Here is a 72,089-nt window from a genome sequence, read left to right as displayed (position 1 = left end):
TATGTTCATGGTGTGTCTATTTGCCAGTGTTCACAAGGGAATTTGATAAAAAGATTGTTTGGTTTTATTTTGTAAACTGTGTGATATAATTGAGTTGTCCTAGATCTTCCATGGCCTTTAGTGGAGTCACTAGGGTATGAGAGGGAGGGCATAAAGGAGAGGAAAGAGGTCTTAGGAGAGTGAAGGTGAGCCTGGGCATGAACTGGAGGTAATGACTAGTGGAACCCAGGATCCCTTTGCTAGAAGGGAGATTCAGGAGATGGGGAGGTAATGACCTCACCCTATCCTGCTTCCCCTTTTCTTACCCTGAGATCACTTCTTTTTCTTTTAGAACTCTTTTTCATGGCTTTGGGACACGCAAAGGGACAAGGTGAACTTGGAACAGCTTAACTATGTCTAATAAGGAGGGAAAGACACACCTAGAACCAAATATGCTACTGTCAAAACTGTTCAAGCCTGAGTGTCATGTGATTTCCACCTTGTCCTGTTGAAAATCCCTTTGTCTAAAAGATTTGGTAGGTATTCTTTGAGCCTTAATTGTTTGAAATCGGTTGTGTGTAAAAGGAGAATGGGGGCTGATGGTTGTGCTATGTGAACCTGAGTTCATTTGTGAGAAACTGAGAGTTAAGTGTGTTATGTGTGTCACTCACTTTGCTGTTAGTTATATGCCTTTGTCTATTTTTTCTAACTTACTTCAACCATGACTATTGTCTAAGACCTGCCACCTGGTCTGTTTGGTTCTGGCTTGTCCCTTATGTGATGTTGGGTCTCTTTGTTTGCCAAAAATGTGGCCATGCTATAATTTAATTTCATTTCTTGCCTTTCTCTTCCTCCCTTCTTATGCTCTGGAAAAGGCTTTGGAGTAATTTAGAATATGTTGTAACAATGCTTTTAGGAGCCAAGACTGTTGTAAGGATGTCTGGTTAAAATGTACATATGACTGGTCCCTTAAGACCTCCCTCCCTTTCAAAAGTTTTCTTTAAGCTCACTTGTCTATTAATCAAGGGTCCTGCCTTATGTACCAGATGTGGTGTGTTCAAAATAATGAAGAAGAATAAGTTTTGAAGTATGCCAATTCTGAATGTGTTATTCAAAAAGTTTTAAACATGGCCATGAGCTTTAGTTGCATGTGAGGTCTTCCCCCCCCCCCCCCCCCCCCTTTTTTTTTTTTTTTTTTTTTTCTGAGGACACTGTGTTTGGTTTTGGGGTTGGTTGTGTGCAAATCTTAAGCTTAGATGACATAATATGAATGCCTTCAATTAAACTAGTGTAATCAGCTTTGTTTCCTCTAAACAGTTGGTTTTTGAACCTTAACAAAGAAGTAGGATAGGTTGTTTAAACATGGGAATCTGGGACCTATCTTCTTCCATTTATGAGAAGTCCTGGGCTGAGTGACTGCCTGAAAAGAGACCAGTAGGTGTTTGACTATGAAATCTCTTGAACTTGTTTGGATATGCCTGAAGTATTCCAGTTTACTCCTTCTGTTTTTCTATGATTATCTTAACAAGTCCATGGTTTTCAGTGATCATCATTTGTGTTCCCTCTAAAGGAGTTGTGTACATTACCTTTAGTTATGAAGCTGAATTTTCCCCTCATTATTTTCTTATTCTTGCTGGTTGTCTAGTCTCACTTAATATGTTGTTGCTATTTTGGTATCAATGTTTCCCTTCAGAGTATGGCACTTAGCTGTTTGTTTGTATGAGTTTGCTTGAAATATGTTGCTGTTCCCAAGTTCCATACTCTCTTTTCCTCTTATTTGGAGGCACTGGTTGAAGCTAAGCTATGGTAGTTTGGGGTCGTCCAGGCCTTCTTGGTTTTAGCCATGCCTGGGGTTCTTAGAAGCCCCTTGGAACTTGTGCAAGACCAAATAGTAGTAGAAGGGGTTGCCATGGAGGACATCGGAATCTGAAGAATCTTATAGTAGTAGCAGTCGGCCACTCTATCTCCTCCATGTTTTTTTGCAGATTTGTATGTGTATCTTTTGAGGTTGCCATGGATGGCATCGGAATCTGAAGAATCTTGTAGTAGCAGCAGTCGGCCACTCCATCTCCTCCATGTATTTTGCAGATCTGTATATGTATCTTTTGAGTGTATTGTAAATATAGTGTAAATACGTTATTCAATAAGGTCGCATTTGTGTGAATACATTTCTCAGATCTAAGTGTATTTTCCGATTTGAGTGTATTTCTCAAATCTGAGTGTCTTCAGACTCATTTGTGTGAATACATTTCTCAGATCTAAGTGTATTTTCCGATTTGAGTGTATTTCTCATACCAGAGTTGAGTGTATTCCTTTTTTTTTTTTTTAGTGTAAATACAATGTATTCTTCATTTCTTTGAGTGCCAATACATTGAAATACAATCGAATACGTATGTCCTAGATCAATTTCTTCCACTGATTGTTGTTGCTTTGCCATGGTGCAATCTTTCATTTTTTGAAGAGAGATAGGGTGCGAGGTATTGTTCAATTTTTTTAGTGTAAATATAGTGGTATTTTGTATTTCACCGGAGATTCGACCAATTTTGATTGTATTCTTCCTTTTTAAATATAAATTCAACTACAGCCAAAACAAAATGATAAATAAACACTGAAATACAGTTAAACATAGCGAAAATAAAAGGATTATCAGTCTATAAATACAATTAAATACATAACTCCTTCATGTACTTAAAGGATTTACTCTGCTCTGTTTTTATAATACATGTATTTCGTTGTATTTAAAAACACGGAAATACAGCCGAAACTCCTTCGTCTATTTAAAGGATTTACTCACTCTGTTTTTATGATATATGTATTTCGCTGTATTTAAAAAAGAAAAAAAGGGAAATATAGTCGAAACCACATAAAAGGTAGCTACAGTTTGTAAATTACAAATCTGTAGCTATATATTGTTAGGAGCTCATAAAAGATAGCTGTTTATGTAAAGTTCCCTATTATTTATGTTACGCTAAACATTTTTCCTTTTTGTTTTCTTAGAGATTTTGTTATTCTCTAATTTTGATCTATATTATACGCTACGGGCATTTGGTAAAAAGAGGAAAAAGTCTATTTTCCTTAATTTAGCCAAAAAAAAAAAATACAAAAATCATTAATAATATATATATATATATATATATATATATATATATATATATATATATATATATATATATATATATATATATATATATATATATATATATATATATAATGAACAAATCCTGTAAGATATAATTTTAATACCATGTAATTTTTTTCTGGCTAGTGTAATCCTAATTTATCTAAAACAGTAAAGAAAATAGGGCAAAGGTGTAAATATATCCCTCAACATTGCGATTTAAAGCAGATATACCCCATGTTAAAAAGTGGTGTATATATAGTAAATGACTAAATTTTTTGGGGGGGGGGGGGGGGTGGTGTGTTAGGCATAGCTACACTTTTGCTAATTACATTTCATAGCTACAGTAGATTGTATTCAAAATTCGGCTGAGTCAGATTTCGCTGTATTCAAGTCAAATCTATTCATTTGTAGCTACTTTTACACGGTTTTCACTTCATTATACTTAAAATCGGTTATATACAAAAACAAATATCCTTCAAAATACAAGCAAAAAATACATAAAGAAACACTGTATTTTACACTTAAATTTAATGAATACACTCAAAATACTGAATACAAGAAATAAAATACACCCCTAAACACTGAATTTTGCTTTAAAAATTTAACGAATACACTCAAACAAGAAATAAAATACACCCCAACACTAAATTATACGCTAAAAAATTAGCAAATACATGCAAATATACACCTCCATCTCAGATACAAGAAAATAAAATACACTCCGATTTGAAATACAAAAAAATAAAAAGCTCAGATCTAAGCTGACACGACGGACAACGATCGGATCTGGAGACGACGACGGCGGTGATTGCTCCGGTTCAGATATGAGATACACTCAATTCGCTCAGATCTTAGATACACTCTATTTTCGTGGTGACTGCTCCGGTTCACCGGAGCTAGAAACTCCTCACCGAAGCAGCGAAGAAGACGAAGGAGCGAACGGAGCAAGGGTGGGTGTTGTGGTCGTTTGGTTAGAGCTGCTGTTCGTGGTGACTGCTTCGGTTAACTGGAGCTAGAAGCTCCTCGCCGGAGTAGCGAAAATGACGACTGAGAGAGAGAGAGGCGAGAGGGTAAGAGACGGCGGAGAGAGAGAGGCGACGGAGGAGAGAGAAAATGGAGAAAAATGGGAGGAGATAGTGAGAGAATAGAGAGAAAATAGTTTTTAATACTAAATACAACATAATTTTACTGTACTATTTATCTTGTGTAATGTACATACAAGATTTAGTTATAAGATGTAATTTGGGAAAAGTATAGCTGCTAAATATAAATAAGGCCTAATGTTCTCTATACCATGTTGATTGCCGTATATGTATTCCTGCCGTTACAAAATGGTGTAAATATACCCTTTCCGTTACAAAATGGTGCAAATATATCCCTGCCATTACACAAATGGTGCAAATATACCCCTTTCTCTAACGGAATTTAAAAAAAAAAATTATTTAGCTTATTTTTTAATTAAAATAAAAGTCACGTGTCTTTAAAAAAAGTCTACCCATTTGTTTTTAGTAGAGATATTTTTCTAAAGCCACATGGTAATTCTTTTCTTGGTAGGTTGGGTCTAAGTCATTTAAAGAAATATCTCAGTGGCTTTAAAAAATAAGTTTACCCATATTTTTAAACGAACCAGACCCGACCCATCAGAATTTTTTTTACCATATGACTTTAGAAAAATATCTCTACTAAAAAAATGAGTAGACTTTCTTTTTAAAAATCCATGTGGCATTTTCTTTAACTAAAAAACAAGCTAAATGATTTTTTTTTTTTAAAATCATCAGCAAAAAGGCATATTTGAACCACTTTGTAACGGCAGAAGATATATACACCACTTTTTTAATGTGGGGAATATCAGTTCTAATGCAAAATTAAGGGGTATATTTGCACCTTTTCCCAAGAAAATAAGACCAAGAAAAGAAACTTATTAATTGTAAATTACACAACATATAAATTATATTTCGTGGGTTACTTTAATTAGTTGGGTCGGGCCGGGTTAAAAAAGGAAAACCGGGTAACTTTAAGTGCAATTAGGTATTGTCATTAATTTGGATATTCCATTCAATTGAGAGATAATTTTGTTAACGTTAATAACGGCAGGGTATAAATAGTCCAACTCGTAACAGAAAGCGAACTTAGATAATAAAAGAAATTAGAAGGTATTTTGGACCATTTTTCCCAAAACAAAACCTAGAGGCTATCTGTACACAGAAACTAAAAAAGCCTTTCACTCTGGTTTTGCTCTTCCAACGCCAACAGTCTTCACGGAGGTTCGATTCTCTTGTCTTGTCTTTTATTTCATTCATGGTCTACTTAATATCTATGGTACAAAACCCCAAAAAAAATCATTTCTGCTACATATAGAAGAACAGAAATGAATAGGTTGGTCAACATGAAAATGAAATTGTTTGGTAGATATGGAATTCGCAACTAGAATAAGATATCGCATGATTAATTAGATTATTCATGTACAGAGAGATTTTGATTTGATCTGTATGTAATTGTTGTTTGTTAGAGGGAATTCTTTTTATAACGAGAGGTGTACGGGCCAGCTTACACGCAGTTGGATTAATTCTACCGGTAAGAAAGGCTAGAGTTTTTTGGGTTTGAAAATCATTTTTTTAGAGAGCAAGATGTTTCTAAAGCGATAATTTTGTAGTAGAAGCAAATAATTCCTCGTACAGTGAAAAGCTTCATAGGGTGCCTGAAAGAGGAGGTGAGGTTTTCTCATTAGAGGCGTTATAATGTTATATTTGATTATGTTTTCGTTAGTAGAATTCCTCTCGGTGCCATCTTTATGTTAGTTTTGATTTATAAAGTTTTAGTTCTATCAAGTGTTTCTATGATTTTGCTATATATTACTACGTAGTTTGATTTAAACTTATTGGTTTGTTCCCATTAATCGAATTCTTTTTAAATTCCGTTCTTCAAAGTTTGTTCCCTCAAGGAAATTCTTGGCAACGCCACTGGCTTAGGCCCTGTTGTTGTTTCTCGCATTGTGCTCTTTTGCAGAACAAAACTGTTGTTGTAATATATTTAACAAACTTTGATTTATAAACTTCTGCATTGTGCTCCCTTTCCATCCTTTCTTTTGTTTCTTTACTCATTTTCTTCTGTAATATTTTGGTTTAAAGGAGACTCTTTATGTTTTGGCTTCATGATTTGAGGCGGTTTTTCCACTCTTTTCGGGATGCCATTATATTTCTTTAGCTGTTTTGGGGGCTTAGTTAAACAAAATAAAAAGTCATCTACTATCATAACCAGAGGCGAAGCAAGGATTTTTTGAAGATGTGTGTACTAATAAAGAAAGTAGAAAAAATATGCAATAAGTGGGGACTGATCCTTGAATCTCTAGGTAAATAACTTAGTTTTCAACTAGCGCACCACTAAGCCTTTTGTAGCATGGGTTCCAGAAGGTAATACTAGATATATTTTAAGAATATGCGCATAATATACCGAGTTTAGCTGGCTGACCATGGGTTCACGTGACCCTTTTTGCACCTAAATTCACCACTGATCATAACGTTCTCCTGTTCTCTTTTCACTGACAGTTCAAGACGCCTCTTTGCTCAAATTCTACACTATTGCTAGTGAGGTAGAAAATAAATCAGTACCCGAAAAAAAAAAAAAATCAAGCATGAATCAAGGTATGCAGTTCTCTCTGCCCCTTATTTTTCGGATTCTTTATGCCTTATTAAGATTATTCAGTTTTCTTCCAACAGATAAAGAAAACGCTTATCCCTTAATAAGATCATTTAAATTCTTTTTAACAGATAGAGAAAGCATTGCGGTTGAAGAGGATGTAGAAGATAGAATTAGTGTTCTACCAAGAAATGTTACTGATCGTATCCTTGAGTTCTTGCCCCTTAAAATGCTGCAAAATCTTGTGTGTTGTCCAAAAGTTGGAGATATGTTTGGAGCGAGCTTCCAATAATGGTGCTGGATTATGAGTTTTGTGATGAGTTAACAGAAGAGTCCGAATCCAATTTCAGAGAAGTAGTAGATGAGATTATGTTACTGCATATGGGCAAGATTGTGAAGTTTGATCTTGACGTTAGAGTAGAAGATTTAGCTTCATATACAGCTACTGATAGATGGTTGCTTTATGTAACCAGAAATGGTGTCAAGAAGCTAAGCCTTAGAATTTCAAAGATTGATGATCATATGTATACACTGCCTCCTTGTATATTTCACTGTCCAACCCTGACACAGTTGAATCTCGCCAGCCGTTCCTTCAAACCACCCAGTTCTTTTCGTGGCTTTCCAAATCTTGTAACCCTTCGGTTGGCATCAGTAATGTTTTCAGAGTCTAGTGTTATCAATGCCCCTCTTCTTGCTAATTTGACCTTGAACTATTGTGATGGTATTCAATACCTAAACATTGTTTCGCCAGTGTTGAAGTCCTTGTATGTTTGTTACCGTTACTCCTATATTGCGCTAAATTGCTTTATGAACTGCAAAAAATTGAGCTATTTAGGACTTGAATTTTCCAAAGCGGTTGATAATCCAAATCATGATTATAGATCCACGTTGGAGAAACTTCTTGTTAGCTTGCCTGCACTTGAGGTACTCATATTGGATTCGCTTTTCATTGAGGTAAGACATTGACTTCTTGTTTCAATTGAATATCTCTTATAGTGTGATTGTAATCATTGTATTTGCTCCAAAGTTTTTGAGTGCAGACGTAGTTCCATCAAGTGGTCCGCCTTTTATGCTCAACTGCTTGCGGAGTGTGTCGCTCACTGTTGACTTTGGCAAATTGGATCAGATTTCTTACGTTCTGCAATTCATCAAGTGTTCTCCCAATTTGACTAATCTTGAGATTTCGGTAAGGAATGTTAAATATATCTGGTGGTTCATATTTGCTCTTCGTATATTTAAATTTTAAGCTAAAATGACTTGGTGTTTGCTTATACATTAGGTCAAAAGTACCTATGATGAAGCATTTTTGGAATATGTGAAGACACATGGCTTCTTGCAGCTACCACTCAACAAGCTTGAGTATGTGAGCTTTTATGGTTCTGGTAGTCCAAGAAGTGTGCTGTTTTTTGCGATAATATTCCTTTCTCATGCTCCATCTTTGCTACGGATCTATATTGACCAACCATAGGCATTGACAACAATTGCGCCATAGAATTGAGTCGTTTATCCAGAGCTTCCCCTAAGGCTGAGCTAGTTTGCGATTTTGATGTCGGAAGTTAAATTGATGCATTATCTGTTTGGTCTCAATAGGTTTTGTTTGAGAGAGGGAATGTATTGGCAAGTTCCGTAAACTTGTGAAGTTCCTTTAGTAAGTTGGTTCTCACTGGATGTTTAGCTCAGTCTGCTTTTTGTATGATGATGAAAAAAACATCAATATAATTCCTTCTTAATCATCAATATAATCCCCTAAGGCTGAGCTAGTTTGTGGTTTGAGGTAAATTTATGCATTATCTGTTAGTTCTCAATATATTTTGTTAGAGAGAAGGAATGTATTGGCAAGTCCCGTAAACTTGTATTGGACAGGAGAGAGTATGGACCGTATTTATCAAAGTATAAGATATTTTGTAGTCAAGTTGGTACAGCTGATGAACTGGTTAAATTACTCTTATGAAAGTTCATGTACGTTTAGCAAAAAAAAAAAAAACGAATTTCTGACTCAAGTTATTCCAATTTAAACTTTGTATGCTTTAAATAATTAAACAAGTACTTGCAGTCTCAAATGCTCAAATTTAATATGATGCGGTAATCTGCATTGTTAAGGCATTATTCATCTTGATAGCCAGCATTAAACTGGAAAAAGAACACGTTCACTTTTGAGTTTGTTATTCCATGATTTTAAAATTCATTTCGCCGATTTTCCTGTAGAGTTTTTGTTAGAAGAAATACATTGTGAATTTGAATAACCTTCCCAGAACAAACATGTTAAAAAAAAAAAATAGAAGGTTAGCTAGTACCAAACAGCACCCTCACTGGAATTGTGTTTGGTATAAATTTGATAGATTGCACATTTTAACGATGTCTTATTTCCGTTTATTGGGATGTATCCTCTCCGACTTTTTTTCGTTTTTGTACAATGTGTTCTCTAAGTGTGTGTACAAGTATATGATACAAGTAGATCAACCTTTTTCTAACTTCTTATGCATCGTGATATCATCAGCTTACCTTTTCTACTACTAGTTTTTGACATCCTTGTGATATAACGCAATATGTTGAAACCTTACTTCCAGTAAATCTACTTATCTCAACCATTTTTTCTGGTCACATTAATCTCAGTTTGTTCCGACATATTTCCTCTTCAAGGGAAGCTAATACTTTAACACATTCTATCTCCAATATCCGGAGATGTTTTGACATTAGTTCTTGCATTCCCGTATCATATCATGCATATCAATCATCGAATTGATCGATGAAAATAGGAGCCTGATTCTCACTTTAAGCTTTAACACACGATCTAGAATGCGAACTTTCTTAAATGTTTGTAGTCCCTCGTTTATAGACACATTGATAAACGAGACTACTGAAACAACTTCATAGGCACTTTAGGACTTCCTAAACCTGCTGCTCTAATATCAAGTTTGTCACGATCCGATTTCTGATCAAGCCATGACTGGCATCCGATGCCTTAACTTGACCGAGCAAACCATGTTGACTTTTCTCTTCTTTCTTAAATATGGAACACTAAATACAAAAACATTATGATTGAATAACCTTTCCAGAACAAGTATTTGATACGAGTATATCAAATCCAAAAACATTTTGATTGAATAACCTTTCCAGAACAAACATGTTCAATAAAAACTAGAAGGTTAGCCGGCAATCTAGTGCCGAACAACACCATTACTGGAACTGTGTTTGGTATACATTTGATAGATTGTATATATTTTAGCTATTGATAGATTGTATATATTTTAGCTATGGTACGCATTTCAGTTTATTGGGATGTAATATCTGCATGCGTGTACAAGTTTTTGATACGAGTATATCAACATTTTTCTAACTTTTTATACATCATGAAGCATCAGGGTGAAAGTACCCACACCCTTATTATACCAATTCGACACAGGTGACAGGTACATCAAGATAAATGAAAGATTAACATAGCCTTTTGGTTAAAGGTTGGCAAGACTTAATATGATCACGGAAGACGTCAAATCTATATATATATCTATATATAATTGCAGGACATAAGCTACAGGAATACTATTTATCTTTTTCCCTACTTTTTTTGCCTTTTTTCGCTCCTTTTTATTCAATCCTTTTCATTTTCTCATTCCCTAACAGTCCCTTCTTTTCATTTTCCTTTCTCTACAGTTGCTTTTCTCAGTTAACCTTTCGATTCCTTTCGTATACCTTTCTCTATAGTTGCTTCTCTCCCTTAACCTCTCTATTCTTTTCTTATACCTTTCTCAACAGTTACTTTTTCTCTTCTCCCGTTATTCCACCTCTTCAATTACTTTTGTTAAATAGCCTTCCATTCTTCTTCCACTTGAATTCATTTTTAATTACCAGGTATGCAAGAAACGTAATACTTCCCAAACATCATCGACATTTAAGCGAGTGGATATCCAAGAAAAGGGTCTTCTTTAATGAGTAAGAGGAAGATTTTGCTGCTGAATGCAAGCAGGATATTATAGAAAACGAAGAGCACTGTGCAGCCATTTTTATTCCCGGTAGGGAAAATGGGAGCACTTATACGCCGCTCCTCTCCAGTGAACATTGTCTCCACCAGTTCGTCCCGTTCCTTTTAGATCTTTGACAGGTTTATCATTTGGCATTCAATGAATCAGATTTATTTATTGACTAAAACATCCTTAGCCATGGTCAATGTCTTCTCAAATTCTCTTTGATTCATTTTTAGAGACGAGAACTTATTTCCTATGTCCTCCACATCTTTCACGAAAAAATTCAGCCAGAACAAGAGCCTAACTCCATTATTGTCATGTGGTATTATTTCTTTATTGATTCTCATATCTATAAAAGTTAGTCTTAGTCATCTCGGCGGTAAGATTGTTTGGATTCATGAAATCAACGGAGGGTTGTTCAACTTATAAAAGCTCTATAGCTCCTTGAAAGTAAAAAGTCAACCTCCTGTTATTCACTACAAACAAAAAGAACTTATGTTGAAGGAATTCAGTGGATGCACTAGGATTTGGCCTGGATTGCCGTTTACTGTATCGAGGACCCTAACTTTGGAGGAAGTACTCGCTACTTCTTTTGAAGAAACACCTATGAGATTTTATGGGGATATTCCGGTATACATTGAAGCTTCGGCGACCGGAAGCGTGGTACAATCGCTGACACTGTTTGCGGAAGGATAGTAGAGAATATCCTTTAACTATTCAATTCCATCCTTTTCTGTTTCCAGTTTCCTAACAGTCACCTCTTTTCTTCCTCTTTTCTTTTTCCGTTCTCAACAATTACGTCTTCTCTTGATTAGCCTACCACTATTCCTCCTCTCTAATTACTTCTTTACTTCTCTTAATCAGCCTCACTCTTCTTCCTCTTTCATTCTCTTAATTACCTTTCATAACCCTCACATCCTGTTCAGATAGTGCAAATCATTATTGTGATGCTGGGCAAGCCATTAAAGGTCTTTTATCAGGGTCGTTTGCACAAAAAATTTCTGCTTTCTTTTTAGAATAAAGAGTTTTAGATGAGAATATCTTTATATTAAATTTTAATTTGGAAAACTGTTTTAGAAATTATTTGCGGTGTTTTACTGACACTCGATATTAGTTGAAAGTGAGGGTTGGGCCACGAGGATGGTGTTAGCACAACTGATATGGAGCAGGAGTTGAGTTATTTATGGGAGAAATTAACACTCATGAATAGTTTGGAAAAATCTGCTTAGATGAAAGAATTTCAAGAATGGCAAGGTGGCCGAGTTAGGGAAAATGATTTCCAAGAATAATACATTACACCATTCCAAAGCTAACCTAAGTATCTTTTTTGCCACAGAGAGTGGCAGGAAGTGTGGGTTTCGAATTTGGAGAGAAAGACTGATATTCCAGCAACATTCTATTTTAAGTGTAGGATTTAAATCATGTCTGAATATGTGAATTTGGTTGAAGGCTCAAAATTCTGAACATTAAGTGCAGATAGGTTGAGTAATTGAGTTTTGAAATGTAACATGATGTATCTCATATATTGAAGGTGCCGCATTAATTTTACTATTACCTAAATTATATATATGTAACGATCCGGTCGGTCGTTTTGAGAACATATGCTCTGTTTTTGCGTGTCATCTATATCAGAAGCTCCGTAATAATTATTTTGACTTGCTTGCAAAATTTGAAGTCAAACGAATATCATTTGGTTTACTTTGGGAGAATGTTCATTTTGAAAATCTCGGTATTTAATTATTTGGATTAATTGTTTGTTTTTCGGAAAATGTGCTCTGATTTGCAATCTTAAGATCTTGCTCGATTTGTAATATTATTTATGACTAGTAGAAATCGGCAGAGCTAATTTTAGAGTTCGTTTGGTTGGTTTTTAACAATTAAGTAGGTTTTAGTATTTAATATGCATATTTATGGTGAAAAGATGGTCACGGGAAGAAATAAGACCCTGATTTTAAATTTGTTGGTTCCGTTAGCTTCGTATTGATGTTTATGAATTGTGGGAATTAATGATGCGATCCCCGAGGCTTTCAGGTGAGTTTTAGGTATAGAAAAGGATATTTTGAAAATCATTAAGTTAAGAAATGAGAATGGTTGACGAAAGTCAACATCAGAAGTCTTTTTCGAAGTTTCGTCGATTCCATTAGGTCCAGAATGTGATTTATGACTTAGTCGAGTCGTTGGTTCGGTTCCCGAGAGGTTCGGATATGATTTAGGTGGTTGGTTGAGAAACTAGGTTTAGAGAAGATTTGGAGGTGACCACGGTCAATATCGGGTCAGACGGCCCCGTTTGGATGTTTTGAGAGTTCGAGCAGGTTCGTATGATAATTTTAGACTTGTCCACAAATTTTGGTTAGATTCCAATGAGTTTATTTTTTTTGTTTCGATGTCGTTTTAAGCATAAGGGGTACCATATTGAACAAACGACCTTTGTTTTGTGTTTCGATTGAACCATTAGTTCCGTATTGTGATTTTGGAACTATAACGACAAGAATCGTCGCGTTTCGACTTTGTATGAGGGAGATATGACCATCTTACTTCGAAAATGCGTTGCTGGTTTCTGGTGTAAAAAAAATTGGTCATCGCGATCACAACACATGATGGGTCGCGATAGTGAAGAAGGAAATATGTCTGGACAATGTTTACCTCGGACAGATCCGAAATATTTAGTACTTTGAGCATATTTTGAGTTCTAGAGCTCCGTTTGATGTGATTTTCGCATCGTTGTTCTCGTCTCAGCGCGCGCGCGGGGGGGGGGGGGGGGGGGGGGGGGGTAAGTATCTAACCTCTATTTTGATGTTTTCCCATGAATTTCCATTGGTTATCGTTTTTATCTATATTTTGTTGGGGAAAATTGGGATTTTAATTTGAATCTAAAAGTTGACAAGTGGTAAATTATGAACTTGAGGATCAAGATGATGAATTTTTGAATGGGTTTTTTGGATTTAGACTAATTAAGCTATGGGTAAATCAATTTTGAAACAAAATTCCAGTTTTTCCTTTGGGGGCTTAAGGTTACCTTTTTGGGTTCATTTTTGGGTTCTGAATCAAAGTATAGCAATATGAATGGACTCGTTTAAACTCGTAGACTACTGTTTTTACTATATTGGACCCGATTTTACAACGAAATTACAGTTTTGACATTCAGGGCTCCAAAGTTTTTCAAGATTCTTCAAATCGAACTGAGTTGTGACTTGCATTCGTGACATGCATTTATTTACTCTATGATTTCCGTTGTAGTTGCAATTGATTCCATGCATGTCATGCATTCCTTTTCATAGATGACTGATGCGATGGTAAGGAAAGTGATTGATAGCTTCCGAGGTCTTTGCCGGAAAATGAGTTGATTAATAGCCTCCAAGGTCTTTGCCGGAGAGCGAGTGGATTGATAGCTTCCGAGGTCTTTGCCGGAAAGCGAGTTTATTGATAGCCTCCGAGGTCTTTGTCAAAAAGCGTGATATATTGATAGCTTCCGAGGTCTTTGCCGGAGAGCGAGGTGGTACATGGACTTCCCGGGTCCCCCACGGGTCATAACTTTGAGGCATAGCCCTTAACATGTGTGTACGGATTGGAGAGATGGCCTGAGGGGCATTGCATGACATTCCATTGCATTGCATATCATTTACGTTCATACATTTACTCATTGACTGTCTTACTTGGAATCTTATACACTCTGTCTGATCTTGTACCTGAACATGTTTCGTGACTATGCTTGATTGCTTATCTGCTCTACTTGTTGATTCCTGCCTATTATTATGTGTTATCTGATTGTTGTCTGCCTATGATGCCTACGAGTACTAGTGTGTACTCATCCTACTCTTACTGTACTTACTGCTAAGTGCAGAGTTTCAGCCAGGATCCTGTCCGCGACCTCGAGAGTGACCTGAGGCCTTTCCTCCAGAGGTTTCAGGGTGAGCCATCTGCCGGATCTTGAAGCCCCGGATTTCCCTCCATTGCTATATGTTCTTTTGCTTCACTGACAAATTTTATTATGTATTTTTAGACTTGTATTCAGTTTTCGGATGTTGTATTGTATTAGTGCTGTTTTACGAGTCCAAATCAGGCTTTGGGATGGTATTTGATGTTACCTCCACACTTATGCTACTTATATTACTATTATATATAAGAGCAAATGTGGGGACTTTTGTAGTCCTCACAATAATTTCCAAATTTTTTTTAAACTTTTTAATTAATTACTTTTAGGTCCTAATCTTATTTATTTAAGTCAATTTTTTTGTTTTTTGTTTTTAAGGTACCTGGGGACTTTTGTAGTCCTCACAATAATTTCCAATTGTTTTTAAAAATTTTTTTAATTAATTACTTTTAGGTCCTAATCTTATTTATTTAAGTCAATTTTTTTATTTTTTTATTTTTAAGGTCTACTTTTGAAAAGTTATCGAACCTCCTACGTCATTTTTTATGTTCTTTGGTTTTCTGGTTGGTGCTCGATATCCGCATTTGAGCCCAAATAATCTAGATAATTCGCACTGTATCGCGCTTATTCGGGGGGAGCGCTTCCTCCAAAGATTTTTTCCATATCCATGTTCGAACCCCTAATCCCTAATTAAGAGAGGAGCAGCTCCATCCGCTGCACAAGTTAAATTATGTATTTGTCTTAAAAGTTCATTAACTATGTATAGATTATTTATTTAGAACTAAATAACTTCAGAAAATTAGGATACATAAGTTATAAATGTCAAATTCTGGCTCCACATTTGATTTGAAGTAAATAATTTCATCAAAATAGAAGTTAAAATATTAAAGGAGTGGAATGAAAATTTTGCTTTCATATAACTATCCACTTGTGGACTACAATGGGTATATGGTGGTTGTTGTTGTTATTGTACACTTGTACTAACACAAATTATATTTCTTTAGTTAAAATATCTACTTTTATATCTTGAGTTTGGGCCTGGGCTTAGCACGGGCCTCATATAACTAGTATATATATATATATATATATATATATTTGTTGACTTAGTATTATTTTTTCTTTCGTTCCACATGTATTTCTCTAAATAATGTGATTAAGGAAAGGGTTCGCCCACCAGAGAAGATAGTGTGGGTGCCCTCATGACTCGTGATTTGGGTCGTGACAGGTCCACCCTTGTGTGAATGTAGAGCTACTTTAAATGCGATTTTATCTTAATATTTAATTTAGTGTAATCTAATTACCGGATCATCAAGCTTTTAAAAATTTAAATTAATTCATTTCTTATTAATATAAATATAAATATATATCTAAAATTTAGAAATTGAGATAAAGCTGACTCTGATATCACATGTTGAAGTGTTTATAATCATCTCATCTAAAAGTTTAATTTGTTAGAGAGAACACATTTTTATTTACTTATTCATATATATATAAACCAAGAAATGAGATGAATGTGGCTCTGATACTGCATGAAATATGTAATCATGTCATTTAAAAGCTTAAATTGTCAGAGAAAACATGTTTTTATTTCCTTAATCATATCTTCAACCATTTTCTTTTACTTATTTCAAAAATTATAAAAAAGAAAAAACTCTTTTTAAATTTTTTTAATTTGACCTCTTGGATACCCGTTAAATAATGAGTCATTTTTTTTAATTGTAATGTATTACTTAACTTAGATATGAATGTAGAATACATTAAATGCGATTTTATCTTTTACAATTAATTTAGTGTAATCCAATTTAACAGATCATCAAAATTTTAAAATTTCAAATTAATTCATTTATTAGATGTGTGTGTGTGTGTATAGGATGAATATGACTCCGATACCACATATTGAAGTGTATATAGTTATCTCATCTAAAAGTCTAATTTGTTAGAGAGAAAACATTTGCATTTACTTAATTATATCTTCAGCAATTTCCTTTTCTTTTTAAAAAAATTATGTAAACAAAAAGCTTTTTTAAAAAATTTAACACCTTGCTACCCTTTAAACAACAAGTTATCTTCGTTATTTGTATTATATCTATTTAGCTCAAATGTGAAAGTAAAACTATATTAAATTTAGCATAATCTAATATTGGTAATAAATTCAAAATATTTAATTTGGTGTAATCTAATAGTAGTAATTATTTCACTCTTATCTGTTGAATTAATAAAAATAATTTAGCCATATTACATGAATCTAAAGGCAACTCTCCCTCCCCTGTATATATACAGTAAAAAAAATTAGAGTCTTTCATGCCACACATATTTCTCTTTCCTTAAATATTTCTGCAAGAAAATTCTAGTAAAAGCATGAGTTCCATTGCTTAGATTTTCTTTTATATCCTTTCTAGCTCTTTCTCAAAATCCTCTTCTTCTTTTTTTCGTTTGTGAATTTTCAAATTTTTGTGTGTGTGTGTGTGTTTGATAAAAATGTCTCTATCATCTTTATCATTTGATGTTATCATCTCAATTTTCTTGTTTCTCCCTGCTAGAGCACTAATAAGGTTCTTTGTTGCATGCACATCTTGGCGTGACATGATAAAAACTCGAGGTTTCATAAAAAAACCATCTTGGGACCTCAGTGGCATACAACAGGTAAAAACTACGTTCTCTATGTGCCTGTCCAAAGCAAGCGGGAAAAGACATTCACTTTGCTTAATCTCAATTTTTTTTCAATATGAGTCTGAATTACAAGTCCCATTTGACTTATAAGCCATGTTGAATTGCATTATTGTGAGTTCAGTCAATGGTTTAATTTGTCTCAATGATATTAGTCGTTTTGGACATACCATATATTTGACAAATCCATCTATAAATAAGTACTTGATCCTCCCCCTCTTCAAGTATTTATTATGATGAATTTGATCTTCAAATTATACAAGTGAGTCTTGGATTTGGTTATCATGAAAACACCAATGATTTTAAGGTTCTTAGGATTGGATTTATTGAAAATGATGATTATGGTTGGTTAAATGAAGATGATTACGAAGAGCCAATTACACCTCCTTATGGATATGATTTTGTGGCTAGAGCTGAGGTGTTTTCACCAAATACAAAGGTTTGAAAAACACTTGAAGTAAGTTCTAATTTTACCTACAGAAGACATGACATGTTTTTTGGAGTTGTTGTTAATGAATGTTTGCATTGAAAGGCTGTTAAAAACACTAATGAGGATGAAATTATCATTTTATCATATCATATGGGGGAAGAGAAATTTCAAGAAATTGAATGTCCAAGATTTCATGTGGAAGGAGGAAATGAACTAAGCGAATCTATTTGTGAGTTTAAAGGTAAACTTGTGCTTTTTGCATTTTGTCCAGTGTTTGACGATTGGTTTGTGCCAGAGGAACAACCTTGTCACCTTTGGGTGATGGAGGAGTATGGTGACAAAGATTCTTGGACTTGTCATGCTACTGTATTACTAGGAATGCATATCCAAAGGCCATTGACTTTTACAAAAAATGAAAAAATTATAGTGCAAGATGGATTTGGAAGGATATTTTGCTTTGATTTCAACAACACTCAGCTGCTTGATCTGCACATACAAAATGAGGAGCGTGATTTGAACTTTGTCAACTTCACTGATAGCCTGGTTTTGGTTGATAATGAAAATCCATTGGGAGAAGAAGGGGGTTTTCCTGCAGGTAGTGGTGTTGGCAGAGCCACTAGACTATGAAACTACTAAAGCAATGGCTCGGGCCCCCCACTTTTCCCTTAAAGTTATGTTTTATATATATCATTAAAAAATTGTGTTGTTAAATTTGAAGAGTAATTTTTGAGGACAAAGTACAATAACATTTTACTTTTAATGCGGGGACCGTTGTAATAATTAGGGAATAGAATTTTTTTTAGAAAATTGTTTCCTTGCGTATGGGTAATTGTGTGCCTACTTTATTCCCTCAATTATATCCTAACAACTAATATGTGCCCATATTATTATATCTATATTTATCGTTTTCATTCTACATTTCAGCATTCTTATTTTCAATATTCTGAATTCTCAAACGGCTACAAAGTTACTATTGTTTACAAGTTACAAAAGTTCAAAATTTGTTTTTTCGTGTCTTCTTCAAAATTTCAGGTATTGCAACAAGCAATCATTATATTGAAGTAGCTCAATGGTATTTTGATAGCATTATATCAACTTATCAAATTCTTGAGCCAAATTTTATTATTGTAACTTTATTTTTATGTTTTTCATTAAAAATCGATCGTTGTTGATATTCTTACATCGTAACTATTTCAATCTATTAAATACTCAGCCATGAACAGATCAGAACAGAAATAGGAAGAAGAAGGAGTTCTAGGGAGGCTGGAGAAGAAGAGAACACTTTTATTCATATTGACTCATTTGCAGAAAATTATGAAGTGTTCCATCTAATACAAAATATATCTCACTCTATATATCAACTACACTGATTTAAGAAAAAACAGATCCCACTAACTAATTACAGCTGTCTAACTACTTTTCTAACTGCCTAACTAACTCCCTAACAACCTTTAAGTTATATCCACATTGGACCTATGGGACCCCTCTTCTTCACTCCACCTCAAGCTGAAGAATGAGAACAGGTTTTTCATTCCCAGCTTGGTAACTAAGTAGTCATGTTGGGGTCTGCAAAGTCCCTTTGTCAGCAGGTCTGCAAGTTGTTCTTTTGTGCCAATGTGATGTGTTGTAATAAGGCCTGCTTGGATTTTCTCTCTTACAAAGTGACAGTCAATATCTATATGTTTAGTTCTTTCATGAAAGATGGGATGGGCTGCTATTTGTATGGCAGCTTTGCTGTCACAAAACAGCTGAACTGGTGTTGCAACAGTCACTCCTAACTCTGAAAACAATCCAGTTAACCAAGTGATCTCAGCAACAGTTGATGCCATGCTTCTGAACTTAGCCTCAGCAGAACTTCTAGACATAGTCTCTTGTTTCTTTGACTTGCATGAGACTAAGGCATCACCAAATTTTACAACATAGCCTGTTACTGACTTCCTTGATTCTACACAAGATCCCCAGTCTGAATCACAATATGCTGTTAGTTTGTTTCCTCCTGAAGATGGCATAAACAACCCAAGGCCAGGTGTGCCTTTTATGTATTTAACTACTCTCAAGGCAGCTTCTAGATGAGATTGTTTTGGATCATGCATCTATTGACTTAGGATCTGTACTACAAAGGCAAGGTCTGGCCTGGTCATGGTCAGATATAGCAACCTTCCAACAATTCTTTGATTGCTCACCCTTTGTCTTCAAGCTGCCTGTCATTTACAGAGGTGGTTGGCTGTTGTTGATCATTCTCTGATGCATTTTCACTGATGATAGAGTCATATTCCACAGATGTGATCTTGTGGTTGAACTCTAAGGGTGTAATAGCTGGTTTACTTCCTGACAGTCCCAACTCAGATACTAGCTCTAAGGAGTATTTCCTTTGACACATGTGGATTCCCTTCTATGATCTAGAGAATTCTATGCCAAGGAAATATTTCAATTCACCCAAGTCCTTCATTTTAAACTTGGTTTGAAGATCCAACCTGACCTTCTTAATCAGAGATAGACTGCTACCAGTGACCAGTAAATCATCAACATATACTAATACTAGCAAGATCTCAGTGCCAACCTTTTGAGTAAATAAGTAATAGTCATAATGAGATTGTTTAAATCCCAGATCCACCAGTGCCTGTGTAAGCTTAAGATTCCATTCCCTAGGTGCTTGTTTTAGGTCATATAAAGATTTATGAAGTTTGCATACCATTTTACTGCACTCCCCTTGGCTTGAAAAGCCATCTGGCACCTTCATGTAGACATCTTCCATCAGATCTCCTTGCAAAAAGGCATTGTGTACATCCATCTGAAATATGTACCAGTGAGATGCAGCAGCCAAAGCAACCACTGACCTGACAGTTACCATTTTAGCAACAGGACTGAAAGTCTCCTTGTAATCTAGGACTTCTTGTTGAGAATAACCTTTTGCCACAAGCCTGGCTTTAAATCTTTCTACTTCACCAGAGGATTTGTACTTGACTCTATACACCCACTTGCACCCAATAGGGACCTTGCCAACAGGCAACTCAACTAGAGACCAAGTATGATTGTCCTATAGGGCAGCTATCTCAACCTTCATGGCATCAACCCATTGGGGTTGGGAACAAGCCTCAATATAGGATTTGGGCTCTAGTACAGCAGAGTAGGCAGAGAGGGAACATCTATATGCAGGAGTCAAATGTTCATAAGAGACAAAGTTAGATAGAGGATAAGTACAGGAGGCAGAAGAAGAGGGATGACTTATGTAATCAGCCATCCAGATGGGAGGTTTAGTTGATCTAGATGATTTTCTGAGTGTAACTGAAGGAGCAGGATTAGGAGAAGGTAAAGAGATAGATGGAGTACTAGATGGACTTGCTGAGGAAGTAGGAATAGGATCAGTGTGGTCAGGCATAGGAGCAGCAGAAGGCTCATCAGATAAGAGTGTGTTTGATAGATGAGATGGATGAGAGGATGATGGGGAAGATGGTGAGGTGAGAGTTGGAGATGGCACAGAAGAATAAGGCTCAGTAGGTAGAGGCAAGACTAGAAACAAAGGAGATATGTGAGAAGGAGAGGAAATGTCTTTGAAAGGAAAAACATGCTCTTGAAATACAGCATCTCTGCTGACAAAGAACACTTTGGAGATAAGATCATAGAGGACATAACCCTTTTGAGTAGAAGAATAGCCTAAGTGGACAACTGGTATAGCCCTAGCACAGAATTTGTCAGATTTTTTGACATTTGTAGCAAAACACAGACTCCCAAAAACTCTGAGGTGATGTAGGGAAGGAACTCTGTGAAATAATCTTTCAAAGGGTGACATACCATTTAATAGCACAGTAGGCAGTCTGTTAAGAAGGTACACTGCAGTTTCAACACATTTACTCCAAAACTTTAAGGGTACATAGGCTTGAAACCTGATAGCCCTAGCCATATCAAGAATATATCTGTGTCTCCTCTCAACAACTCCATTTTGTTGAGGAGTGTAGACACAGGAACTTTGATGGATTATACCTAAATCTGTGAATAATCTAGTTACTTGATCATTAAAGAACTCAGTGCCATTGTCAGACCTGAGGCATTTAATACTACAATTGAACTGATTCTTCACAAATGACACAAAATTTCTCAACACTACAATAGAATCAGCTTTGGTATGCATTAGGAATATCCAAGTATACCTAGAGTAGTCATCTACTAATGTCATGAAATATCTTTTATCATCATGAGATGGTACCCTATAGGGGCCCCAAACATCAGCATGTATAAGGTTAAATGCATGAGAGGATGAAGAAGTGCTAATAGGAAAGGGCAGTCTGGTCTGCTTGGCAATAGGGCACACAGTGCATATATGATTTTTTGAGAAAGTACACTTCAAACTATCAATTTTCTTAAGAACAGATAAAGGAGCATGTCCTAGTCTCCTATGCCATATAGACAAGTCATTGTAGGACTTAGTTTCAACAGAGTTACAAGTCAAAATGTTACCAGTAGAACATTCAGTTTCCACAGCACTAAAACTATTTTTTGTCTTGTTATGTCTACAAGTACTATGAAGTACAGAAGATGGAACAGGTGGAATAGCAACCTGGACATGATCAGCATCAAGACCAGCCTTTAGAATGTATAAACCTTGATCTTCCTTACCAATCCCTATCACCTTCCCATTTGAGAGTGCCTGGAAAATGCAAAAGTCAGGAAGGAATGCCACAAGAAATTGCAGCTCTTTTGTTATTTTGGACACAGATAGGAGGTTGAATTTGAAGTCTGGGATATATAGAACATCTTTTATGGTTTTATCCTTAAAAATAGAGGCAACTCCTGTATGGGTGATGGAAACTTGGCCACCATTTGGTAAGTTGACTTTATTTTTATGCATATCTGATAGTTTTTCCCAAGTACTTAGTAGATTTAGATTGTGTACCATATGGTTTGAGGCCCCAGTATACACAATCCATGTACTGTTTACAGTTTTAGACAAGCAGGCAACAATATTACCTGTTGCTCCAACTGAGGCCGAGTGAGCTGAGTGTGCATTAGAGTCCACTTCTGTGTCCTTGTTCAGCATCTGTAGGATTTGGTTATACTGATCCTGAGTAAAGAATGATGCCAAGATTTGTGCGGAAGAACTAGCTCTATCCTGCATAGCAGATGATGATGATTGGCCTGTACTTGCCACATTGTTAGCATGGGAATGAACATTAGCTACTTTCTTCTTGTACTTAGAATCAGATGGATAACCATGCAGCTTGTAGCATGTGTCCCTTGTATGTCCTTTAAAGTTGCAAAAATCACAAATGAGTGGGGACTTGTTGTGATAACTTTGATTGTTTTGATAGTTTTGGTTTCCAAAATTGTTTCTAGGCCTGTAACCACCACTAGTTTGCCCATTTTGAGATCTGTTATAACCTCCAATATTCACACCACCAGAAATTCTTTGATTGTTATTCATATGAGCCTAGTTCCTGTTACTCATAAGAGCAATTGACTCATGTTGCTCAGAATGAACAGCAGAGTTGCTAACACTGTTTCTCCTTTGGCTTTCAACATTAACTATCATTGCATATGCCTGGTTTACATTTGGTAGAGGTACAATCATCAACACTTGGCTCTTAGCATGATCATAGGATTCATTTAATCCCATTAGGAACTGCCACAGTCTTTGTAGGTGAAAATGCTCTTTGTATTGTTTTGACTCAGGGCAAGGACATGAAGGTGGTGGAATTAAGGCTTGAAACTCATCCCAGAGTTCTCTAAGCCTTGAAAAATACACAGATACAGATGATGTTCCCTGAGTTAAGGTAGTAATTTCCTTGTGTAGGTAAAAGGCTCGAGAAGCATTTACTTTATCAAATCTTTCCCTAAAATCTTCCCAAAGTTTGTGAGCACTAGAAGAGTGAATTACAGTGCTGATTAGATCTTTTGACACTGTATTCATAATCCAAGCTAGAACTATAGCATTACATCTATCCCACAAATCATGCAAATTTGACTCATAGTTTTCTTTTATACATGTACCTAACACAAATCCTAATTTGTTTTTACCACGCAGAACAAGCATCCATGATTTACTCCATAGAGAATAGTTTTTTGTACCTTGAAGCTGTATTGAAATGAGTACTGAACCTTGTGTATCTGAAGGATGAATGTAGAGAGGATGATTGTAGTGAACTTCATCAATTCGTTGTGAATTTCCATTTGCGTGAGTTGCATTTACTGTCTCCGTAGCAGTTTGTTCACCATTGAGAGAAGATTCAGTCCTTGCTGGATTTGTCATGTTGAATCTGATTCAATTTGATAACCTAGATTTTGCGATAGCTTCAGCTGAATGATTTTTTCACCTCAATCACCTATAACTTCACTTCGAACCTTGAATACACACACAGATACAGCTGAATTGAAAGTTTGATTGCTCGAGAATGATGAATTTCGAGTTTGAGCAATTTGATAAATTGAGGAACCAGATTATATTGAATTTGAGGAATTAGAATTAGCCGAGCTTTAAGATCTGTAAGCAAGGCTCTGATACCATGTTAAATGCTCAGCCATGAACAGATCAGAAACAGAAATAGGAAGAAGAAGGAGTTCTAGAGAGGCTGGAGAAGAAGAGAACACTTTTATTCATATTGACTCATTTACAGAAAATTATGAAATGTTCCATCTAATACAAAATATATCTCACTCTATATATCAACTACACTGATTTAAGAAAAAACAGATCCCACTAACTAATTACAGCTGTCTAACTACTTTTCTAACTGCCTAACTAACTCCCTAACAACCTTTAAGTTATATCCACATTGGACCTGTGGGACCCCTCATCTTCACAATCTTTCCTTCTTCTTTTTTTAAAGAAAAAACATTTACGCTCTCTCTTTGAAGTTGGCTTTAGGTCTCTAATCTTGTTGAGACGGCCCTGATGTTGCTGATTTTAATTAGTACATGCATATGAAACAAGTAAGCATTTTCTAATTCCTTTTATTTTTTGTTTCTCCTTGCTATTTTTTTCCTACTAGCTTGACTAACATGATTTTTTTTTATTAAAAAAATAAATAATAATTTTACTAACTATATTGAATTTAAGATTTTCCCATTTTGTGGGATTTCACTGGATATGTTATTGTTGTTGTTATACTTTGAATTTAAGATTGCAGGTCAACATGGTCGATAAAGATGATCCTTCAGGTGATACACCTAACAATGTTAGAAAATTAACTAAAGGTTTAAATCCAAATAAGAATTTTAATTAGCCAAGCAATAGTTTAGCCAGAAATGGCCTTTAATTTCTACTAGTTATATAGTCTGTTTTGGTGTGAAAATTAGTTTACATCAATCAGCAGGAACATGATTTCTAGGGTTAAGAGTCTATGCCCCTAACCCTTTAATCGTGTTTATGGTCCTCAGACTGTATCTCTCTCTATCTTTTTTTCTGTTGTTGTACTTCCTTTTCAATCAAATGACATATGGCTTTTGTTTTTGCTATTTATAATCAGTCGTTTTTAAATTCATTAGCCCATTGAATTTTTTTAGTGTTTAAGAGGATGATTAAAAACTTGAAATGTCAACTCACTAAATTAAAAGAAACCATCTGTTTTAATTAGCATTTGTAGTCTAGGCCAGCTTGTGTACGGACTTTGACTATTCTGACGAGTACCATGTAACTCTTTTCAGATTAGGCTAGAAAAATTGCATGGTATATATCTGGTTAAAATTTGAATGATTTATTTTCATTTTGTTGATTATTCTTTCCTAGCTAAAAAACCACTCCCTCCGTTCCATAATGAGTGACTCTTTTAGCTCATGCATACCCTTTAAGAAATTACTTACTTTTAAAAAATTATGAGTATTTTTACTAAAATTGCTTACTTTTAGAAAATTATGAGTATTTTTACTAATTTACCCCTAATTAATGCTTAGAAAAAGAAAAATTATTTAATGATTCTTGATTATAAATAAGGATAAGTTTGAAAGAATAGAATTAATTTATTCTTAAAATCCTAAAGCGTCACTTATTTTGAAATAAAATAAAAGGCCTAAAAGATCACTTAATATGGAATAGAGGGAGTAAGATTTTTATTGAAAACATCAACTTATCTTTATTAGTTTGTGTATCTTGGAGGGCACAGAATATCTTTTTTAAGCCTTACTTTCATGTTGAACCTAGTTGCAACTTGCAAGTGTCTTAATAACACGTACCTGCTAACTAGATTATTTTCTTTTCTGTATGCTAACACGTAAAAGTATACAAGATGGAGTTATCTATAGTTGAAATTGCAAATTCATTAATGTCATTCAATGTGTACGAAGATATAAGCACCAGATAAATTTATAAAACTGCACTTATTGCAAAAGTATAACACCCATTGTCATCCCTCTATATATAAACTAAAACTCTACACTAAGAGAAGGAAAAAAACAATAAATGCGGGGAAGGAGCACTCTGAGAGAGTCTAAATACTCATGCCCTAAAGGTGGCATCTTTCTTATGAACACAACACCCAATAAAAATTGTTACACCAAATGAAACAATAAATAAGAGAAAAGCAAAATCACTGGAAACAACATCCCAAGATCTTCTTGATAGCACTTTGGCTCCTGTTGATGAACCTGGAGGAACATCTAGAGATACCCAGTCACAGCTAATCGTGTAATGTCCGGATTCATGCCATGGATTTTCATTTTCGGGATACAAAAATGCAGCTCAAAACTATTAGTTATTTTAGGTGATTCAAAATTCCTAGTGTGAATAGGTGCCTTCTATTCTCATAGGTGCCTTCTACATTCTCCTTCTTCCTTTTTCGACACAAAGCAGTTGAGAGGTTAAGAGTTCTTCAGAACTTTTATTTGAGTGCACACTAAAAGTTCCTGAGTGGTTCGTTGTATCTTGGAAGTAGGACGTCATTCGGCTATTGCACACGGGTAGCGGTGAATTTCTACTCTAAAGAGAGCGCCAACCATAGCGTGCCTCAAACCTGTTTTTCACTTCCAATATTTATATCTTCTTTTATTGTTAATTGTTGTATCTTGTGTGTCAATGTTAGTTCATTTAGTATCTCCATCTTTTTTGTAGAGTACATTTTTCATATTTTCCAACAAAAACTTGCTCGTCTCACCAATAGTGAATTGCATCCGACACCCTGATAGCAAACTTACTTAATGCAGCCTTTCTTAACATATATATTTCCTTCTCCCGGTGATAATTGTATACGGGTAAAACCGAGGGCAAGGGTATCCTCTATCCCGACAAGAAATGTAAGATCATCATGTTCGTTGCTGGATCGGACGAATCTCAATCGGGGTCAAGGTCAAGCATTGGATCGTAGCAAGACCGAGCACATCTGATCCCGAGTCACTGAGTTCGGTTGGAACTGAATATCGAGATAGGACGAGAAGGCGGTTAACAATGATAAATGAGAGTCCGAAATATTCGCCATCAGTCGTATATGGCGGCGCCGATTTCGCTTGTCTGTAACTGAAGATTTTGTACCTTATTTAGACTTGTACTAGGGTTAAGACTCCTCTACTATATAAAGAGGAGGGCCCCTTTTACTTTTGGCTAGTTCTGGACACACACAAATATATTAAGCAATACAATTTGATTCTAAGTGTTTATCAATCTTTCTAAGTGTTCTATAATTGTTCATTCATCTACCACTATGATACGAGTCCGGTTCCAGAGACCCGAGCCAACCGGTCGGTCGTGTCTAAGGATCAATCATTGTTATATCTTGGTTTGACTGTTCTTATTCGCCTTTACATTATTATTTGTAGCTCTGTAATCATTCGTATTAAATTAAACCGTATATCCTTTGAACCGTGAACAAATTTAATTGTTATCTAATTTTTAGTGTAAACAGTTTGGCCCCCACCATGGGGCCTAGGATAATACTGGTGGTTTTATACGAATTTCGATAACACACATATTTTTACGCTTGCTCTTTGAAGTTTGATTTCAGGACTATTCAACATGTCAGACTCTCACTCCGTTAACTTTCATGCTGAACCAACCCACCACGAGGAAAACGATAACGGGGTACCTAACAATGACGTGCCCCCAGTTGATCCAAATGAAGCTGATCCTCACTCTCAAAACGTTGTGAACACCGACCGATCATCGGTGCATGACGCGCATGCAGATGGAGGCAACGAAGCCACATTGCAACAACTTAGGAATCAATTGGAGGTGGCTATGGCACAATTGCAGGCCCAACAAGCGGTTATAGCTCAATTACAAAACCAGAATCGACCACTCAACGCTGTTCAGTCTGAACAGACCGAGGAAAATGCCCCGAGGGAGGAAAGGACCATTGCTGAGAACAATGGGAACGGGCCCGGACAAACCGCTGAACTGATGAGAAATCTCGAAGAGCTGACAAAACGGGTAGAGGCAAATGATAAGAAAATGGAAAATTATAATTCGAGGGTCGATCAAATCCCAGGAGCACCCCCGGTATTGAAGGGATCGAATTCCAAAAAGTTTATTCAGATGCCTTTCCCTCCAAGTGTTGCGCCGAAGCTAATCCCGATGAGATTCCGAATGCATGATATTCCCAAATACAACGGGACCACTGACCCGAACGAGCATGTGACCGCGTACACATGCGCTGTCAAGGGCAACGACCTCGCGAAGGACGAGATAGAGTCGGTGCTGCTCAAGAAATTCGGAGAGACTCTGTCAAAGGGAGCAATGGTATGGTATCACAATTTACCCAAACATTCTATTGATTCGTTTGCTATGCTTGCAGATGCCTTTGTCAAAGCTCATGCCGGAGCCATAAAAGTGGAGACGAGAAAATCGAACCTATTCAATGTCAAACAGTGGGAGAACGAGACACTCCGAGAGTTTGTGGCTCAGTTTCAAATAGAACGTATGGATCTACCACCGGTCCAAGATGATTGGGCCGTTCAAGCGTTTACTCAAGGACTCAACCCAAGAAGCTTGATCATATCTCTAGAATAGAAGCAAAATCTGGTGGAGTACCCGGCAGTCGCCTGGGCCGATGTGCACAACAGATATCAATCAAAGATCAGGGTTGAGGATGATCAATTTCTGAGGAATACATCGAGATGGTTACCACTAAACAAAGAAAATGATCGATCGAGGAGGGCAATAAATCAAAAACCAAGACAATCTCGTGATAGGTATCTACCTTACCCACCCGATCGAAGCGGCAACAGACGCGATTATGACTTCGCCAGGAACGATAGAAGGAACGAACGCGGTCCAAGCAATCGAGGACTGATGAATAAGAATGGTTTCGACAAACCATCAGGAAACAAAGATGCCCCGAGAATATCAGAATACAGTTTTAATGTGGATGTAGCAGGCATAACAGCGACTCTTGGTTGCATTGGAGAGATAAGGTGCCGAGGCCTTTCCAGTCCGACCTGGATCGAAGAGATAAATCGTGATTTGCAAGTTCCACGACACTCACGGGAACAGAACCGAGAATTGTTGGCAACTAAGGGAGGAAGTTGCTCGGTTGTTTAAATTGGGGTATCTTTGAGAATTCTTTAGTGAACGAGCTAAGGCTCACTTCAAAAACAAGGACGCCACTAAGCAGGTCGAACAGGAAGAACCTCAACATGTGATCAACATGATCATCGGGGGAGTAGACATTCCCCAGGGACCGATATTGAAGTGCACCAAAGTCTCCATCACAAAAGAAAAGCGAACTCGGAATTATGATCTTGAGGGTCTCATCTGGTTCAGCGATGAGGACATAGAAGACGTCGTTCAACCTCATAACGATGCACTGGTAATATCTGTACTTGTTAATAAATGTCAAATTAAACGTGTGTTAGTTGATCCAGGTAGCTCAGCTAATATTATTCGATGGAGAGTCGTCGAGCAGCTGGGATTGTTAGACCAGATCGTGCCTGCAGTCCGAGTACTTAACGGATTCAACATGGCATGCGAAACGACGAAGGGAGAAATCACCCTGCCGGTCAACATATCGAGAACCACATAACAGACTAAGTTCTATGTGATCGAATGTGACATGGGATATAACACCTTGTTTGGAAGACCGTGGATACATAACATGAGGGTAGTACCCTCAACTATGCACCAAGTGCTGAAATTCCCGACCCCAGAGGGAATTAAGACGGTCTATGGTGAGCAACAAGCTGCAAAAGAAATATTTGCGGTTGAGGAAGTAGTTCCGACCCCAAGGCCTCCGGTACTGAAAGATGGGAAGCCGACCAAGGGAAAAGACGCTAAATAACAATCACAGGCCCCGATCCTGGTAGCTCTGGAAGGTCGGGACGAGTATGCTGCAGACGAGGAGACCGATTATAGGGTTCCGAGATCCTTCATGGCACCCGATGATTCGGACGCTACTAAGTCCACGATGGAGGAGCTGGAACAAGTCATACTATTGGTGCATCTACCAGAGAAAAAGGTATACCTGGGCACGGGGTTAACCTTCGAGCTCAGGGAAAAATTCATTAAATCCCTTAAAACTATCGTCGATTGATTTGCTTGGTCCCATTTAGATATGATAGATGTCCCACCGGAGGTGACTGGTATCTAAACTCTTAAAAATAGGGTCCATCCGGGAAGTTAAATACCCGGATTGGTTAGCCAATGTAGTGATCGTGCCTAAAAAAGGAAATAAATTCAAGATGTGTAGAGATTATAAGGATTTGAATAAGGCATGCCCAAAGGATTCATTTCCTTTGCCTAACATCGACCGAATGATCGACGCAACGGCCGGACACGACATGCTAAGTTTTCTCAATGCTTACTCTGGGTACAATCAAATACACATGAACCCGGAAGATCAAGAGAAAGCCTCTTTCATAACTAGGTTCGGTACGTACTGTTATAATGTAATTCCCTTTAGGTTAAAAAATGCTGGTGCCACATATCAACACCTAGTTAATCGCATGTTCGAACACCAAATAGGGAAAACAATGGAGGTTTATATTGATGACATGTTAGTTAAGTCCCTGCGAGCAGAGGACCATTAAAAGCATTTGCAGTAAATTTTCGATATACTAAGAAAGTATAACATGAAGTTGAACCAGGAAAAATGTGCCTTCGGTGTCGGCTTGGGGAAATTTCTCGGTTTCATGGTATCCAATCAAGTAATAGAGATCAATTCAGACAAGATAAAGGCAATAGAGGATGTCACTGTAGCAGACGACATAAAAGCGGTGCAGAGATTGATCGGACGAATAGCCGCACTGGGTCGCTTCATCTCTAGATCATCGGATAAGAGCCACCGATTCTTCTCTCTATTGAAGAAGAAAACCGACTTCACCTGGATCCCCGAATGTCAAAGGGCTTTGGAGGGACTCAAGAAGTATTTCTCGAGCCCCCCGTTGCTGCATACACCAAAAGAGAACGAGCAGTTATACCTTTACTTGGCAGTATTCGAGATAGCGGTAAGTGGAGTCCTAGTTCGAGAAGAAGAAGGTCGAGAACTGGCCAAGAGCTTGGGAGCCGAGGTCATTGAAGCCAAACGCGATTCCCTCCTCGTAGTCAATCAAGTAAACGGGACGTTTGAAGTCAAGGACGACCGGATGCGGAGATACTTAGAAAAGTTACAAGTAGTACTGCATCGATTTAAAGAGTGGAAACTAGAGCACATACCCTGGGATCAGAACAATGAGGTCGATGCCTTGGCAAACTTAGGCTCATCGGTGGAATATGAAGAATTCAATTCCGAAGCGGTGGTGCAGCTGATGAGTTCGGTAATAGAAATCGACCATGCTGAAGTGAACTCTATCGGCTTGACTTGGGATTGGAGAAACAAGTACGTGGATTACCTCGAATCAGAGAAGTTGCCTCTCGATCCCAAAGAATCGAGGGCCCTTCGAACCAGAGCAACAAGATTTTGTTTGATTAATGGCCAGTTGTACCGAAGATCATTTTATGGCCTGTTAGCAAAGTGCTTAGGCCCCGGGGAAACCGACTATGTGATGAGAGAAATCCACGAGGGAACCTGTGGAAACCATTCGGGTGCAAAATCGTTGGTATGAAAGCTGATCAGGGCCGGGTACTACTGGAATGAGATGAAGAAAGATGCAAAGGACTTCGTTAAAAAATGCAATGAATGTCAAAGGCATGCCCCTTCGATACATCAGCCCGGGGAATTACTTCATCCGGTCCTTTCCTCTTGGCTGTTCATGAAATGGGGGATGGATATAGTAGGGCCTTTAACCTGGGCTCCAGGCAAGGCTCAGTACAATTTGCTTATGACGGACTACTTCTCTAAATGGGTTGAAGCACAGGCGTTCGAGAAAGTTAGAAAAAAGAAAGTTATTGACTTTATTTAGGACCATATAGTTTGTCGATTTGGGATGCCAGCAGAAATCACGTGTGACGATGGGAAATAATTCATAGGCAGCAAAGTTAGTAAGTTCTTGGAGCAAAACAGAATTAAAAAGATATTGTCAACTCCTTATCACCCAAGTGCGAATGGTTAAGCGGAGTCACCAAATAAAACCATATTGCAAAACCTAAAGAAAAGGTTGTCCGATTCAAAACACAGGTGGAAGGAGATTCTGCCTAAGGCCTTGTGGGCATATCGAACGATCGTAAGATCGAGCACCGGGGAAACCCTATTCTCCCTGGTATATGAAGCCGAGGCATTGATACCTGTCGAAGCCGGTGAACCGAGCTTAAGATTCCGGTACGCTACGGAGGCTTCGAATAACGAGGAAATGACTGCCAGTCTAAATTTAGTGGATGAAAGACGACAAGCTGCCTTTGTTCGATTAGCAGCTCAAAAGCAAAGAATGAGAAGATATTATAACCGGAGGGCCAACCACAGACATTTTCAGGTCGGGGACTTGGTCCTGCGAAAAGTCACGCTCCATACCAAGAACCCCAACGAGGGAAAATTAGGCTCGAACTGGAAAGGACCGTATAGAGTCACCGGTATAACCGAGAAGGGTTCCTACCAACTCGAGTGTGGAGATGAAAAGCAGTTACAGAACAACTGGAACATTGCCCATCTGAAACGATACTACTGTTGAGGTATGAATTGTTCTTACATTTCAAGTTTTTGAGGCTAACCCTTGCAAGTATACAACAAGGATGGACGTTGAGAACGACACATTGGAAGACGAGAAGCCACAGAGCTAGGACTGAAACCATGTGCTGCACTCTTTTTTCTACTTCCGATTTTATCCCGAAGTGGGTTTTCCAATGAGGTTTTTAATGAGGCTGCACCGTACAACGTGCTACTCAAAGTTAGAGAGATCGATCAATAGTACTCGAGACCTCATACTTCGGCCTTCAGTACTCGGGGACTATAATACCTTGGGCAAAACCCACAACTTCCAAGGCAACCATGCCTAATACCTATACAAAGCGAAGGCTTGAACAGTAGGGTTCATTGTAAGGGCCAAACGATCGATTGAATTGTGCTTTCTTAGTCTATTCTTGCCATGGCAACTGTTGTAGACACGAATGTAATCGTTCGCCCCAGATCCGATCAATAAACTTAGAAATTTCCTCAAAAGTATCATCTTTGTATGACCATTTCTTTTACATTGATATGGTCGGTCACCGTGATGTATCAGAAGGGTACCAGGCCCCAAAAGTCTGAAGTATAAAATTGAAGGCTAAAAGTTAAATTATTAAAGACTACGGTCTAAATTGTTAAAGACTACGGTCTAAATTGTTAAAGACTAAGGTCTGAATTATTAAAGACTATGATCTAAATTGTTAAAGACTACGGTTTAAATTGTTAAAGACTAAGGTCTAAATTATTAAAGACTGCGGTATAAATTATTAAAGACTACGGTCTAAATTGTTAAAGACTAAGGTCAACTCGGAGATGTCTGAGTATGCAAACAGGAAAGTAAGGCCCTTACATATTCGATAAACTGCCACCGGTCAGAACTAAGAGACTATCGGTTTCAGAATAATTTCTAAAACTTTTGCCAAGGCAACATTACACGCCGGTCCGAATAGAGACCGAATGGCTGATTGCTCTAAATCCTAAGCCAAAAGGGTAAACGAATAATCGAACAATAAGAGATATCGAATAAAGCCGAACAAAAACTTTTGTATATATATCCACAATATGTACAAAGGCTCGAAAAAAGGCCTTGAGCTCAAAAGAGCACAAAAATTACATATAGAAATAGAAAATGAGTTTAAGGCTTTTAAGCCTGTTCTTCATCCGAGCCACCGGAACCTCCGTCCGAGTCAGCATCACTGTCCGACTCCTCGGGCTGATACTTAGCCTTAGCCTCTTGGCCTCCTCAACCATTGCTGATACATCTACTCCCCTGTCTTAGACTTTTTCTAGTGTCTCCCTTCGGGATAAGCACCGCATATATTCAGCCCTGGCGCTGTTCTGAGCCTCGGTTGATTCAACATAGGCCTTGTACTGAGCCAACATCTCATCAACATCTGAGAGTTTCTCCGACGCCTGGTTGAGTTTGTGCTTCAACTCGATATTTTCGCGGCTAAGAGTATCACGTTCTATATCAGTCGAAGCAAGCTGTGATCGGAGTTCTCCGTTAAGCCTAGACCATTTACCGACCTTATCCTCCGCTACCCTAAGCCTCTCTTTGGTCGATGCCAAATCTTCCTTAAGGGCATCTTTCCCCGAGGCAAGGCTGTCCGTTTTGCTTTTGAAAGCTCCAAGCGCAGCCTTGAGTCCATCAAGCGCGGACCGGAGCTGGTCGATCAGTGTTACTCTCTCCTAGGCCTGAGAAGTAATGGCATTAGCATCAACTATTAACTGATTATTGTAAACTTCAAAAATCTTTACCTTCTCGGCCAGGAGGTCACGTTCCTCTCGGGCCTTCTTCAAATCTGACTAAAAGGTGGAGGGGTCGGGCATATCCTTGATATACTCTTCTCGTTGTTCGTAGAGTCATTTGTACGACTCCGTCCGTTAGGTCTGCTCCCGGAGCCCATCCTCGAGACGGTTCACCTCCATCCTCAATCGAAGAAAGCTTTCGTGATGAAGCACGGAGGCCTAAGATAAAAGAAGAAGTCAATTATTAGGATAAGAGGAAGAAACAAGAACTTAGCATAAAAATAAAATTAAAATGAGGCATACCCGGTTAATGGCCTGCTGGGCCTCGTTGAAGAGGCACGATTCGTCGACCTCGTTCATCTTCTGTAGGTTCTCCTCGGACTCCAAAACACGCAAATAATTGTCCACTCCGACTGGACCGGACAACATGTTCACATCTGCCGGCACCAGAAATGTAACCTTCTTCATATGGTTAGGATCTATGCTCGGGGCAGGGAATTGCTTCTCTAACGAGGGTCCAGAGGTGACCCCGAATGGAGTGGCCTTTCTAGGGACTGTCAGGTGCCTAAACCCGAAGTAGTCCTCTACAGCACTGGCTTTCCCACTGCCATACAGATGGTCGATGGTTTGGTCGAATGTCCGGGATGGATCCTTCGGTCTCTCTTCCGCACCGAAGCCTTGAAATGGGCAGGCATTTATCAGGACGGTGACTCTGGTTTGTGTGTTGTGGCCTCGAATAATATAGATACATCCCCGGTCGGATGCAGTAAGTCTTCCTTATGCGGGGATTAGGATGGGGTATGAAAGGCATCCTTCGGAATGGCAGCAGCGATAAAATCTTCTTTGGGGCCCCGAGTGGGGGAGAGCACGATGACAGTGTCCTCGGGGATTCCCTGCCCTTGGTCAGCAGTTTCCATAACTACCGATGATGGAGCGGTGTTCTTCGAGCTTTTCAGCTCTTGGTTGGTGTTTTCCAAGTCTTGGAGGCCCGGATCGATATCTTCCGAGAATCTCAGTGGCTGGACCACAGAGGGTATCATAATATTCTCGTCTTTGAGCCTACTCTCGGTGGTCTTTTGAAAGGCACTTCTTTAGACCTTGATCACCATCCTCCTTTTCTTTTTGCCTTCAATAGGATCATCGGAAGGATCGGGAGACCGTCTTTTTCTCTTAACGTGTTTTTTCTCCTTTGCAGTAGCTTCTCCCTCGGAAGATGAGCCCGATGCCCTAACCTCGGTGCTTCTCCGAAGTATGGTGGTCTTCGGTAGGCCTGTAAAACAAAAGAAAAAAGGGGCCCGGTTAGTACCGACGCATGGTACAAAGAAATAAGGGAAATATCGGCCTAATGTACTCATCGTGATGAAGAGCCTCCCATCTGTTTTTTGAAAGTAGTCGCCACTTGCGCTCGACATAAGGGAGCTGACTACATATGCTCTCGATCCAAAGGTTCCATTTTGTAACCGCATTAAGAACTTGAGGAGTGGCTACAAATAAAATCGAAATTTACGGTCTTAAAAGTACGGTACCAGAAAGATTTTCATTTACTTGGAGGAAGATGCACTTACGCTTTGGGTTCCACTTCTCGAGAAATGAAAGCTGATCGGAGGGGATGAGGTCCTCGGTCCTCACACGGACGAACCTGCTCTGCCATCCTTGATCCATATACTCGTCGATGCATGAAAAAGGGGCCTTCTTAGCTTGTCGGGTGAGCTTGATTAATCTACCCCAAAACACTCGGGGACTGTATAACTGGACGAGATGGTTAACGATGAAGGGCTGCTGCGCTTTGACCGTAAAGTAACAGAGAAGTGTTACAATTCTCCAAAAGGAAGGTGAATCTGACCGAGGCATAGGTCGTACCTCCTGTAAAATTCTACGACCATCGAATCGAGGGGACCAAACGTGAAAGGATAAGTGTAAACACTTAGCTTCCCTTTCACATACATCGTGATATCCTTTCACATACGTTGTGATATCCTCCTCGGGGTCGGTAATGACAATGTCTTTCCCTTTCCAGTCGCAATCTTCTCGGACCCTTTCGAGTTTGTCTAGGGGTAATGGTGCAAACATATTTCCACGCTTCTTCACCCCAATCTCCTTACGTTGAGGGTTTTTCGACCTTAAAGTCATTGTCTGATGAGTAGGTGCTGGGAATAAAATCTAACATGGGCGGTTCCGATTTAGCAGTCGAGGAGGTTCCCTCGATACGGGAGGCCGTAGCAACACCTTGGGGATTGGATTTTGAAGTCTTCGCCATTTTTCTAAAAATAACAAGGATTGGAGATTGGGAGATAAAGATATGAAGATGTGGGGAAGACTTGATGAAGATAAGAAAAAGATCTGGGTGAGAAGAATGAATGTATGAAGACTTGAAGGTTTTGGGAATGGGTAGAAAAACGATGGTAAATTGGAAGAGCTTGAGATCAATAGTAAAAAGGTGGAAGTGAAAATTTCAAATTTTTATACAGTGAAACCGAGGCGGTTCACATTTTATAACCGTCCAGGAAGCCTATCAGGGTTTGACACGTGTCCGGTGTCAGAACGATGTGACTGATGTGACGTTTGGACTTATCAAACTCGCATGAAGCTTACAGAGGAAGGAACCAAATCAGTTCAATAGTACTGGAGGCCGACGTAATGATGAAAACGCATTGATCAAATAACCGACGGTTCAGCCAATAATGAAGCCACACGTGGCCGAAGTCAGACAGACATGACGGTTGATAAGAATATTTGAGAAGATATTTTACAATCGTTCGCATATTTGAAACTGGCAGGAAAAATGTCCGCAGCAAGGAACTTCAACTCCTCCTCAGAGCTGGTCACTCCCATCGCTGACCAGGGCGGTGAATGTGGCAGCGACGAAGAATGGTCCGCACTTTGAGTTAGCAACAATAGAGAAGTCATGACCAAGAAGAAAGCGTAGTGTCAGGCGGTGAAAAATAATAGTTTAAGAAAGGTTCAAGACTCAGAAAAGAACGTAGAACTTGGCAGTTATGAGCAAAGGTTTTTGAAAAGATGAGGTTTAGGGTTTAGGTTCAAAGTGCATGGCAAGAAGGAAGTATATGGGCTTTATATAATGGGGAGTACAAAAAGTTTTGAAGGATTTAAGAGTTCTGACAAAGGGAGGATTCTCAAGACTGATTAGGGGGCTGTAGTAATTATGAACTGACATTGGGCAGAGTGCAAGGATTTGATGGGAATGTCTTTTCCAAGGCGGCTAGGTACGGCCTACTCGGCTTTATCCGGATCCATTTCCCGAAGTTAATACTTGCCTCCGAAAAATAGGGGGACTATCTGTATACGGGCCAAAGCGAGGGCAAGGGTATCCTCAGTCCCGACAAGAAACTTAAGATCATGATGTTCGTTGTTGGATCGGACGAATCCCAATTAGGGTCAAGGTCAAGCATTGGATCGTAGCAAGATAGAGCACATATGATCCCGGATCACTGAGTTCGGTTGGAACTGAATATCGAGATAGGACTAGAAGGCGGTTAATAATGATAAATGAGGGTCCGAAATATCCGCCATCAGTCGGATATGGCGGCATCGATTTCGCTTGTTAGTAACTGAAGATTTTGTACCTTATTTAGACTTGTACTAAGGTTAGGACTCCTCTACTATATAAAGAGGAGGGCCCTTTTTACTTTTGACTGATTCTGGACACGCACAAACATACTAAGCAATACAATTTGATTTTAAGTTTTTATCATTCTCTCTAAGTGTTCTATAATTGTTCATTCATCTACCACTGTGATACGAGTCCGGTTCTGGAGACCCGAGCCAACTGGTCGGTCGTGTCTAAGGATCAATCGTTGTTATATTTTGGTTTGACTGTTCTTATTCGCCTTTACATTATTATTTGTAGCTCTGTATTCATTCGTATTAAATTAAACCGCATATTCTTTGAACTGCGAATAAATTTAATTGTTATCCAATTTTTAGGGTAAACAATAATGAAGTGGAAAAAACAAAAAAGCATGAAGTAGTATGATAGCAGATGTTTTGTTTAAAGACACTATGAAATAAGTGTGAAATTGACTTTTTTATGTGCTTGTGCGTCTCATTGATGATGTTCATATACACGTGTGTCCACCTTTGGATGTGGGACCTCTAGGGTTTCTATATTAAATGTCGAGGTTTCTAAAGCATGTTAAAATTTTATTAAGACAGTCGATAACGTTAGCCTCAAAAGAGACGAAAGGCATAATTGTAATCGACTACCCACTGAAGACGATCCCTGGTTCTCGGGGCCCTAGAAAATTCAAAATAGAATGTTCCCTTCTGACCATTTGTCAAATTAGGACTGTTTTCCTCAGAATAAACTTTCAATACAAGTTCTTTTGGGAAATGAAAAGGCTAGAAGAACAACCAACGTCATTGTATCATCAAGAAGGATCATTGAAAAAACCAAGCTAATTTGACATGGGTGAGAGATGTTACCTGAATAGGTTGTGCTATGCCACCATGCAACCCTCCAGTCATTCTAGGCAGAAGTATCATTTCCTAAGAATAAAAAAATTGGGAAACTTACGGCGATATAACGGCTTAAGCTCACTAACTATCCGTTATAGTAATACTTTTAAATTATTACAAAAAATAGCTAAATCTTTATTTTATAGCAGATTTAAAATGTATGTATGTGTACAGCGGCACTACAAAAATATGGGTAATTTGTGGAGGTTAAAAGTTGCAATTCGCGGAGGTTTTAGCTTCCACTAGTTGCTCGAAGAGGCTAAAACCTCCGCGAATTGTAACTTTCAACCTCCGCAAATTATTCATTTTTTTGTAGTGCGGTCAGACGACCGATGTATGTGTGTATGTACAACGGATAGTCTATGTATGTATGTAATGCATATATGAATGTGTGTATGTATGATATACTATGAAAAGAATTGTTGCTATGTGTTGAAAACTCAATAATATCACCATAATTTATTATTATGGGCATAAATAGTGCTATTTATGAAGGTGCCCCGAAAAATAAGGGTAAGTACTAAAAGACTTGAGTCAAAAATCACAGAAAAATATTTTTTTTACCTGCTAATAGAATTTAACAGAAACATGATCGCCAAATGACAAGAATATTGAAGTGCGTGCATATAATAGTCACAGAAAGTTACTGATGCCAAATGTGTGCGCGTTAAAGTCCTCTTTAAGAGACCACTCTGAGTCAACAAGCAGGGACTAGGATGAATGCATGATTTTCTCTTCTTTCAGCTTGGCTTAGACAGGGCCGGCCCGAGGGCAAAGCAATTCTTTTAGGCCCCACATTATATATGGGAGCTCCAAAATTTTCTTGTCCCAGGTAGTATAGTATATGTTATTTTTAAAAAATCAATTAAAAGTACAATTATCATAAATATTGGGAAGCCAAATAAGTATTTTTGGGAATTTCTCCCAAATCTTACGTGTAAACAGCCCTCTTTCCTAATTTATGAACAGTCATCATTATCACAGAGCCCACATTATTTTTATCCTTTACTTCCTTCATTCCATAATAAGTGACTCTTTTAGCTTATGCACACTTTTTAAGAAATTGCTTACTTTTAGAAAATTATAAGTATTTTTACTAACTTACCCCTAATTAATGCTTGGAAAAAGAAAAGTTATTTAATGATTCTTGATTATAAATAAGAGTAAGTTTGGAAGAATAAGATTAATTTCTTCTTGAAATCATAAAGCGTCACTTATTTTGAAACAAAATAAAAGGCTTAAAAGGTCACTTAATATGGAATGGAGGGAGTATTACATTTCTCTTTCTATACTTGTACTTCACTTTTACTTTGGGTGAAAATCATTTGCAACCCCAACTTTGCTTTGCAAATCAAACTCCCCCCTCAGCTTTGAAATCCATCCCCCCCTCTTATCCTATGCAATGACTATTTCACCCTTATTTTTTTCAATCCTCCATTTATGTAATACATTTTTATATTATATATAATATTTATTTATTTAATCTAGGTATTTATAGATTCTTATTTTTAAGTTTATTAACATTATAAGTAGAATAATACTTTTATGAATTTATAACAAAAATATAATGCTATTTTTTATGATTGTTATTTCAATATCATATGCAGTAAATATGTTTATATGTATGTATATGCATGTGTGCATATTTAAGTTTCACTTCTCTCTTATTCTCTATTATTTATATTAATAAATAAGTTTTGCTTGTCTCTAATAAAATATTTCTTAAATTAAATTCATTTACAATATAAATAAATAAATTTTAAAAATTTGCCTCTATTTTTTTAATTTTTTTTGCATTACCTACGTAGAAATATATTTATAAAGTTATTATAACCAGTTATTTTTCACTTGTATATTAAATAAATATTAAAGTTTTGATTATTTTTAATAAAATTAATTTTTTGTTTATTTTGTTAATTTATTCTATTATAGAACATCATTAACTTACATACTTAATTAGTATTTCTCACTTTTTATTTCGCCTAGAAGATAATATTAATTTTTTATAAGAAATTTGTTACATAAATCAAAAAATGAAAAATAACATGATTTTAAAGAAGTAAACAAAAAAAACAAAAGTTAATAATGTAAGGATAAAGTAGGCATTTTAAAAAGTCAATTAGGATAAAGGGGGGAAATATCTATCGTTCAAAGTTGATGTGGGAATTTAATTTTTAAGGCCTTTCTCTATTTTCATTTCAAGTCTTGTTTTTACTAACATATAGAGATGGGAGATGGGGTGGGACGAACACTGCACTAACTTATGGTACAAAAAGTAATGTGAATGGTACTTTATGTTTGGCCCATCTGTTTTGTACTGTACATATCTTTGACCTATTTCTATTATAACACGTGTATTGCTCTTTATTTTTAAGCAAACCACACTCTTCTCTGCCTCTTCCATTCCCTCTTTCTTTTCCTCTTTTATTTTCTTTCAGTTTCTACTCTTTAACTACACCCTCTTCCAATCGTTCATGTTTAAGTTTGTTTCCACTGTTTTGTTTGCAGATTTTTTATTCGATTGCTTTGATTTTTATTTCAATTTTGCTGATTTATTTGGTATTTGGGTTGTAGTAACGTTGCATGCACTGAATTTTGAGTTATTGGATGTTGCCGCTGCTTTTGCTCCTTCTCCTCTCCATCTTCCGGGTTTGTATTTCAAGAGTTAATTCTTGATTATTAAAATTTAGTGTTTCTCCTGCTTTGTTCTTGATGTGGGTGTTTTTCTCCAGTTTTTAGTTTCTACTTCGAGGAGAAAGGAGAGAATTGCAAACTTGAGATGCAGGGATGAAGCATAGGAAGCTCATATTAAAAATTCTACCCATTTTCTGGAGACATTTCTATGTTGTTATACTGCAAGTACATCGAGCTTACCAAAACCAAGAAAATGTCAGGTTTTTTCATGTTTGATTCGATTTCCGATTTACTGACTATAGATGTATTTGGCTTAAGTAGCGCTTCATCTTTTCTCGTTTCATTTTAAGAGTTTGCTTCATAATTTCCTTAGCATAGCATTGCACTTGCACATTTCCTACTCTGTTCATGGATCAAATTATGTGTGTTGCAGATTTCTGTGACAGAGCATTTGTTGTAATTTTTTAATGTAGAATCACTTGTGAGAGAACCCCTTCTGTGGGTTTGACCTTCAGAAGTTACATTCTGCTGCCACAACAACTATTCTTCTTTTTTCTTTGTCTCGGGCGATTCATTTTCTGTCCACCCTTAAAGAGGCTTCGAAGCTTATCTTTGTTTACTTATATTTTCTGTTTCATGCAGGTTGAACTGAATGAGCTGAAAATTCAACTCTCTTCGAGCTTAATGGAGATAAAACAAACAACAAGCTACCGAATATGCTGGATTACCTTAGAGTGTACATATCTCCTTTCTCGGAAATTGGAACTGACTAACACGTAACAATGGGTAAGTTGGTAAACTGTTTTTAATAATTGATATTATCCTAAACAAACTAGGATTTTCATGTGTTTATATGCAACGTGGTCTCATTATTTTCACCTTTATATTTCGGTACGGTCAGAACTATTGTTAGCTTTGCTTACCAATCATTAAATGCAAAAGTTGTGTATGGACTGTGATGCCTTATACTTGAAGATACCACGATTGTGTTAAACTTGGAGATGTATGTTAGTTCCTCCGATCGAGGCAGATCATTTCGATTGCGTGTGCCCATAGGTAAATTTTAAAATTCATGAAATTCAATTGCATTTAGTTCTAAGACTTGCCAAGGTGAGGAATTGAAATTTTACTTCTATATAAGATGTGAAATTAAAAGAGAGTAAAGTATCTTAATTGTTGTATAGGTTCCTTTGGAATGTTCTAAAAATTTATAAATATTAGGAGAGGAACTGCCGAGCCATTTGATGTTTCTGTGTTATATTTTGAGCACCCCAGTATTGATATTATGTCATTTTTTGCACCGAATAGAGTATGCTTTAGTTGGCTTTAAAGATGGTTCTGCATTTTGCTACTTAAAGTGGCCAATAGTAATTACATATTGAGCTAATTTTATCGCATCATAGGTGGTTCATTTTGTCTCATCCTCCAAGAAATGTATTTATCTTCATGAATGTCTAGTTTGTTTTTCTCAATTTTTTTTTATAAATATATTTATAAAAAAATTATTTGTAAATATTTACACACAACTATTCAATACCTCTTTTTCATTTTAATAGCGGAGGACTTAGCAATACTTACTAGACACTTGCATGCAGTGGGTATAGGCTCATTATATCTTATTGGAATTCTAAATATCAATTTTGAAGTTGGTATATCTTACTCCTTCTGTACCAATATAATCCTAATTTAACTAGAATTAGGAGTTGAGGGTGGAGATGAAAAAGATATCTGGGCTCAAGGTTTTTTAATTAAAAATGACTTGTTCATAGTTTAAAAGACCATAGCAACAAATCAACAATACTTTGACACTTTATTACTTCTCAAATAGTTTAATATTCAAAAGAAGATACCGAAGGTTAAAGATTCCCAAGAAAAAAATTGATTGTGTTTTGAAAAGTTGAAGGACAATTCATATTATTCTTTGGAGTCTAATTGTGAACTTGTTTTTGATCATATCATCGGAGGAGTGATAAAATGATGATTTGTGTCCTAAAGTAGAATGCCGTTTCTGAAAAACGAATTTCTCTCTGACTTTTTATGGTGTGAAAAGCTTCCGTTCTTGATTTTGCTTCCTATCTCTAGAAGAATATGTGACTATATAGACGACAATGGAGAAGTAATAAGTAGAATGTGAAAGTGTGTAAGTGGTACAGAGGACAATGAAGAAGTGATAAATAGAATGTGGAAGTGCGTAAGTGGTGCAAGGAAGTAAGATGTGGAGGTGAGTAAGTAATGCAGTTATGATATAAAATATCTGAAATATGATTAATGCATTTCTTCTGATTCAGGTGTAGTTAGAAGTTTGGTGGAAGAGCTCTTTGTGTAGTTACAGACTTAAAGCAAATGAACAACAACTACAAGAAGAAGGGTGATGAATGACGAGGGTTATGACACCAAATTGGTAAATTACTTAAAATAGTTGGCACACGCTGTGAATGGCTAACTTATTTTCAAACATTACAGCTTAATTATAACAGCGCAAGTTAGCAGAGATCTTTAGAAAAACATGTTTAGTATTCGGACGTCGTAGGGACGATTTTTAGTTAATGGTCTTACATGGGACCTATAAGAAAATGATAAACCAAGTCTTCTGGTGAAGGTTCTACTTCTTTGACTAACTACATTTTTGATTTGGTTCATTATGCCTTGTTTTGATCATTTATTGATAAGTAACCCTATAGTGGAGGACTCCAACCTTTTGATTTACTTTTTTATTTTTTGCTTTAATCGTTTACCGATAATGGCTGATGCAGAATACAAATGCAGTTTGTAGTGGTGGTTATCAATAATGAAGAAGTAAGAAGGATTGTATGCTGATTTGGAAGTTTTTGATCGCCTCAATGTTCTAGATTTACAGGTATAGATGTGTCATTTTCTTTTTAACTTGCTTCAAACAATTTTTGCTTTAACCACATGGGATCAATTATCGAGTATGAAACAACTCCAGAGATGAATATGAAGATCACTATTTACTGATTTTAAACCTCTTATTTAATGGAACAAAGACTGGAGGTAGTATATGAATCCTAATTGTTCCAAAATACATCCTATTCTGCTATCTTGCTATGTCGGTATTCTATAAGTACTGTTAATTCCCTTTCACAATATTTTTTTCACATGACCTATTCTTTATGTGGTTTCTGCAATTTTTTGTGTTTCATGGTTACATAATGCAGATAAGGAGACGACCTTACAAAAGACAAGAAGCAAACAGATACAGTAGCTAATATAGCCAAAACATACTTTGGCATCAATATATCTGCAAATATGTATATTTGTGTGGTATCTTCAACATGTCTGTAAATACGATACTTGATTCAACTTTTATTGAATGTTACTCTATACGTTCTATTATGGCATGTGCCACATATTAACCATCTGATAGCTTCAATCCAATTAGCTTTAAGTTTCTACATGTGCTAAATTTTTGTTCTTTTTTGTTCTTTACTGCTATCTTTCATGACCAAATGACTATGCAAAGCATCCAAAATTGACTACCGCTTGAAAATGTAAATTGTTGCCATCCCCATCTAGTCATTGGAAAAAAGGCAATTGCTTTTTTCTCAAATTCTAGCTTTGCATCAAGAGTACTCAAGCAGTGAAAATAATATCAAGTTTTATATTATCCGAATCAGGTTTGATTGTTTTATATTTTATTATTTTGCATTTAAATTTTTTATTATTTTTTATATTTTTCTTCATAGTATATATTGTCTTTTTAGTTATTTTTTAGAGTTTAAATATATCAACACGAAAGTATGAATTCGGATATTTGAAACTCCAAAAAAAAAAAAAAAAGATTGAAACTTTAATACAATCTCAAAATGGAGCCCTTGATAAATTTTAATAAACAATAAAAATTCTACAAAAAAAAAATGAAAGAATTTAATGTTGATGAACAAATTGATGATATAGTTGAGTTAGACGATAGTAAAATCCAAGAAAAAAGAAGAAGAAGTTGGTGACGAATCGACAAATATTTTCAAGAAGATCAATGGATTAGCTATATCATCAATAAAAAAAGGGACTATTGGAAGAAATGATTAATAACAAATTATTAATAATTTTGCATCTCAAAAAAGCTAGAAAAAATAATTTTAAATAAATTATATATGAATTTTTTTCTTTCACCCAAAAACTTAAGGCCTCTCGTTGAAGTTTCGTTTGGCCACATATATCATTAAGCCGCCCCTGGGCTTAGACCTAATGATGTCCATTCATCTGATATTACATTTTCACCATGGTGGCGACAAGATAGACCATGATTACATTTCCACCATGATATTACACTAGTCAATTTAACAGCGCGATTTCCACCATGTTGGCGACAAGATAGATCATGATTACATTTCCACCATGATATTACACTAGTCAATTTAATCGCGCGATTAAAATAGACCGCATATATTATTCCAATTAGATGCAAAACACGTCAAATTATCCTTCGCAAATTTATTTCCTTTATATTCTAAAATTAAACGATTTTCTTTTCTAGTAATTGATCGTGTACTTCGCTAATTTCCAAAAATAAAATTGTAACAATTTAAAACTTTTATATAACAAAATGAAAATTAAATAAAAAGTTAAGGAACTAAAACTAAATTCGTTAAAATAATTATGATAAAAATGATTGTCGCCTGTTCCGTAGCTTGTTGAATTTTTTCAGTGGAGAAGTTTAATTATAATTTATTTTAAATAATTAATTTTCATGTTTGATTTTAAAATATAGAAAGTGCATCCTAACACTAATTTTTCACTTGTTCTTTAGTACACTAAAAGCTTAGTGTAGTTATTACTTCTTGTTTTATTCCTTCCTTAATTTTTGTTTACTTTTTCAATGAACTCCTTTTCTTGTCAAAACTTTCAACACACTAAAACCTATAAAAGCATTAGAAAAGGAAGTTGACATTTTTATCGCGTCAGAATTAGATTGCTTATGATGAAAGTAATGCTATCCAAAATAATTTTTCAATTCTTAATTTTTCTTATCGCCTTTGTTAAAAGGTCAAGGGCTTGAAATTGTTTGATGGTATCTGCAAATATTATTTGTCATTTAGATTTAAAGAGAGTTTTTGAAAATTAAGATTCTCACTTAGAAAATATTATTAGGTACTGGTCTTCTTGTCCCACGATAATTGAAAGATATTCTTACTTAAATGTGGACACAAATTAGCAATAACATCTATATAATCATTGAAATGTTCTCGTTACTTTGGTATTCTAAGAGCCCATTTGGCTTAGCTGATTTAAAGTAGCTGATAAGTATTTAGTGTTGATAAGTATTTTTAAGTGCTGAGCCGATTTGATAAATAAGCAGTTACGCTTTTGGATAAAAGTGCTAAAACTAATAATAAGCTGCAGAAGTGTTTGGGAAAAAAAGTGCTGATAAGTATTTTTTTATGTTAAAGTGACTTAACTACCTTTAAAATCATTTACATAATAAGAACGTTATTTTTATAAGTTTTTGAATTCCAAATTAATTCAAATACAAAATAATTTATGCCTCATTTCATTTTCAATACAAATTGATTAGATAAAATTATTTCTTATGAGTACAAATTGTTTTATGATAAGCTAAATTACAATCATAAGCTATAATAAAATAGTTAATAATTATACTAAAGTTCGTTAGTATAACATACTCAACTAGTACACAAAACATTTGAATAGAAGAAACACATGCAATTAATGAAATTTTGTTTGTTGCTACTTAAATTTGGCTGCTTCTAATGGAGAAGAGCTTCAAATTCTCGTATGTTAGAAGAGAGCTACTGAGTTTTAAGGACGTAGGGTGAGGAAGTGAGAATGGTGGAGAGGGTTAGGATTTTATTAGAGTAATGGTATTTAGGGATTACAAAATAATATTACAAAATTAATGCTAAGAACACTAATTTTTATAATTAAAAAAACAGATATGAAAAAATAAAATGAAAAACAATTTTAGGAAAAAATAAAAAAAGAAAGGAATTGTAGAATAAAGAAGTTGAAGAAATATGTTGGCACCAATTTCGGCTCCTTATTGTGGGCTTTGCTATTCCCCTACCTTTCTTTCTCCTTTTTCCTTCATTTTTTTTTTAATTCCACTCGTCGCTTGGTCTTCCTTTTTCTCTCCCGAGCCTGTCACCTTCTTCCCTTCAGTAACCGTCGAATAACATTTCCTCTCAAATCACAAAACAAAATACGCTTATGGGAGCGACTCTCTATTCCTATTCTCCACCGGATCATCAAGTGATTAGCCAATTCAATCCCTTTTTCCTCCGTATCATTTTCTCCTCCTAATTTGTTGTGAAAATATCAAAATATGGTTCTTTCTCCAAATAATTATTCTTGCCATTTGACCACTCTCATGACTCTTTCGATAAATTCTTCAATCAAATGGGTCCTTTTTTTTTTTTTGATACCTCCCCGTATGAGGAATTATAGTGCAATACCTTCTCAAAAAGCTTTTTATTTTAAAGAAAAATATTTGTTACTCCATAATATTTCTCGTTACACACAAAACCTTTAGAAGGACCATAAGATAGTCTCTCTTTCCCTTCTGTTAAAGAAATTGCATTTCAGAAGAGAAGATACAAAAGTTAAAGAAATGATCCATTGTTGTTGGTGTACTCATCTTCAACCCTTTAGTTTAGTTTTATATGATAAAAATTAAGCGTTTTGGAAATGAAAAGTTGGTCTTATCATCTTCCATTTACTTGTATGTGTTTTAATAGTAGTAACAGATATCCGAAAGGAACGTGGCCTCACTAAATGTGTTTTAGATTTTCAGTTTTGTTTCTCATCAATTGTTTTAGAGACTTTGAGTTTTTCAAAAATAAAGATAAAAAAGGCAAAAAAAGGAGAAAAAAGATAAATAGTTTTCTAGGCCATAGAGAGGTGCCACGTCACCTTGTCTATTCCTAGTTTTATATTAAATATAAATATAGATATAGATATAGATATAAATTTCCACCATGGTAGCAACAAGATAGACCGTTACATATTCTATCAGATATAGTAAGCGTTAATTTAATAAAAGAGAGAAGAAAAACAACAGCCAAGTCGCAACCTAAATGGTGGTTACAGGTTATAGATCCGCAAAATGAACCACTTGAATTAATGTCAACTGTAAATTTTTAACCTCAATACTTGCATCAATTAAATTGATTTCAAGTTTCTTTCTATTCCTTTTTTCTGTTTTCTTCTCTCCAATTTAATAAGGGCAATCAAGATCCAAGTATTAATTTATAGGGGATGAATAAGTATAATATTGTCATACACTTTCTAGAGTTTGAGTGGCAATAACTCCAGTGACATTCTTACCTGTAGAACCAACGCCGTCCAGATTCAGACAGGGTGGGCTCCAAGCATATAAATCAACTAGATGACCAAATCTGTTGACCATGTGAACATAGTAAATATAAGTTTGGAGAAGTTTGCAAGTGCATATGAAACGAGGTAATAGTGTATCCAAATTTACCTGTCTTCCCCATTACCATCTTTGTTTCCGACTAGGTTTTCACCGTACAGTCTGCCAGGGATAGCATTTCCAATAGAGAAGTGCATGATATTGGCTTCATGCCAACGACAAGTTTTTTGGTTGCATGCACAGGTGATTGTTTATACACACCCATCTATTCCAGCAAATTTAATCCACATTTTAGGCAATAAAAGATATGAAAAAGAAATGCAAGAAAGCCTTATTTTTCTTTTCGGGGTAGAAAATTACTGCAGTCAGCATAACCCACAAATGAATGAGCACAACTTACTGTCACGATTCAACTCGTGGGTTGAGCGGGCACCCACGCTAACGGCCCTAGTGGGCGAACCTTTCCCTTACTCTACCTCTTATCAATATAATATGCGGAAACTAACAACAAATACATAAACAGTCTCGATATATAAATACTAGAAAGTGTGCGGAAATACAAGACATAAACCCAAGAATCTAATCTAAACCATAGTACAAGAGCCACTACATAAATACAAGTCTGAATAAATACTAAAGTCTCAAACTAAGAGATACTGTCTCTAGGTTGCAAAAGAAAGACAAGCATATAGGGAGGAGTCTCCGGGCTGCGGATCCATCTAGTAGCTCACCCTGGAAACTCTGGCAAGTAGGCTTCGGGATCACTCGCGAGGCTGGGACGTGGATCCAGTGACAAACTTTGCACTCAAAGAAGGAGTACCACAAGGATAGTATCAGTACAACACTTGTACTGATAAGCATCATTGGCTGTCAACGATTAGTTTACATATATAAAGAAAAGAAACTAATAGGTAGACAGATAAGCAATCAAGTACAGTCAAGAACAACTCAAGTATAGAATCAGTCATATATACCATATCAGTCCATGTATGAGATTAGCCAAATGTATAAGAGGCCATGAACACAGTCAAAATGAATGGGTGAATGTATATGTATTTCAATGCAGTGCAATGCACTGGCCAACCTTTGATCCATACGCACATGCTAAGGGAAATGCCTCATAACTATGACCCATGGGGGACCCGCGAAGTCCATGTACTCACACAGAAATATTAGCTAGGGCTTACACAGAATGTCGCCACTAGGTTTACTCAAAATACCAATATCCACTAAGGCTCACACAGAGTGCCGCTGCTAGGGTTCACACAGAATTTCCTTTGTTACCTTTGTCAATTAGGCCCACACAGAGTATCCTTATTTCCATAGTAACCATTGATGCATATGAATGGATGATATATAAATGATTGGATAAGTCTCAATCAATAACTAGAATCATGGAAACAGTCTTGCCATATTAGGAATGTTGTACACAACTCAAATCATCAATACGTAATAAGAATACATGCCATGCATGATGTCAACATCAACAGTAAATCATATCGATCCTCACCAGTCACTTGCCATGAAGTACACATCAGAATTCATATCATTTTCATGTTCCTTCCTTTCAGGATGATAAGTGAGATATCAAAAGAGGGAAAATTGCAACTCCATGTACAAAATATAGCAAGTACGGCGACAAGCCCGCATAACAGTTGACGGAACCAACCTAATTGGATTTCACCTCCACGCCAAGCCCGAAGGCCTATAATGCATTCCCCGTCAGTAACTAAACTCTACATATGCTTCACTAATCGAAGTCTAACCATAAGGTAAGCTGTAACCTACTTTAGTACCGAGCAAGTGCCACGAACTATCCAACTCGAGCCTTCTCTTTACGAATGGCTTCCGAACAATCTAAGTCTAATAAAAAATTTAATCTATATTAGAATCTGAGACTAACGATACCCATATTGCTATAATACAATTCAAAAATAACTCTTAAAAAGGAAACCCGCGCCCATAAAGTCAAAAACAAAAATTTCAAGTTGAAAAATGTTAGCCCAAAGCTTAAGAGGTTCAAACACTAATTATCACCAAAAACTAGTCCCAATTTAGCATCAATTTCGGCATTAAATAAAAATCCCAATTTTAGAGGAAACCCCTAATTTCCATAATCAAAACCTTGAATAAAAGAGAGATTCAACTTAGTAACTAGTTACCTCAAAGATTAGATGACTATAACTAAGTACATTCCCCAACAAAAAAAAGATTTAGGAAGAAAAGATGGTTCAACTCAACCTAGGGTCGATCACCCCAAAATCCCCAACCTAACATGGTTTTCTACAAGATTTCCCCCACTTCTAATGATAACATAAACAAGATAATAAAATAGAATGCCTACCCAATCGAAGAATTTTCTTCCTCTAAAAGCTCCTCAAAATCGCCCCCAAATACTCTCTAGGTCTCCAATTTAGTGAATGGGAAGAAATTATTCTAAATTGGGATAGAAGGTTTTCTGATTCCAACGATCTTGCAGATGCGACTTCACCTCTGTGAAGAATTATTCGCAAATACGGAGCCCCTTGCCACCTAATTTCCTTGCATCTGCGGGTCAATTCCCACATAGTCGAGCCTGCAGATGCGAGCCCATGTCCGCAGAAGCAGCACACTAGAAACCAGCAAAAATCTAATTTTTCACCAAGCTCAGCCCAAAACGCGACATTTATTCTAGACTTCCTGGATACAAATCAAACATGCATACCGATGTAAAAATGCGCTATGAACTCACCCGTGCCCTCAGAATCCTCAACGGAGGTCATCTTGACCCGGTCAACCCTCAAAACTCCCTAAACAAGTTTCCAACCAAGTGGCCAAAACGCTTCTGAGTGCCTCAGGAATCAAACCAATCACCATGGGGACCACGAAGTCCATGTACCCCTCGTACCGGTAAATGAACTTGGGACCGAGCACTCTCTCACTCCAGCAACAACCTCGAATCACAAACTCTCATCTCTCTTTACGCTCTCCAGCAAAGACCTCGGAGGCTACACTCTCTTACTTATCATCATTTTCAATCACAATTCATATCAAATCACTATATATTATAAGAATGCAAGCCATGGATGATATCAACATCAACAGTAAATCATATCAAATCTCATCAGTTACTTGCCATGAAGTACAAATCACAATTCATATCATTTTCATATTCCTTCTTTTTCGGATGATAAGGGAGATTTCAAGAGAGAGATGAATGCAAACACAAGTCACAAATATACCAAATATGGCGACAAGCCCACATAACATCTGACAATACCAACCTAGTTGGATTTCACCTCTACACCATGCCCGAAGGCTGATCATGCTTTCCCCATGAATAACTAACATTACATACGTTTCACTAACCGGATTCTAACCAAGAAGGTAAGCGATAATCTACCTCTCAAGCTGAACAGGTGCCACGAACCTCAAGCCACAAAGCCTTTCCCTTCCGAGTAGCTTCTGAACGATCGAAGTCTATCTTCTACATTAGATTACAGAACGATACCCATATTACCAAAGACACAAATCAAAATCCCAAAACAACCTTAAAAAAGGAAACCCAGGCCCACAAGGGAAAAAATAAGAATTTTATCAGAAAATTAGGTTACCCAAATACTAAGTAGTCATAATCTCAAGTCTCGTGTCATTCCAACCCCAAACAAACGTCAATTTCATCAACAATGGAAAAACCCCCAATTTTGGAGAAAATCCATGGATCTAATCCATTGAAAACCCATTTTGAAATAGAAATTTGAATTGTAAATAACTTACCCAAGCTATATCAAGCTAACATTAGGAAAAATCACCCCAAAACCATCAATGATTTGATAAGAAAAGTCCAATATCTAACTTAGGGTTTTTAGTCATGAAACCCTTTTTCAAAAACAAGTTTCTCACCATGAACTTTAAATATACAAGGATGAAATCATAAAACAAGGCTAGGGAACTTACCCTACAGTTCTTTCTTGAGAAAACTTCCAATTTTCCCCCTTCCAACAAGCTACTAAGTCCAAGAAATGTTTAGGGTCAATGGGTTTCGGAGTTAGAAAAGATGGGGTTTTAAAACAATTTTCTAATCCAACGATCCCGCATTGTGGACAATCCCTTGACAATACGGGATTGTATCTGCAAAAAAATACCTGCAGAGGTGAACCTACTTAAAAATTCTGAAACTCACAAGCGCGGTCCCGCGTCTGCAAAAAAAACCATCGCAGGTACGGACTTGCCTGGCCATCAAAGATCTCGCATTTGTAAGCCAATTCCTCGCAAATGCGGCATACCAGAGCCAACAAAAAAAAATCTAGTTTTTTTCATTAACTTCCACCCAAAATCCAACACTCATCCGAGACCTCCCGGATACAAATCAAACATGCATACCAATGTAAAAACATGCTACAAACTCACTTGTGCCCTCAAAATTCCCAACGGAGGTCATCTTGACCTGATAAACCCTCCACCTTAAGCCCTTAAAATAAGATTCCAACCAAAGGACCAAAATGATGCCGAGTGCCTCGAGAACCGAACCAACCCCTCTACTAAGTTATAATTTCCCTCTGAACCTCATGGAATTGATGAAATTACCAAAAAGGTTTGGATACACAAAAGTTAAGTTTTGGTCAACCATTTTTCACTTTAAGCCTTTAATTTCCTCAATTTTGACCAAGACTCACCCGACTACCTTGGGAACCATTCCACCTATCCCCATAAGTCAAACACGCTATAATTGAGCTAGGGGTAGGGTGAACAGGGGTAAAAGGGTCAAAACATGTAAAATACCAAATAGTTTGCTACATCAGATACTAATTAAACAACCGTTCATCCTCGAATGTGGAAGAAGTGAAACGAAGAAAAGATACCTGAATCGGTAAAGAGCTGGGAATTTTAGCATACATATCGACCTCGGTCTCCCACATATCCTCCTCTACTGGACGGTGCTTACATTGCACCTTAACTGAAGATATCCCTTTTGATCTCAACTTCCTCCCTTGACTATCCAAGATTGCTATCAGCTCTTCCGAGAAGGACAAATTCTGGTCGAATAATACCGAGTCCCAATGTAGATCCTAGTCAACTTCTCCGAGTTGTAAGTCTCTAAACTAGAATGAAGTGCGCGAACTTAGTCAACCTATCAACAATTACCCAAATGGCATCAAACTTGCCCAAAGTCTTCGGTAGACTAACCATGAAATCCATAGCTATCCTCTCCCACTTCCACTCGGGAATGGGCATCCTCAGAATCACACCTCCCGATGGCTGGTGCTCATACTTAACCTTCTGGCAATTCAAACACTGGAACATAAAGTCCATTATGTCCCTCTTCATCCTACCCCACCAGTAAAGCTGCCTTAATTTACGATAAATCTTTATAGCACCAGGATGAATAAAGTACCTGGAACTATGAGCCTCCTCCAAAATCAACTCAATCAAACCACCAACCATAGGAACGAAAATGCTCCCCTTAATCCTCAAAACACCCTCCTCATCAAGAATAGCCTCCTTGGCTTCCCCACTTAGCACCTTATCGTGAATCTTACACAATTTCACACCCTCAAACTACTGGGCCTTAATCTCATCCAAAAGAGACGACCACGCCTCAACACAAGCTATAACCTTACCAGATTCTGAAATATCGAGTATCACCATACTATTAGCCAAACAATTAATGTCAGTGGCTAAAAGACACTCCCGAATAATCAAACGCACCAAGCTACCCATACTCACTACCTTTCGGCTCAACGCATGTAACGATCTGTTTGGTCGTTTTAGGCAATTTACATATTTTACCCTTGTTGACTCTTGCCTTAGCTTCGTTAGAGTTTTTTTTAGCCGCGGGAATGGCAACTTGGTTGCCTAGGTCATCAGGCGAGCCTTGATAGGATTTGAGGAAATTAGAACCTTAAAGTGAAATATATTTGACCAATAGTTGAATTTTGGGTAAGCGGAACTTTTTTGGAATTCCATTGATTCCATGAGGTCTGGAGGGTCTTTATGACTTGGTGGGTGTTTGGTTTGGTTCTCGAGGCTTTTGTACCCTTGATTGGACCGTTGGGGGTGGACCGAATCAACGTGACTTCCGTTAGGAATTTCGAGTGCATGATTTAGTTTGTAGTACATTTTTATATATGTCTACATATTTGGTTTCTATCTGGGAGATCTCGGATGGATATCAGGATTTGGGTTAAACTTGGTGAAAAATCAAATTGTTGCTGGTTTTTGATGTTCCGCTTCCGCGGGTGTGTGTTCTGCCTCTGTGGGACTTGGCCGGCACACCCGAGAGGGTGAGGTGTTAAGTGTTTCCGCATGCGCGAGCTTTTCTAAGCCAAAGCGAGTTCGTATCTGCGGACAAGGTGTTCGCGGACGTGGAAAACGCTGAATCAGTGACCTTTTATTTCCCCATTTTTAATATTTTCTCCCATTCACAAAGTTATGAACCTAAAGAAATATTTGGGGTGATTTTGGAGAGCTTTGGAGTGAATTTTCTTCGGGGTAAGTCTCTTCACTCTAATTGTGATTTCATTTTGATTTAGGATTGGAATCTATGCAAAGTATTAAGAGTTTAGTTGAAGAAAGCTGGGTTATGAACCATAGTTATGATTTGTGGTTTGTTTAATTTAAATGGGAGTTTTGTTGGGAAGTCTTCCTGATTCTAATCTTCTAATCTATGAGGTAACTAGTTGCTAAGTTGAATCTTTCTTAAATTCAAGGAATTTGATTATGGAATAAGTTAGGGTTTTTCTCTAAATTAGGGGGTTTCTATTAATAAGGCAATTGATGATGATTTGAGGTTAATTAGTGATTTGGGGGAATGGTATTTGACTTCCTAAGTGTTAGGTAACCGATTTTTACTTGAAATTTCTATTTTACCCTTGTGGGCTCGAATTTCTCTTTTAAAGTTTGATTTTCAATTCGAATAAGTCTATGGTTATATGGGTATAGTTAGTTCCGGTTTCTAATGTATATTACATTTTGAATAGACTTTGACTGTTCGGAAGCACTTCGGAAGGGTAAAGCTTTGGCGTGAGGGTAATTTAGACTTTGATTAGCGATTCGCATGTGTTACGTAGTATTGACGGGAAAAGAATGATAGGTATTCAAACATGGTATGGATTTGTGATCCAACTAGGTTGGGATGATTTATAATTATGTGGGCTTGTCGCCGTTAATTATGTATTGATTGACATGCGGTGTACTTGACTATGTGATTTTGAATTGTGGGATGTGATAGACTCACTTGCAGCAATTAGAACTTACTATTTGATAAGTTTCCATGACGATTGATGATTCATGCAGGAATTGATTGGCTTATGATGCTTTGTGATCTCCATAGCATAGTCATTGACATTGATTGCATTCTTATTCTTGCATTTATACATGATGGAAATGTTGTGGGAAACAGTTGATGAAAGGATTGTAGAACAGTTGATGGAAAAACGTTATGGAAACATTTTTGAAAAGAATGAAAGAAAGAGAAAGATGAAAGTTATATTGTTATTATCGATCCGAGGTATGTGCGGATATATAATGGCAGGGTTACAGTCTGGCGGTAAATTCAGGCGGTACAGTGACGGTACATGGACTTCGCGGGTTGCCCATGGGTCATGACTGTTGAGATGTCCATATTTTCGTCCTTAACATGTGTGTACAGGCTTTAGTTATTGGCCATTGCATTGCACGTCATTCCATCTCAATTCATTGCATTCCTCATTATCACATCATACATTTGTACTCATGTTATGGATTAATTGAGGATATATTGAGGATTTGGCAAACTTGTAGTATAGAAGCTTAACCTTAGGCTATAACTTGGTTTCCTGATATTTTGTAACTTTTGATTGTTATTGTTTGACTGTCTATTAACTTGTTGATTCTGTGTTTTCATATGCGTGAACTAATCTTAGTCGGCCTATGATGCTTATCAGTACTAGTGTTGTACTGATACTACTCTTTCTTTGAGTGCAAAGTTTGTTACAGCATCCGTATCACAGCCTCGTGGGTGACCCCATATTGCTAGGAGATTCTTGGGTGAGCACTGCTAGATTCGTGGCCCGGAATCCCCTACCTTGTTTATCTGTCTATTTGATCCCACATGCAGATTCTATTTATGTATTTTAAGACTTAGTAATCTTTAGACTTGCTTTTAATGATCAGTGACTCTTGTGCTATGGCTCAGACCAAATCTTTCGGGTATATGTTGTATTTCACACTTTATTTCAGTATTTATATATATCGATACTGCTTAGCAATCATTTTATTTCAGCATGACTTTCGTTGAAAAAAAATTAATTAAGTAAGGAAAGGGTTTGCCCACTAGGGGGGATGGCGTGGGTGCCCTTATGATTCACGAATTGGGCCGTGACAAGTTGGTAGCAGAGCCCTAGGTTACTGGTCTTACAAGTACAAGAGCATGTCTAGTAGAGTCTTTCGGATCGGTATGATGAGCTCCATACTTATCTGCGAGAGGCTATTGGACATTTAGAAAACTTCTATCTTCTTCACTCCTTTCGTGCTAATTCATTAAAATTGGTATTTGATTGGTCTAGATTGGTATCTAACTTCACTTCTTTTCTCCCACTAATGGTGGGAACACATTCTTGAAATTGTTGATGCGTGGCTTGATATGATGGGGAGTGGTATGGTACAAAGTGTGTTTTCTTATATGGGCGCGTGGCTAAGTTCGATTTTCAGGCAGGATTGTGACTCTTTAGTTCGGTATGTAAAGTTGGAGTGATAATATAGAGGACTACACGACCTCCATGTCTTCAGCGGTGAGTTGCTCGTAAATTGAGAGAGGGTAATTATGGTTTCACAAGAATGTTTTGCTCGAAGTGTGATCAGTATGGGGAAGTTTTGATTTCGTCAAGTTATTATGATAGTTAGGTGTAACGAGTGTATCTATGGAAAATCAACTGTTCCGTAATGGCATAATATAGATGTCGATATATGGAAACAAGTGTAAGCTTAGGGAGGATCATCCGATTCGACAAGAGGATAATGATCGTGTTATAAGGATGAAGAGAAATGAGGATAAGGACGTGAGGGGTGACTTGTGTGTTATGGCGTGAGGAAGTAAGATTTCTTTTGGTATTAAGGAAAAAGTACTTCATTATCATATGGGACGGAGGCGTAAGGAAGAAAATTTGGGATGGATTCATTTCCGTTATATGAACAGAACGATTAGTATCTGACGTGCTCGTCAGGATAAGGTAACCAGATGTGCGAGGGCGGATGTCGTATAAGGTAGTGAAAAGTTAACTTGGGCTCCATTATGATAAAATTATAGTGGTGGAGTAATAGCTAGTGGTTTGAGAGTTCCTTCAAGAAATGGCTATTTGGTCTAGATCAGGTGGAAAGGTTATTTGTGATTAGTGGAACTTAAGGGAATAAACAACTATGATTCTCCAATAAAAGGTGTGTTCGTTCGCTCGTGGTGTTTCAAGGTTAGTGATAAAAGGGAGATCGTTTCAACCAAGAGCTTATTAATTTTAGAGTTATGTAGCTGTTTTTGATGTAGAGTCGAGGTAAGGGTCCATAGATGAGTTGGTATGTTCGATTAAGTCGTAGCCTAATGGGGATAACTCGAGCGCTAGACAAGGGTAAATTTTTGATTTCTAAGGAATTATCGGGTGTTGCATCTAGTCTTGGATAAGATTTGTGGGCATATTATATAAAGGTTAATGCGTGGAGAGTTCTACAATTACAGGTATCGTGACTTTGTGGAGTTGGCTGAATGAGAGGAACAATCGCACCATTATTAGAGGTGTTCAGTTCGGAAAAGTAAGGTGAGAGGTGAGTCTTTGCGGGCAAGCATCGTTCAAGGACCCTTGAGTGAGGAGTAGGCCAGTAAGGACATTTGAAGTGGTCGATCAATGATGGTTTTGAGCTAATTCAATTTGAGAAGAGCAATTCGGGAATTAAGTTAAGGACAACAGTACCAGTTGATATAAGGAAAGAAGAGTTCACTATAGAGTATTAGGTATCGATGTTGGGTCTGTAAAATCATGAACCAGGTTAGAAGAAGGGTTCTTCAGTTTATGGATTTTGGCAAGGGTGCTTCGATGAAGTTATACAAGGACTTTAGTAGGATTGTGTTTACGGTAATTAAGGATTTTGGATCAGTTCAGTGGTGGTTGAGGTATTGCGTCGACAATGAAGGATTCTTGTTGGGATAACCAGAGTTGGTTGGTAGTTTTCTAACACAGATCCTTTATGAAGAATTGTATGTGTGCTACGACGGGTTTAGAGGAGAAATAAGTTTAAGAAGTTGGGTGAGATAAGGGAACTTTCGGTTGTTCGAGTGCGTGGCATACTACTATCTCTAGGATTGACTTAGCTATTTGGCAGGACTTATGACTTTGCGGTATACTTTCGAGTGGGTTCGAGTGATGGTCAGTCAATGGCGGTGAATGTGATCTGAATGGAATAGAGAAAATGAAGAATTAAGATAAAAGTATAGTTGATTGAGAATTAGTATGAATAAGGTACATCTTCAGGGTTACTTGGGTCAGGTATGGTTTGTGGTATTGTTATCTTGCATCTTCTAGATGAGGTGTGATCGTGAAGAACGTTTAATGGAGGAAGTCTACAGAAATGGACTTAGTGTTATGACAAAGTTCTGTGAGGTTTCGTTAGCAGCGACTGGTGAGAAGCAAATTTTAGGTGACCAACATGTTAAGATTTATGGAAAGGTGGCTTGCATTGTACCAAGATGGATAATTTCGTAGCACTCTTCAACGGATGAGCTAGAGTTGTTTGATTTAAGGAATTTTGCGAACCTGTGTAATTTAAAGGATAGATTTATTTCGAGATTAGACCGTATTCGTGGTAGTGAACTATGTTGTATGTATTACTAACTGGGTAGCTTGGGTAAGCATTTTGGATACCACAGGCTTGGGAGTAGTTACACACGTTTGGTACAGGATATTACGAGATTTGATACTTCCGGATTTATCGTGGCGTTCCGAGGGGTTACAATTAGAGGTTCGATGGTTAAGGTGTATTAGTATTAAATGAGGCTGTAGGTGTTGCGTCAAAATGTTCGATGTTGTGAGCGAGTTAAGAGGAAACACAATGAGGACTCGATGTACTAAGAGATCAAGGGGTTATATCAGATTGTGTATTGGGTGGGAGTTGAGAAGCATGAGGATTGCAATCACAAGGTATAGATATTCGATTTAAGTTGATAACTTAAGTAGGATTCAGCTTCTGGACTCGAGGGTGATGGCACAGGGTTGATTAGTCATGAGAAAATAGGCAGAAGTATGAGAGGCATACTATGTGTATTGTGGAGTTTTAGAATGGTTTGATTATGAGAGAAAGGATTAGTATCGTTCGCTATAGTCGTATGGAGGTATTATGTTTGGGGTCGTGAAGTTTTGGGGTCAGTTTGGGTGACCATTGGTGGTATTCAGGGAGTTGTGCATTTACTTCTGGGTCAGAATTATTTAACTAGAGCTGGTGGACTATTTTATAATACTAGAAGGACTTATGGCCTGTCTAATAAATCACTTTCATGGGGTCCGTGGATTTCAATTCAAAATTGTGGTACGACAGTGTTATCGGGACTCATTGAAGTTGGCAAACGAGGTTAATGATATTTTACTTATGGAAACTATTCGGGCAGTTCCAATAGTTTACATCGGTATTGGTGGTATATTGAAGAGGTTCAAATAGTTATAGGAAGTCTTTAGCATGATCAGATGGTTTTTTACTGATTGGCTCGACAAAGCAATTAGTAGGTATGCATATAGTTTGGCGAATTGAAAATTTGAGAAGGATTGGACGATGGGTTTTGACTAAGTGGTTCCAACTTCGGGAGACTGAACTAATAAGATTGGAATTAGCTCAACAAGCTCCTGATAAGATCGATTGTGGTTTAAATATTTAGAATCTGGACTCGTGGCATGTGTTAATGTGTTTCTAAGGAGTCTTGGTGATGATGACGGCTTGGAAGGTATGAAGGAAGGATTAGCAAAATAAGAGTACTCTAGCGGTTCAGTTTTGACAATGGATTGCGACAGCAGTCAGAGGGTTGTGGTGTCTGTGGAGGTATTGTGGGATCAACTAATTCATTCACTGATTGTTAAGGTGAACCAGCGGTACTATCGGGGTACTTCTTTCCTGCGGAGGCTTCCTTGAGGTTATAATGGAGATTCCTTGGTTTCTCATCGATTTTCATACCTTTTCTTTTCTTTCGAGGACGAACGATTGTTTGATTGGTATCTGATGTAACAAACCGTTTGGTTGTTTTAGGTATTTTACCTTTTTACCCTGTCGACCCTTCCCCAAGCTTCTTTAGAGTGGGTTTTTACCTGCGGGGATGGGCGACACGATTCCCGAGGTCATCGGGAGAGCCTTGATAGGATTTGAGAAAATTAGAACTTTAAAGTGAAAACTATTTCACTAGTTGACTTTTAAATAAACGGACCTTTTTCGGAACTCTATTGATTCCATAAGGTTCGAAGGGTCATTTATGGCTTGCTGTGGTGTTTGGTTCGGTTCCCGAGGATTTCGAAATCGTTTTGTACCCTTGATTGGAAACTTATTTTTGGTCGTTAGGGTTGACTGAGACAAGGTGACCTCCATTGAGAATTCCGAGTGCACAGTTGAGTTTGTAGCGCGTTTTTACATATGTCTGCATATTTAGTTTTTATCCGAGAGGTCTCGAATGGATGTTGGGAATTGGGTTGAACTTGATGAAAAACCAGATTTTTGCTGGTTTCTGATGTCCAACTTTCGCGACTGTGTGTTCCTTCTATGCGGGACTTGGCCCTCAGACGCAAGAGGGTGAGGTGTTATCTTAAAATTCCTATTTTGCCCTTGTGGGCCTGAATTTCTCTTTTAAAGTTTGATTTTGGATTAGAATAAGTCTATGGCTATATGGGTATCGATAGTGTCGATTTCTAATATAGATTACATTGTTGAATAGACTTTGACCGTTCGAAAGCACTTCGGAAGGGTAAAGCTTTGGTGTGAGGGTTTGCGACACCGCTCGACATTAACGTAGGTTATAGCTTACTTTAGTTAGACTTTGATTAGCGATTCACATATGTTACATAGTATTGACTGGGAAAGCGTGATAAGTCTTCAGACATGGTGTAGAGTTGTGATCCAATTAGGTTGGTGTGATTTATGATTATGTGGGTTTATCACCATTATTTATGCATTGATTGACATGTGGTGTACTTGACTACGTGATTTGGAGTTGTGGGATGTGATAGACTCATTTGTAGTAATTGGAACTTACTATTTGATACGTTTCCATGACTATTGATGATTCATGCAAGAATTGATTGGCTTATGGTGCTTTGTGATCTCTATAGAATAGTCATTGGCATTGATTGCATTGATTTCTCATTCTTGCATTCATCCATTCATACATGATGGAAATGTTGTGGGAAACAATTGATGAAAGATTTGTAGAACAGTTGATGGAAAAAGGTTATGGAAACGTTTTGAAAAGAAAGAAAGAAAGAGAAAGATGAAAGTTATATTGTTGTTATCGATCCGAGGTATGTGCGGACATATAGCGGCAGGGTCACAGTCTAGGGGTAAAGTCACGATACATGGATTTTGTGGGTCCTCCAGGGGTCATGACTATTGAGACATCGATGTTTCAGTCCTTAGCATGTGTGTGCAGGTTTGAGTTATTGGTCATTCCATTGCACGACATTCCATCTCATTGTATTGCATTCCTCATTATCACATCATACATTGATCCCTTTGTTTCGTTGGTTTGTACTAATGTTGTGGCTTACTTAAGGATTTACTGAGGATTTGGCAAACTTGTGATATAGAAGCTTAACCTTAGGCTATGACTTGGTTTTGTGATATTTTATAACTTTTGATGGTTATTGTTTGACTATCTGACTTGTTGATTCTGTGTTTTCATATGCGTGAACTAATCTTAGTCGTCCTATAATGCTTATTAGTACTAGTGTTGTACTGACACTACTCTTACTGTATTCTTTCTTTGAGTGCAGAGTTTGTTACATGATCCGTGCCTCAGCCTCGTAGGTGACCTCGAAGCCTATTTTTAGGAGATTTCAGTGTACCACTACTAGATTCGTAGCCCGGAATCCCTTCCCTTGCTTATTTGTCTATTTGATTCCACAACCAGATTCTATTTATGTATTTTAAGACTTAGTAATCATTATACTTGCTTTTAATGATTAGTGGCTCTTGTACTATGGCTGAGGCCAGGTCTTTGGGGTGTTTGTTATATTCCACACTTTATTTCAGTATTGATATATATTGAGACTGCTTAGTAATCATTTTAACTTGTGCATGATTTCCGTTGGTGTTCGAGACCTCGTGATAGATCCCGAGGATATCACTGAGATGTTTGGGTGAGCTATTGGCCGGATCTCCAACCCGAAGTCTCTCCATGTGTATTATATCCATCCTCTTCTTACGAATAGTACTCATTTTCATTTGGAGTTGTATTTCATTTCAAACTTGTAAATCCTTGTACAAGTTAAGAACGGATTTTGGCAATTTTTATGATAAAAGTATTCTTTCCGCATTTGCTTGTGTTTCATTAATTAATCAAATTGTGTTTACTTATTGTAATTCCGCACTTGATTTCTCACAAATAAGTAAAAGATTTTGGGAATGGTTCACCTCCCGAGGGGATATTACAGGTGCCATCATGATCCTAACAAGTCGGTAAACTGTAACAACTTTATGGCCATATCACTTCATTCTCTCTCCTTTTGGACTTTGCTTGTTTGCTGATCTGTATCTGATGGAACTGTTTGTAAACCTGATTCATGTGCATTTCTTGCAACTACCTCTTTGCAATAGATCAGCTCGTTGGACTTGTTCCATGTACATTGCATTCTTGCTCATTCAAACATTACCCTCTGTTTGGAACTTCTGCTACATTCAACCGGATGTCACTTTTTTCAACCATTCTTGTGCAGCCTCACATGTATCTAGACCTGATTTGTCTACTTCATGGTCTAATCATTGTTCGCCTTTTGTTTATCATGAACCTTTTCCAATCATCAAAACTCACATGCGCCTTAGTCTAGCTAATGCAACACGTACGATATAAGATCTTTTTCAAGGTTGTTTCAACAAGATTGGGGGCATAAAGCCAAACTTTAGAGAGAGCCTTGAATTTAAAAAAAAAAAGAGAAAATCATTATATATATTTTCTTTTAATTTAAAGTCTACTTTTCTAGCTTTTTTAGATGTGAAGTCATTAATCACTGTTTTATAATCTATAAGAAAAATGCAAAGTTTTTAACAAATTTTACAAATCAATTTATTCTAGCAAATTTCAACTGAGAGTATAACTAATCAATCAGTGACTAAAAAATTCTTATCTTTTTAAAAAAAATAAAAAATTGTATATTCCCCCTGTCTCAATTTATGTGACACAATTCGGATTTTGAGAGTCAAAGTTTTTTATATTTATCTTGAATTCGGACATACAATCTTTCAGTTTTTTGAAACATATTTAGAAACTACATAAAAGTTCTATATGACACGATAATTTTTGAAACAAATTAGCCATAAAACTTAGTAAAAATGGGTCCTCAAACAAAGTCATTGCCTTAGTGGTTCTGGCCTTAAGCTGGTCTTGATCTTTTTGCATGTTTGGTGAATTTGACTGCAATATTTTACCCGACTTTTTAAAATAAATAAAGATTCCATTAAATAAGGCTCATAGAAAGGGAGGGAAAAGAGGAATAATGAAAATTGAAATCACATCAATTATGTGAAAGACTCTCACTGATATTAGACTATATTTCAAGTCTGTCTATTCATATTTAATGTAGAAGCTTACCTGTAGTTGAGTCTAATACTTGAGTGAATAAAACATAAACAAAAATAAGGTGGAATTTTTTTGGGATTTGTTATACAAATTGAAGCGGGGCATATAGACTATTGGGATTTTCGGACTGTGGAGCCAAAATATGAAGGAGCGATCTCTCCCTTTCCTGAACTTATAATAAACAAGAGGTTCGGCAAAGTTAGGGCCAAAATTTCTATTGGAGGACATCCAATAAAAGAATTGGTAATGAAGAAGCTATTTTTCTATTTTCTTTGAAAAATGGTAATGAAGTTGCGGTGTGATCGCACTGTGAAAGAAAATAGATGAACAGTAAAATCATACGAAGAAAATCTGCAGAGAGCCCACATGAAAGTCGATCGAGTGCACTAATAAAAAGCTTTAAGGATACACCAAATATTATGCTTAATCCCACAATCGATCGCATATTATATAATCAGTCAACCATAAGCTTTGTAATGCCAAGATGATTAATATGATAGTAAACAAAGCGCTAATTTCAAGTCAAGAAAATAACGAAAGCCTATAATTAAATACTGACCATAAGTTCCAAATGTAAAAAACAAAACCAAAATGCCATTAGTTCCAGCTATCCAGCAATCCAAATCATACGAAACAAAATAGTCTCCAGAAAAATGAAAGATAGAAATTTCCACTTGAAAAAATAACTCTATCACTACAAAGAGTGATTATGAGAGTTGTCATTGATAGTATCCAATAGAATTGGATCATCTTGTTGACGATTCGTCTAACAAATTTCTTATTCCTGGAAACTGAACACTCGGTGTCGGTGTCACCTGCATATGTCAGTTAAGATAAAACCCATAGATGATTACAGGAGTATTTTGTATGAAATAAAATACTTTCTTGAAAAATAAGTTAATATGGGTAGTCAAAAAATAATTTTTATGGAAAACAAAATTCACCAAGAGGATTGAAAAAACTTATTTCACTTTTAGGCGAAAGTTAAGTTTCTTTCACAATTTCTCAATTCTTAACTTCATATGATTTTCATAAGTCTTTACCAACATTTAGACATATATATATATATATATATATATATATATATATATATATATATATATATATATATATATATATATATATATATATAAAAGATATTACAACCCTAACCAAACAACAGAAAATGGAATTAATCTCACGTCTTATAAGGATTATACTACAAAGAGTTTGATTGAAAATTTATACTAATTTTAGCTAATCCAATAACAAAACATAGAACAAATGTAATATCAAATTTTATACCGGGATGAATATTCTAATCTCGATAACCACACAACCCTCCAGATTATTATCAATCGTATAAATGTTTTTTCAGTTAATATTTTACATCCTACAAACATAACAGAAAATATTAATTTGTTTCCAAAAAATATATAAGCAATCTTTTGAAAATTAATTTTGGAAAAGTAACTTCCATCATATTAAACTAATATCTCAAATAAATAAAGAATTTCCTTGGGAGATAAGGAAAATCAGATAGAAGCACCAACCTGATCATCAGAGTAAACTTGATTGAACACACCGCCATGTTCATTAGGTAGGTTAGCACTTGCAGGTCCAAAATTCTGGAAGAGATAATTCATATTATTGAAATCCAAATATGCATTATAACTTTCCCTCTCATTTGAATCACTTCCTTGATTATCACTCACATGTGACGCTGCGACAATATTGCTTGGATCAGACATGTTTGGTTCACCAATATATTGCTGAAAATTAGCATTTAATGTTCCTAATTCATTAATTGTCGCATTTCCAATGTCTATGTCAGACATTATTGTGCTGCCTGAATATGTTGTTACATGGGCCGCATTGAGATCCAAATTGTAGGCATTTTGGTTATGATGATACCCACTGCTAAACGCTAGCCCAGGCCTATAATTAGTGCCACCAATAATTGGGTCTTGTAGTCCTTGTGATCTCAACATTCCAGAAAATGATCCATGTTGTTGTTGTAGCCCACCCGGAGAATTATCTTGGGTAAAATAAAAAGAGTTATTTAATGGGTTATCAATGCTAAGGTGGTGGGATTGAACCTGAAGTCTTGGGTGATAGAGCTCTTGTTGAGTTGAACTCTCTCCCCCAATAAAAATGTTATGGGTGTTAATTGGTGCAAATGGAAACTCCGAGCTTCTTTGGGTTTGGTCTTGGTTGCATTGCTGTTGTTGCGGATTTGGAACATTTGTTTGAAGATGAGGCATTGTCCCAAATTTTCTATAGCTACTTCTTTGTCGAGAACCACTTGAGGATTCTTGACCTGTTGGGTGATGAATAGATTTTTGCTCTTTCGGGACTCTCCAATTGTTTGTACGACATTTCTGAGAAGTGTTAAAAGAAAAATAAAATGAAAGAAGACCTGGATCATGAAGATATATTCATTGTGATTTAGGTGTTTTTGAAATGAAGAATTCATTTTTAATAGAAAATATTTTTGGTGTTTGCTAATTGGTGAACGATAAAAATCTCTTGAAACAATACGAATTAAAGATTGATAATAATATTATATAATTGAATAGTCAGTACAAAAAGTAAAAATTAGCAACGAATAACCTCTGCCATTAAATATGTAACAAAAATCTATCGCTAATCCTTTGTAATTAGTTAGCGTTTTGATAAAACTTTTGAGTAATAAATATTGATAATAGTGTCTAAATTTTTTTTTTTGTTAAAAATCTTTCGAAGCAAAACATTTTTTAGTAACCAAATATGAGAAAATAACTTTATAAAATATAATTTTTGGACAAAAGAAATTTCCCCGTACCAAACATAGACAAACGATACATAATTTATGACTTGGAAAATTTTAGGAGAATACCTGAAGATGGCTTGCAACTTGCATTCTTTCAAGACCAGGCACATTCATTGCTTCAAGAATATCTTGTGGGAAACATTCTACATGTTTCATGAGATTAATTTCAGTTTAAAATGATAACTACTATATTTCTAGATCAAGCCAAGATACATGTAAATATAATAATCACGATGCCTTAACACAACGAATTGACGTTAGTTATAAATATTAATTCTCACAGTTCATATTTCTCCACATAAAAAAATTGTCAAGAATTTTGTGAAGTAAACTTACTTCCTTCACCAAGGTGATGCACAGCTTCTATGAATTTTGCATGAAGATCAGCAGTCCATTCTGTGCAGACCTTCCGCCTAACAGCCTTATTAGCACTGCTTTGGTTGTCTCCTTCATTAATCTCTATTGTGCTTTTTCTACCTGTCTTTCTCCTCAGCTTGTCTTTTTCATTTGATACGACATCGTTTTCAGTCTCACGAATGTTATTTCTCTCTTCCTCAAGATTAATAGGCATATTCTTCTCTTCGTTTTTTTCTAATCCTTCTCTCGCTTTCTCTCTCTGTATTTTTTTCCTTAGTACAAATTGCCACAAATATTTCACAATTTGCTCATGAAGTGGCTTTGTCAGGTAAAGATAAGCCCCACCATCCAAAGCATTCATTGCTTCGAGTGCATTGTGTTCATCACATACAACTGCATAATTATTTTGAGAAGCAAGCAATTAGAATTGAATTATATTATATATTATGTGAATAGTTAATTTCACATATATTCACTGAATTCTATCTATTATAATAGTAATATTGTTACGAACAACCTTTAACATATCACTACAAGAAAAACATTTACCCATGGATTAACTTATCACTAAACACCTAAAATCCGTCACTACTCTTATTTAAGGACGGATTGTCAAAAAGTAATATTAGCTACAGACTATATAGCAATGAATTTCAAGGTTAATTCTTTTTTGGTAGTGAATGATTAAAATAACTAACTTTATCCACTACAATAATATAGTCATAAAAATATCCATCTAAACATTACGTGACAAGTAAATTTCATGTATATTCACTAAATTTTATTCATTGTAACAATAATGTTACAAACTACCGTTTATCTTAATTATAATTTTAAAAAATAGGAATTAGTAACGAATGATTATGTCGCTAAAAAACAAAAATTCATTGCTAATCCTATTTAACGTCGTATAACTCTTAAAGTAAAATATTGCAGATTCACCTCCCCTATTGCTAAACCAATCATGCCTACTCAATCCCTGATTTGGAAAAAAATGCTCAGAAGTAGGGATTTAATGGAGGAGAATATTGTATGGAAAATAAATAGTGGGGACAACAATTTTTGGTGGGACAACTGGTCTAACATGGGGGCAGTAGCTCAGCTTATTAACATTCAAGATCCTCCTATGAATTCTAGAGTTTCTGAGATTATTCACAACGGGGCTTGGCACATCGAGATGATGCAATTTCCCGAATACTTAGCTGAACAAATTCTTTCTGTTGATATAGGGGATCGGAACTCTAAAGATTATGCTATTTGGACCCCTAATAGCAACGGGATTTTCTCAACGGCTAGTGCTTGGAGTTTAGCAAGACAAAGAAAAGAGAAGTCCCCTTTGTTGAAGAAAATATGGAACAATTACATACCATTCAAAATGTCCTTTTTGATGTGGAAGTTGCTGAAGAACAAACTACCTTTTAATGATATCCTTTACAAGTTTAAACAAAACTTGGCTTCTAAATGCTTCTGTTGCAGAACCCCGCAGAGTGAGACAATTCAACATTCGTTTATGGATGGTGATATTGCTGTTTCAATATGGAAATATTTTGGCAGTCCTTTGGGTATCAGCTGGGAAGACACTCAGATCAGAAATTTTCTTAAGAAATGGTGGAGTCTCAAGCCAAAGAATTCAATTCACCAAATTTTGCTACAAACCACTCCCATGGTGGTTTGTTGGGAAATTTGGAAAGCCAGATGTGCTGAGAGGTATGGCAACACTACAGTGTCTTTGAAGAGGATTAAGTACCACATTTTCTCTCATTTAAAATGGATACTTTTTAAAGTGAAGAAAGACAAGAACTTGGGGACTGATTGGTTTTTCATCTGTGATCAAATTATAAATTTGGTCCCAAAAATAGAATGCACAATGGTGAAGTGGGAAAAACCGAAAGGTCATGGGTTTAAGCTCAATACTGATGGCAGCAAGATGGGGAATGGTCAAGCGGGGGCTGGAGGGATTTGCAGAGATGTTGATGGAAATATTATCATGGCTTTTGCTTCTCGATTGAGGAATGAAAGTAGCAACACTGCAGAAGCAAAGGCTGCACTACAAGGACTAAAGTGGTGTTCACAAAATGGTATTCATAACTTGATCTTGGAAGGCGACTCGCAGTTGATAATTAACATGCTAAAAGGTGTATCTATTCCCCCGTGGCATTTGAAAGAAATCATCATCGAAGCCCAAGGCCTTGCTCAAAGGATCAACTGCCGTTTCCAACATTGTTATAGGGAGGCAAATCAGGTAGCAGATGCTTTGGCTAAGTGGAGTATCAACCATCAAGATCACAATTTTTTCACCCTCGAGGAATTACCACATAGTGCTAGAGGACCATACAGAATGGATCAACTTCAAGCACCATCGCTAAGACACAAACACAGGAAGCATAATTTTTGGTGAAGATTAAACTTATTGAAGCCTAGTAAATAACTAACTGCTGTAGGCTAGATATATTGAAACCTGCATAGTAGGTTATTTTGTGCAGTTTAAATTGGAGGCAGGGTTTTTCAAATCCACCTCGTGTACTGAATTGGTTCTTCTTGTGGAGATTAATGCAAATACCCAGAGATTACTGGGAAATTGATTCAAAAAAAAAAAAAACTCTGAACTATTTAATGCCAGATTAACGACATATTTTGTAGATATTTTTATAGTCTATTAATTAAAATAACTTACTTTACCCACTAAAGCAGTGAATGTCATAAGTGGAAGAGTAGAATAAATACTTACAGAGTGAAATGATATCCAAAGCTGCAGCTTGTGCCAAAAGCTTAAAGGAAACGGGTGAATTAGCATTGATTATTATCACATCGATTCTTTCCTTTCCTTTGGAGAGCATTGACCTGGCTACTGAGGCTCTATCGACCGTTGTTACTGTATCAATGCGCTTTGAAAGTCAGTGAAGAGAAAGGAAGGAAGCATTTATTATACACAAAATTATCATGAGCTGTCTGATTATTTTTTATACAATTACTCAATTATAAATGTTCATGTTATATTGTTACACTTTAGTTTATGAAATTGTTCGTATCAATCAACTTATTATTTTATAATCAATGTGTGCAATCTTAGAGATGTTCACATAAAAAAGCTATATATTATTTATGATAAATAATAGGATTATAAAGAATAGTGAACATCATATAGTGTGGGATTATACTGGTTATGTTGTTTTTGTTATAGTGAAGATCATATAGGGATATATTGTTAAAGAATCTATTTTGATTTATTCGAATGACATGTTGACAAGAGATAACAGACGCAAAGTTTTTAAGATAATCTTATTTCTTGAATATGCTTTACAAGATTTAGAAAAGAGCTAGGAACGAATTTCTCAATAAATTTTAGTTATTCTAATTTGAGTTATCTATTGTCTTCGCAAGAATCTTTAAAGTCTTCACATCAATAATATAACTAATCCAATTGAATGTGGAGATACTAATAGTTAATTTTATGAGTATCCGCACGTTAATTACATCTAATATATATATATATATATATATATATATATCATCGTTTAATTGAATTCAAGATTCTTAAGCATGACAATAAAAGTACAAACAATTATAAGATCATTCGCCGACAAAAAAATATGGAGTCGCAATTCAACAAAATACAGTTTCTAATAAAAGGTGATACCTAATATAATAGTGTTTTAAGCAGTACAGTGTAGTGTATGCTCTATCTTTAGTATCTACAATGAAACTCTAACCCATTATTTAGGTATTTCCTTTGAGTTTTAGAAGTTTCTAAAAGCTAAAAAAGGAATGAAAAACCCTTTCTTTATCTCTCATATCTTGCTATATGTGTCCTTTATCATGCCATACATATTAAATTTTATTTTCTACTGTTAACTAATTACTTTTGTTATTAGTAGAAAATTGGTTGCTCTATGCATGTGTACTGCATCGTACGTACAAAGTAGCTACCAAAAGAATTCAAGTCTAAACAATTAGCACAACTTGGACATGAAAAAATCAATAAATACTAAACAAAGTAATTGAGAAACCAAACAACAAAAAAAGGGAAAAGATATGTAAAAACGCCTAAATTATACTGAAATTGTCTGTTACACTTAATTGCTTTGCGGGTGAGACAGTTCAAGAAAATACCCATCTTATGCTAATTATTGGGTAAGATAATTATAATAGATTTACTTTTTTTTTTTCAAATATTCTGAAGATTGTCTAAGTTCCTCACAATTTGAAGTAGAGAAAGTGATTAAATGACCATTAAGGTTGAATCCAATTGAAAAAGCATATAGTTGAGAAACAGTCATTAAAGTAGATCCAAATTTGTTTCGTCAAATTAAGAAAAAACTTAATTAAATTAAAATATTTCAAAATTCAAGGCACG

At 36.5% G+C, this 72,089-nt stretch overlaps 1 protein-coding gene, 1 long non-coding RNA gene and 2 pseudogenes across 2 annotated transcripts in view; 2 read left to right on the top strand and 2 right to left on the bottom strand.

The window, feature by feature from the left end:
- The first annotated feature begins 5,242 nt into the window (after positions 1–5,242).
- On the top strand, positions 5,243–8,515 carry LOC132603640 (F-box/FBD/LRR-repeat protein At1g13570-like; annotated as a pseudogene).
- A 17,573-nt stretch (positions 8,516–26,088) lies between these two features.
- Positions 26,089–54,245, bottom strand: LOC132601654 (uncharacterized; annotated as a pseudogene).
- LOC132602353 (uncharacterized) lies at positions 41,262–42,987 on the top strand. The gene is made up of 3 exons (XR_009567748.1): positions 41,262–41,488; positions 41,572–41,728; positions 42,116–42,987. It is a non-coding gene; the product is annotated as an uncharacterized LOC132602353 (long non-coding RNA).
- Positions 54,246–65,033: 10,788 nt separating the features above from the next.
- Positions 65,034–72,089, bottom strand: part of LOC132602352 (two-component response regulator ORR26-like) — an 8,641-nt gene continuing 1,585 nt past the window's right edge. Inside the window, exons 2-6 of the mRNA XM_060315235.1 lie at positions 70,464–70,607; positions 67,715–68,128; positions 67,445–67,521; positions 66,120–66,947; positions 65,034–65,402 (exon numbers count right to left, since the gene is read on the bottom strand). Coding sequence (XP_060171218.1) covers positions 65,334–65,402; positions 66,120–66,947; positions 67,445–67,521; positions 67,715–68,128; positions 70,464–70,607 — 1,532 coding nt within the window. The 3' untranslated portion in view covers positions 65,034–65,333. The remainder of the gene's footprint in view (positions 65,403–66,119; positions 66,948–67,444; positions 67,522–67,714; positions 68,129–70,463; positions 70,608–72,089) is intronic.

The sequence above is a fragment of the Lycium barbarum genome, chromosome 7, assembly GCF_019175385.1.
Source record: "Lycium barbarum isolate Lr01 chromosome 7, ASM1917538v2, whole genome shotgun sequence".
NCBI lineage: Eukaryota > Viridiplantae > Streptophyta > Magnoliopsida > Solanales > Solanaceae > Lycium > Lycium barbarum.
Note: the sequence above shows the minus strand (reverse complement) of the source record. Positions and strands in the feature narration are given on the sequence as shown.